The sequence below is a fragment of the Lygodium microphyllum genome, chromosome 21, assembly GCF_053477565.2.
Source record: "Lygodium microphyllum isolate KBCC chromosome 21, Lygodium_microphyllum_v1.1.10, whole genome shotgun sequence".
Taxonomy (NCBI): domain Eukaryota; kingdom Viridiplantae; phylum Streptophyta; class Polypodiopsida; order Schizaeales; family Lygodiaceae; genus Lygodium; species Lygodium microphyllum.
Window position 1 is genome coordinate 61,209,871 of NC_141155.1, and position 72,089 is coordinate 61,281,959.

General features: G+C 41.3%; 1 protein-coding gene across 2 annotated transcripts; it reads right to left on the minus strand.

Annotated features, from left to right (window-relative positions):
- Window positions 1-12,185: 12,185 nt before the first annotated feature.
- On the minus strand, window positions 12,186-35,361 carry LOC148018061 (nuclear transcription factor Y subunit A-7-like). 2 transcript variants are annotated; one of them, XM_087661735.1, is made up of 6 exons: window positions 35,231-35,361; window positions 34,875-35,101; window positions 14,211-14,329; window positions 14,012-14,083; window positions 13,736-13,903; window positions 12,186-13,573 (listed from the first exon to the last, which is right to left on the minus strand). In XM_087661735.1, exons 2-6 carry the CDS (start codon window positions 34,984-34,986, stop codon window positions 13,334-13,336), a joined length of 711 nt encoding a protein of 236 aa, XP_087517861.1. In that variant the 5' UTR covers window positions 34,987-35,101; window positions 35,231-35,361; the 3' UTR covers window positions 12,186-13,333. The 2 variants fall into 2 exon arrangements, with proteins under 2 accessions (XP_087517861.1, XP_087517862.1); XM_087661736.1 differs by having other exon boundaries at window positions 35,227-35,325.
- Window positions 35,362-72,089: the final 36,728 nt, after the last annotated feature.

Below are 72,089 nucleotides of genomic sequence, written 5' to 3' on the forward strand. Positions count from 1 at the left end.
CACAATACTCAACGTGCATAACTCAATGGGAATGCATGTTGGGGGTTAATGACCACCTTTGTTGCCTAGCTATCTATATTTACCTTGTACTCATTGCCCGCATACATGTACATTGTAAGTGGCGGCCACCATCACTATTATCTTTATTCTTTACTATGATAGAACAATAAAAGGAAGGTAGGTCACACATTGTGACATTGGAGTTCCCACACACCGGTCTCGGTCTCTTAAGTTCAAACCTCCATAACCATTGATCTTGCTTTTGCTTGTTCTCGTCTCTCTCTCACTCCTACTCACATTTTCAACTGGTATCAGAGTGGCCATTTGAGGAGCTTTAGCCATTCCACTTCTCTTGCTTTCACTTACACTTTTCTCTCTCTCACTCATACTCACCCTTTCAACTGGTACTAGAGTGGGCATTCGAGGAGCTTCAGCCATTCCACTTCAGCTTGGGAAGAGAACTTCAAACCAAGCTTCCATGGTAGGCATACCTTCAAGCATAATTTGACATAAGTATCAGCTATTCACCTTCTCCATCTTCTTTCTCACCTCTAGGAGGATCTCCAGCCATTGCCAAGTGACCCCTACTCATTTTCCCTCAGACATTTGGCTCCAACACTCCTCCTACTTCTTGCTTTATCATTGGACATTGCTCCCGAAACTTTGGACTCCATCTTGGGCATCATTCAAGGAAGGGTTGGAGAAGAGATCATCAGCCATTGATTGTCATTTGTGGACAAGCTTACTACTCAACTAAGTTCTCATTTACTCTAGTTTTATGGACAACACTACTGCACTTCATCTTTGAGCTATTTTATTCTTGGCAAAACTTGCTTCAGGCACTATAGTGCTTCTATTTGGTAGACAACAATACATTGCTTTGTACTCCTTTTTATATACGCTTGTGGCTATTTTTTGGGGCTATTTTGTTAACATTATGGCAACCCATACTCTCTCTATTTTGCATTCATTATGGCAAGTGCTTCTAGGGATACTACTATCTTTAACGTTGACAACTTGGATGGCAACAACTTTAGCTATCAGAAGACATAGATTTGGAAAGTTTTGAGGAGCTTGATGAGCTATGCAAATCCATGATTATTTTGTCTTTGTCTAAGCAAGTATATTTTAATGTCATTGAGACTATTGATGGTGCATGGCAGTTATGGAAAAATGTATGCGATCTTTATGATAAGAAAATATTGGCTTTGTGTTTGTATTGGCTCAAGAAGCTTATGGACCTTCATATGAAGGATGACACTCCTCTCTCTACTCATTTGAATTGGGTTCCATTCTATTTGCAACTAGCTTATATTGAAAAAGATTGTCTTTGATGATAATATTAAGTCTATGTTCTTGATTCTCACTCTACTTGAGTCATGGAACACATTTCATACCGCTATAATAATGCTCCCAAGGATGGCTTTACTTATTAAAGAGCTTAACAAGAAGAATATTGATGTAGCCCACATCTCTCATACTCTCACAATTCAAGGCAAGTTGTAAAAGGTAGTTATGATTGTCATGGTCAAGGTCCACATTAGAATAGATCTCAGTCTACATCTTCTGGCCATGCTTGAAGTGAATCTTGCAGTCTTAAGTCCTCACTTATATGTCATTATTATGGGTAGCAAGGACACATCTTGCCATAAGATACGCTAAGATAGGCATGATAAAGACAAAAGAAAAATGTACGATAGTATTAAATCATCAAATGATTAGCACATTGGTTACTTGATTTGGGGGCTTCCTTTTATGTGACCTAACATCGTAGTTGCATTATAGCTACTGTGTCATTTCGGGTTCTATACAATTAGCATATGATCATATATGTGACATTATTGGCATCGATGATGTTGGCTTGTAGTTTCCTACAATTACTTGTTTTGTTGTGCATGATGTATGTCATATCTTAGCCTTAACGCAAAGCATTATCTTTGATGGATAGTTGGATGATGCTGATTATCATGTCTCTTTTGGTGATTCTACTTGGAATATCACTCATGGAAACTTCATTTTTGATAAAGGTGTCAAAATTAGTAGCTTTTATACTTTACTTGTTCTCGGATCTACTCATCATGTATTGGTGGTCACTATCTTTCTCGTGTATTGGTTGTCATTGTCTAAATATGTTTATTTCAATGTCGCAACGCCTAAGGATAAAGCTTGGTAGTTATGGGAAAAGATATGCAATCTTTATGACAAGAAAAGTCCTACTTTATAGATGTATTGGTTAAAACAACTCATGGACCTTTGCATGAAGAAAGGGACTAGTGTATCCACGCATTTGAATGAGTTTCACTCGATTTTCAAATAGTTGACTTCACCAAGGCATTTACTTCAAGGATGATCTTCCTCCCTTATTCTTGCTTGTGACACTTCATGAGTCATGGGGCACTTTCCGTATAGCCATGTGTGTGCTAATATGCATAATGATGGCTTGAAACTCCAAATGTTGAGGGTGCTTTACTTACAAAGGAGATAAATTGAAAGAATGTGGATGCATCCCGTACTTCTCATGTCTTGGAGTTACCAGGGATAGACATTTTCCCACATTGGTCTTGGCCATACTATTGCATTTATTACAATAGTATTGTAACTACATTTTTCAGTATTGTCTTGGAGAGTATGTATTGTACTTTAGCAATCTATTGCTTGTAATTGGTGGGCAACTCTATACTTTGGCATTCCCTCCTAATTTTCCCTTGTCTTGGTTGAGTTTTGGGGCTAATTTGCAATCATTTATAGCAACCCATTCTCTTGGATTTTGCACTGGTATATTATCATTATGGTTGGTTCTTCAAATGATGGTACTATTTTCACTATTGAAAAGCTTGATGGCACAAATTTCATGTATTGGAAAATGTAGGTATGTCAAGTACGAGTCCGATAAAAGCAAGTTAGGCCATTGAAAACCAAGGGTGTAAATCCAAAAGGTATGGATCATGATGATTGGGATGAATTGAATGAGCAATGTAAAAACACCCTTATACGTTTATTGTCTAAACAAGTTTATTTCAATGTTATCATACTTGAAGATAATTTTGGTAGCTATGGGAAAAGACATATAATCTTTATGACAAGTAAAGTCCTGCATCACAGATATATTGGTTGAAACAACTTATGGACCTTTGCATGAAGGAAAGGACTAGTGTGGCTAGTTAACTTCGCAGGGCATTGAGTTCAAGGATAACCTACCTCCCTTATTCTCCCTTGTGACACTTCTTGAGTCATTGGACACTTTTCATACAGCCATGTATGCTAATATACCTAAGGATGGCTTAAAACTCTAAGATGTTGAGGATACTTTACTCACAAAGGAGATAAACCAAAAGAATGTGGATGCAGCTCATACTTCACATGCATTGACTATTAGGGATAGACGCGATGGTAAGAGCAATAATGACCGATGTGGTAGAGACATTTTTATCATTATTGTGGGAAGAAGGATCATATTTAGCCATAGTGCCATAAAATGTGTGATAATAAGTGCAAAGAGAAAGGTGAGGGCAAAGTGCAAGAAAAGTTTGATAATCATAGTGTTATTCTAGTAAGTCAAGTGTAAAGATTGAAGAGATAAATGTAGTGCATCCTAAGTCAGATGATGATTACATCTTAGTAGCTTCCTCTGTTGATGCTTCTCAATTGACATGTGCTTTCTCTACATATTCTCAGTGTTGATTCCTTGATTTCAAGGTTTTCTTTCATGTTACCCTTTACATAAGGATTTATTTCAATCTATCATAGCATGACAGGTTCTATGTGATTGGGAAATGAGTTGGCATTGGAAATATATGACTATAATTTTCTTCAAGCAGCTCTTTTACTCTACATAATATATGTCATGTACCTTAACTTTGGCCAAAAGCCTCTATCTGCTAGAAAATTGGATGATGCAGACTATTATGCATCTTTTGGTGATTCCACATGAAAGACTACCCGTGGGAATTTTTGCTCGAGGTGCCAAGGTTGATAGCCTCTATCCTTTATTTGTATCTGGATCTATTGACCGTGTTTTGGTTATGGCTTACATACCACATCTATCTTTGGCATCGCTTTTATAGGAATGAAATTGTTATCTCATTTGTAGTAACTTCTACCCCTTGACTACAAATGTTTTGATTCATGTGATCATTGTCTTTATGGCAAGCAGACATGTAATTTTTATAAGAAATATAGCATTACATGCATGGGTGAGCCTTTGGCTCTTATTCATTGTGATGTATATGGTCCCATGCCTTGTTAGGTGGTGCAAAGTATTTTTTTACTTTCATTGATGATTATTCGCATAAGGTCTTTGCATGTCCCATAAAGAAAAAATTAGATGTATTAGCTACATTTATTAGCTTGCTCTTGTTGAGAACCATGTTGGGGATAAAGGTGCATGTGCCGACGCCGCCTTGTATTACTTCACATACTGTGACTACATACATGTACATTGTAGGCAGTGAATGCCCATCACTTTTACTTTATTCTTTATTCTTCGATTGATTATTGAATAAGGAAAGGTTGTTCATCACAGATTGTGACTATTGGAGTCCCCACATACATTGTCTCCCTCTCTTGCTCTCTTGCTCTATCTACCATAGCTCTTGCTTTGCTCTTTCTTCCACTTGTGTGCTTCCACTTGGGCTCTGCCCTTCACTTGTTTCTTTGGTTGAGAACTAGTCTACGCATAAGCTAAAATGCCTAATATTAGATAATGGTGGTGAGTATATATTACGTGCTTTTGAGCAGTTTTATGATGATCATGGCATTAAGCCTCAATTGACTACCCCTTATACCCCATCCTAGAATGTTATAATAGAGCACATAAATAGGACCATTTGGAAAAGGGCCCAATCATGTAGGCTTAACCCATATGTTTTGGGCTGAGGAATTCACTAATACAATTCAGTTGATTAATAGATCCATATGCACTCCTCTTGTGATCGAGTTGCAGAAGAGAAATGGTATGCTAAATCTCCTTCATATGCACACTTGAGAGTCTTTAGATATGAGGAATTTTTCCATATTCCAAAAGACAAGTGTAACAAGTTAGATCTATTCTATCAAATGCCTCTTTCTTAGATATGGTAATGTAGTGAGATGGGCTATCGTCTTTGGGATCCATATGCTAGGAAAGTTATCCACTACCATGATGTTATGTTTCATGAGGATAATATGCATAAGAAACCTAAGCATGTGATTGAGGTGCACAAGATAATCTTTTAGGAGGAACCTTTTATTACTGTACAACCAACCCCCATAGACAGCCTGCACTTGTTGATGCTCTAGTGGCCCAAGATCCGCCTATTGTACACTATCATATTGATGTTGGATAGAGAGGATAGGATGTACTAGCTCCACAACCAATTTTGTGACGCTCTACTAGAGCCTCATGTTCTCGTTATAGTTATAAGTCCTCCATGCATTATGTCATTGTGACATTACTTATGAGGAGGCTATGGACAAAGGCGACAATTATTTTTGTGGGAAAGGACTATGCATTTTGAGTTTGAGTCATTACGAAAAAACCATACATGGAGTTTTTTTCCTTACCTAGTGGAAAACATGCATTTTCATGCAAGTGGGTGCATAAGCTAAAGACCATCCTTGGTTTTCCTAAGCCAACATATAAAGCTCATTGGGTGCAAAGCATTTTAAACATGAAAATGCAATTGACTTTAATGAGATCTTTACTCTTGTGGTCAAAATAACTTTTGGCCTAGGTTGTACAATTAGATCTAGAACTATATCAGATGATGTTTAGATAAATTTTCTACATGAGGACATTTATATGTAGCAATCTACGAGCTTTGTGGAAAAGGGTAGGGAACACCTAATCTACAAGTTGAGAAATAGTCTCTATGGACTTAAGGAGGCACCTAGGGAATGGTGTCATAGTTTGATGTCTTCATACATTCATAGTCTTACTCCCCTAGCACTATGGATACGTGTCACTACACAAAGAAGGCATGTGATGGTAGCCTTATTATTTTGGTACTCTATGCTAATGATATGTCAATTGCTAGGAGTGCTCATGATGAGCTAGATGCTTTAAAGACTCACGATGAAGAGAAGCTTTGAGATAAAGGATATGGAAAATGCTTCTCATATACTTTGTATGCATATTACACACAATCGCTCTAAGGGACTCCTCTACTTACCATAGAAGGAGTGCATTCATGTGATATTTGAGCGGTTCCATATGCAATCTGCTAAATCCATTGGTACCTCTTTACCTTCTCATATGAATATTAGTCAATAAAATTATCCCCAATCGGATTATGAGAGGGCCAAGATTACCAATTTTCCATATGCATCTACAGTGGGTAGCTTGATGTATGCCATCATAGCTGCTAGACCTGACATAGCATTTGTAATGCGAGTTGTGACTCATCACATGACGACACCTGCCGTGACCACATTGGGATGCCATAAAGGGTATCATGAGATACCTTAAGGGCATTGTAGACTTGTGTCTTTGCTTTGGCAGCTAAGATACTAGAGTCATGAGTTTCATTAACTCAGATTGTGTAGGACATGCTGATAATAGGAAGTCCACCTTTGGCTACGTCTTTACCTTTGGTGGAGGTGTTGTTTCTTGGATGTCTAGGGTGCAAAAATGCCCTACCTTATCTACTAAGGCTAATTTCATTGCAACCTAAAGCTTGCAAGAGGCCCTATGGTTAAGCCATCTAGTTATAGATGTTATTATTACTTCTAACTCCTACTTTGTATTCGGATTCTATGAGTGCCACCCAATTGGCAAGTAATGTGATCTTTCATGTAAAGACCAAGCACATTGAGGTACATTATTACTTCACTAGAGAGGTGATTGAGAACAAACACATAGAGCTTGTCCTCAATCACCTTGAGAACAAGCTTTGATCTTTCATGCGAAGACTGAGGACATCGAGGTATGTTATTACTTCATTAGAGAGGTGATTGAGGACAAGCACATAGAGCTTGTCAAGATCTCTACATACGAGAATCTTGCTAACCTGCTCACTAAAAGTCTCACAATGGAACATTATGCCTTCCTTATGAAGATGATGTGTGTAGGATGAGATGATAACTTTTCTCGTCCATTTGTACTCATAGGTATGTTAGTATATTATTGGTGTATTGTGTTGTCATACCACAACGATGCCCTTTTTTATCCTTAATAGCTTGGGCAAATGCATATATTTTGGGTATATATTTCTTCTACCTCTTAATTATATTATAAGACCTTTGGAAGGCTTGATTTGTAAGGAATACGACATGGAACCATCTTTTGAATGATCCATAAGGGAGAGAATCCTTGAACCCATGTAGTATTAGAGACAACTATATGTTGAGCTCAGCATCACTTCTAGGAGAGAGAAGTCAGTTCAAGTTTTCAATTTGAAGATTAAAACCTCCCCCTCCCCTAGAAAACTTGATCAAATGGCCCACATTGATGCATGAGCCTAGCAACTTACAACAATAATTACTCTTCCTCATTAGCTTGCCATACTATCAATCTCACTTGATTTTCCCAAGTTTGCATTGAAAGGGTAAGCAGGAGTGAGAGAGAGAGAGGAGCACAAGCAGAAGCAAGAGCAATGGCTATGGAGGTTTGAACTCAAGAGAGCAAAACCGATGTTGGGAACTCCAACCATCACAATGTGTGATGACTTGCCTTCCCTTTATTATTCTATTATAATAATTAATTAATAATAAATAATAAAGATGACAGTGATGGCGGCCAACGCTTGCAATGTATAGATGTGCAAGAACTGAGTACAAGGTAAATATAGGCATGTAGGTGTAGGCAGTCTTTAACCCCCAAAACCTCTTACTTTAAGGTGAATGTGCCTTGAGTGTGGAGAAAAGTACAATATATACATAGCCTTCATCTCTTATAAAGTTAGAATGTAATGAAGCATCTAGACTATATGGCTATTGCCATCACTTATGCTCCAACTATTTCACAGCCTTCGTCTCTCACAAAGTTAGAATGTAATGAAGTATCGAAACTAGATGGCTATTGCCATCACTTATAGACAAGGCACATGTAAGACAAGTGTGTGAGCAATCTAATGCTCAACATAAGCTAATCAAAAGGAACTTGAACAAAATGAGATTATCACATAGTTGCAATCCATCATTCAAAACTCCAAAATCCACACAAGAAGAACAAAAAAGTGTAAAAATGCTCACCCATTTGAAAAGCAACTACTTGGAATTAGGAAATAAAAGGAAGTATTTTCTCTCCATCAATCAAATCTTCATGCAACTTTGAAACATTAAAAAATGACTCGAGCAAGAACTTCATTGTATGGCTACTAAGAGTTGCACAATCTCTATTTATTTAGTAGAACACACATGTTCAAATTCTCAATGTTCGTTCTTCTTCATTGCTATAATAGCTTCATCAAGAAGGGATACTAATTTCATAGTGCCATAATTCCCACACTTTCATATTGAAAAAGAGCTCCTAAACAACATCCTTAGACCTTGATTCAAAGCGTAAAGTATTAAGATAATAACAATATAATATTTCAAAGTAGGTAGCAAATTTAATCAAGTAGGACATTATGTTATGTAGGAATCAAAAGGTATGTGCTCAAGTAGGTAGCAAATTTAATCAACTAATGAACTTGAAATATGTGCTCATCCTCTCATGAAGAAATCTCAAGCTATTATCAAGCTATGAGTTGTGGAATGTTACCAATGGGAAAGAGAAGCAGCTACGAGGAGCAACTCAAGTAGTTGCATGGAAAGTTAGAGGCAAGAAATCTGAAGCTATTATCAATTTGGAGTTGGATAATAAGTATATCCATCATGTGGACAGATGTGACAATGCAAAGGGTAATTGGGATCAACTCAACACTCTTTGGAACTCATTACAAAAGCTCAAAGTTTGGGTTGCTCATTGTATTTTTTAGATTAGAAATGAAACCTAATCATCTCTTACATCTCATTTGAATCATATGAAAGGCTTGCTAACTCTATTTTAGGAATTGAACTCAAAAGTGGAAGATGACATTGCTATTGGTGTCTTACTAAAATCCCTACCTAAAGGGCATAACCATGTGGTTACTATTCTTATCAACATGATATCTCCTAGGCTAGTTGAAGTTCAAGACTCTCTTTTCAAGGAAGAGAAAAGTCTGAAGTTCAAGCAAGAAGCTAATGCAACACCTAAGCATGATGCCCTCTACACCAAATCCAAAATCAAGGGGAAGAACAAGATCAATCACAATGAGCTAATTGTATTTTTTTGTCACAAGACTAGCCACAAGGAGAAAGATTGCCTTCATAGAAAGACGGTCCAAAGGTATTCCTTATGAAGGTACTTCAAGAGAGTGATCAAGAAAGAGGAGAAGACAAGGTGGTAGAACCAAATGAAGAGAAGCCTTACGAAGCCTTGGAGGGTGTTAAAAATACAAACGATAATATGTATTAAGAGGAATGCACAAGGTACACCTATTAAAATTATGATACTTTATCCTATGCTTTATATCCATCAATAAAGGGAGAGTCTCCCTACACCCCCACTACACCATAGAAACTCACCTTTTTTCACCTACCCACCTACTAAGCCACTAGGTTTGAAAGATACCTACAAAAACCACTACCCTAAATCACCTTGTAAGCCTATATAAAGGCACCTCATTCTACTAGTAATGCAAGTCATTTTCAACATTTGTAGCTTCACCATGTTTCATGATCTATGATTTTGCCTACAGCTATGAGGTTTTCCCTTGGGGTCATGGACATATGTCTTTCAACATATGCAATCTGATAGATGGTTGACTATTTCAAGTAGTATATTGGATGGGAGTGGATTATGTCAATATTTATGGACTCAAATTTGAAGAGTCCATCAAGAGGAGCATACCATTGTACTTGGTCTATTTCTTTCAATGAACAAAAACTCAATATATGATATTAAAATATTGCAAGCGATCACGTGGTCAAAATAATTTTTTGTGAAGGGCTTGGCCTTTTGGTTTGTGGGCCAATTCACAAGTTTTTATATACAATTCATGCCCATGGTAGCAAACCCTACCCATAGATTTGTTTTGAGATGCTCCATTCAACTAGCCTCTACATTGGAATTTGTGTGACTATCCATTACAAGGAATGTGACCACCCCTTGCTTGTTTAGGCTAATATTATATGGTTTACTAGGGTGTGCCCAAAGCTCACGAAACCCCTTCATTTCACCAATATCATTCCTAAAGATTCCACATCAATACATCCCTTCTCCTACCCTAACTCCATCTCCCCCAAATACTCTTGGTTATCTGTTATATATCTCCTAGGAAAATCCTGTTGAAGAAGAAGCAGGCAAAGCCAAATGAGACCAAAGGGGCAAAGTCCGTAGACATGGAACAAGAGGATTGGGATGAGTTAAATGAGCTTGCACGCTCAACAATCGAGCTATCGATTTTTGATGCCTTGGTGTTTAACAGTGAAGCCACTAGGCCATTCACACATGCCCCCACCTTCCCTCCATCCTCTAAAGCTCACAACTTGCTCCACCTAATACCCCATATGCTTCATCCATGCCATGCTCAACTCTCAATGTCCTATCCATTAGGCCAATAAATATACCTACCTACCTACAAACATTCATGAGCATATTACCACATTCTCATCGTAATAGTCATCAAATGAACTCATGATAATTCAATGAAGGTGTTCGACATATGTGAGAAAGAAAACCCTATTCTAAGTACTAATTTGAAACTAGAAGTCATGATTGATGGCCAATTCTTTGACCTAAGCTCTAAGCACAATGTACCTAAAGTAGCCATTGTTTTATCATACTTTTATGTTGAAGGTTGGCTGATAGCCCATAAAGGTGCTAGTTTTGTTAATACAAAGACAAGTTTACACTAGCATACTATAACCCAATGAATACTCTCCAATTCATTGTTATATGAATGTCATGTATGGATTGGTAGTTAACAATGTATTTAATTGTGGTTGATAGCATGTAGCAAGTAGGCTATGTTGAAGGTACCTAAATGTTCACTTAATTGAACAAGAGTGATAGCAAGCAATCCAACAAGACTAGTATTGAGCATGCAATTGTTTGTTTTACATGAAAGCTAGGGTGAGCTTGCTTAAGTAAGGTCTACAATGTCATGGCAATAAACTAAGTTAAACAGGCTTGCAAATCGGGTATGAGAAAACAGATTTAAGTTTTTTGAAATGTACATATTTAAAGTTGGGCAAGAGAATGCACGACGCACACACCTATGTCTATTATGCATGCACATTTGAGAGTCACACCTAAGGAGATATATGAGGGGATGACAAGATAAGAAATGAAAGAAATCGAATGTGGTTGCAACATGGTCTTCAATACAAATTGTTGAATAATGGATAAAGAATCAAGTCATAAGAGAACACTTTACAAGCCAAGGCCTTGGTCATGTGGAAAAAGCCATGTGCTTAAACACTGAGAGATGTGAAAATACTAAGTGGCTCTATGTACATATGCTTTGGACACACATCATCTATCAGGCCTTGAAAAAAAACTTAGGATCTCAACCCATACAATTGTCTGCCCATACAAAGTATGAAACAAATAACACTTGTGGACAACCCTATCCTTTTGAAACATTGCATCTCTGCCTAACAACAAAGTCAATTGCTTAGATCAAAATATGTGTTTTAAATTTAGAGATGCATTTGCACACCAGTAATTGTAATACAATGGACTCAGAATACAAAGATACATGCTTAATTTTCCTCAGTCCAATTTGGCCAAGCAAATAAGTCGTCAGTTCAGAAGGGTTCCCACACTCTGGATTTGTTACAGATCTTTTCGGGGCAGCAAAAGTGTTCATGTTCTAAGTCTATAGAGATGCATGTCTCACAAATTGCACACCAAGGAATCAGAGAGGATATCATTGCACAATACAGTAGCAAATAATGTAACTTTTTTCCCAGTTCAGCGGGACTTCTGAGCTATAGATGCTAGATTGGCTGGCAGTTGTAATGAACTAGAGAATATCTTCCTAGAGGCGATTGGGTTTCTAAAAACCCAAAGAGTAGAGACAGGAGAGATCCAAAATCTTATGCCAAGAAGTACAGTGACATCTGCCATCAGACACTCATCAGAACAAGAGATGAAAGCTGTTGAAATTGAGTACAGTGACATCCTTTGAAAGCCACACATAATCACTTATCAAAGCCACAACTCATTACTATTACCACGTAATCCACATGAATTACAAAAATACTAAACCAGGTAATTGAACTCTTCACAGAGCACACAATCTAGTTTGAACACAATTTTGTGAATTAAAATACTGAACCAGGAAATCAAACTCTTCACACAGATAGTAATCTGGTTTAATCACACAATATTGCTGAATTATCACATTGCACATGTGACCATGGAGCATGCTATTACCCAATCTAAAATTTGACCATGAGGTTATTAATATTGAAATAATAAAAGCCAAGACAATTCAATGAGATACATTTCCAGTGCCTTGGCAAAAGTCAGCTGATTGCAACCATTACAGCTTATCAACAAGCATGATATGTGCCCACTTGGAGCTGTCATATCAGACCACTTGTGTTAGATCTGTATTACAACTAGACATATGTTGCCCTGCAGAAGACAGATGCACCGTAATAGAAAATAGAGACCGCAATTCAATGATCCGGATATCTATTAACTTACAAAACTCAGTTCTCACTGGCACTGAGCCCATTATTGCAAGCTACATAGACTCCAAAAGAGATTAGGTACACTAAACATGATACACTAATCAAGATGCTTGAACCATAATACCCATCAAAGAAAGCCTATATGGTGACCACAACAAGTTCACAAGCACTCTGAACTAGATGTACTGACTTCAAAATGTCCAAAATCCAGCATGTTTCCTTTCAAACACAAACATACCTTCAACACCCATGCATGCATTGAGCATATGAACAAGCCAAGAATGAATTGCCTTTAACAAGACGACAACATTGTGTCGTGCTTCTCCTTTGGTCGCAAGCACTATCAAAATGGACAGGTTTGCACGGCATAGAGCACGGACTTGTCTTCTGCCATTTTAAGAGCTTGTTTGATATCAACCCTCTGGAATCGATTGCTTTTCCAGATACATCCTGCCAGAGATCAAAACACCAATGGAAGTCCAGCCATTCAGTCTTTTGTGATTTGCAAGTAGCAAGGGAGTAGAGTATGACTATGGTGTGGCTGCTTTACAAGAATCCAAGGAAGGTGACCGGAAGGTGAGCGACTCCCCTCAATTAGGTTTCCCATCTCCAATTCCAATTTGCCCCTTACACGGTATGTAAGCAGGTTAACCACACTGCTACAGATTGATATATTAAGTTCCTTTCACTCTTGCTGACCTCCAATCCCTGCTACCTGTTTCAAAGACTGTCCCTGTGATCCCAAAGCAGCTGTATTCAGTTGTCCTTGTGAATCTGGAGTACTGCATCCATGAGAAGATTGGCCATCTGATGCACTATCTGCATGCACTTGTGTTCCCTCGTCAGTTTTTTTCTTTAAGAATCGGCCTCCACAACCCCTAGCTCTCCTTTTAGCATGTAGGTGACGTGATTCATGCAAATAGGGCTGCCAAAGAGAGCTGATTTTAGTATATTCACATCACGTACTAGTGTTCAGCACATTGATCTGCAATGTTCCCATGACCCACTTCCCTGTCCTCTCAAGAAACAACCTTTGAATTGAAAATTCTATAAACTTAAAGCTTAATCAAGTTAATAACCTACACACCTTCCTGCTTTTTACAAGTTTATTCTCAATCTCAGCCTTGGCTCGTGATTCCCTTCGTCTCAAGATCCCATGATACTGTTTCGCATTCACATATACAGGCTCTTCTTCTGTTATTTCTGAAGGCAAGGGTTTACGAGCTTGTTGTACACCAAGCAAATGTGGGTAGACCTACATTTGGGTGCAGAGAAATAACGGAGCAAACAGTTACCAGTATAGTTTGGATGTAAGTCAAAATTTCGCGAGTGTCAACTTAAACCAGTAGTTAACATAGCTTACCATTGCCTGAGTCCCATATGCAGCAAAGACTCCCTGAAAATAGGGATCTGCATATGGGTATGCAACATAACCCTGTCACATCCCCATTCCATACCCCAAAGTTACTTCAGAGGTGGAGGAACAATAATGCTGGATTAAACATTAACTGCAGACGCTGATACAGCCATTGCTAATTTCAACATTGAAGGACAGTCTGTACCATAGAAGGTCCTGCATTTACTGTTGCGTGAGGTAATGAATGATCACCAATCACTGCTGGATAATGTGCTGGAGCAGCTGGATAATACTGATGCTCCAAGACTGTCCCAGCTTCAAATCCTGCATAATGGAAAAATCTCTCTCTCTCTCTCTCTCTCTCTCTCTCTCTCTCTCTCTCTCTCTCTCTCTCTCTCTCAAATCAGCCTGCCTTGATGGAGAGGATGGTGATATGCGTGATTAAAAGCAATTTATAGCAAGCAATGATGTGAAGGAATAAACATAATTCACGCTTTTCCAATTCACAAGAGACAATCAACACCAATTTGCCCCAAAACTGGCGCCCCTTGCAGTATTTCCTTGGTATTCCAAGATCTCATTTCACAACCAGGAGAATCACCAAATCCCCAAGAAGCTGGAAGGCCTCACCACAAACTGAAGGAATACATCCAAAAGTTTCCAACTTCCTCTATTGGCAGGCACAATCTCTTACAGAATCAGGAACATTTTGCTGCCCCAAACAACCAGCAGCAATGATCCCCAATTTGCCCCTTGATTTTTGCAACCTCCGGTCTTCAACCATCACATGCCGATCCCTTTTGATGTAGCAAGTTGAATGTCTTCAAATCTAACCATTAACACCCATTAGCACCTATCCACAACATTTGTTAATGTCCCCCATTGCCCAAGCTAGGGTTCACCTATCACCATGTTTTATATTTCAATTTAACTTCGCATGTGCACGTCCCATTTGCACAACTTAATTGTCCCAAAGGTTAAAAATTTGCATCCCCAAGACTGTATGCGTGTGTATAAGACAGCCAATTATTCTCAATCCCCATGCACAAAGACACACTTGGGTTCACGAGAATATCACAAGACATGGTAGAAATCACAACACACAAAGTCATCTTTAGGACTTTTTTCTGCTTCAACTATCCAATTGAGGAGTTCCACAATTCAGCCCAAGCTAAGGCAAGGCAAGAGAGGTTTTTGCAAGCCCTACAAAAAGAGGGGAACGAGGTTTTTTATCTTTCCCTTTTTCTTTTTTTGCACGCAAGGGGCCGGGGGGGTCAACACTGAAGCACTAACCAAGACCAAGTGAACAATGTGTGTTGTGTGCAGTACCAATTCTTAGGAGGATTGTCAACTCGTGTGAGTCAGTGCATGCCAATTAGGGCTGGACACAATTGTCCTTGTTTTAGGCATTTTATTGTAATTTACTTATGTGGCATTTGTGGCATTTTATGCCGATTGACCAGCATTTAATGTTGGCTGACCAGCTACTATTTATAGCCTATTTTGTGCAAATTTATTGTGAGGCTCTTCCTCCTCTTCAATCAATTATCATCATCATTCATCAGGTGGACTTCCCATTGGAGAGAGGAGCCAATGCTAGTGCCCACATAGCCAGTGACTCACTCTTATACACAATTGTCTCATGTTTGGTATATGGATTCCATTTCCAAGCATATCTCTAAGTTCTCTTCTTTGCAGTGTTCTTTTGTTTTCTTTCTCTTCTGTCTTGTGTTTAACAATTTATTTCAGCACTTGTCTATGCTTCCATTGCTGCACCACTTCTGACATGGTATCAGATTGCAAGATCTAGGTTCTTGCTGCTGGTTTTTCTACTGATTACAAGTCTTTCCTCCCTTTGCTGACCCGGCAACCTGTTGTTGATCATGTTCCGCCTGTAAAAGGTCAACTGCTGCCTATGTTTTTAGTCCAAACCCCTACGTTTTCAGCCTACACCAATACCACAGCCTGTAACCATCAGTTTGCTGCATTCCCTGCTTAATCGGTCTGAGTTTTGCATTTTCTGCCCCTAACCATGCTAGGCAACTAATTCTACATGCCGTTTTTGCTGTTTCTAGCAACTTTTGACTAGGTTTTCCTCTTTTTGCAGCAGTCACCCTTCGTTTTCAATTAGATTTTTGGTTACACTACATGTGAACTCTCATTTTCTGAGGCTTTGGCTGTTTAGTTGGCTGTCTTCTCTCTCTATCTACCCTTTATCTTCTCTTCTTATCCTCAGACCTCTCCATGTGGCTCCTCCATGCACTTCTACAGATGATAAGTTACATGGACTTGACTATTTTACATGGAGTGTTGTGATGAAAGCCTGGCTTGTGCAAAAGTGGATTAGGTACATTGTTTGTGGAGCTATTCCCCGTCCTCAAGATCCTTTTCCACTTCCCGAAGATTTTGATGAGGCCAACCATTAGGAAGCTATGCTTATATGGGATTCAGATGATACGCATGCCTAAAGCTTCAAATGTTGTAGAAGGCACCTTCCACCATGCGTGTAGTGAGTCGTGACCCTTTATGGACAACTTCAACACAAAGTTTGAGTCTAAGGACACCATTCAATCATTTTTGTTCCATGTTACACATACACGACCACCTTCGATACATGCAGTCTACCCTTCCAAAGACACATCTCGTTGAAACAGTACTCTACAAGCTTCCCCCACTGTTTGATGAAATGGTGAATGCTTTACGAGCGTAAACATCATCTACACTTGTGAGCTTCACACATATGTCCTCGATATTGCTTGAGCATTAGGCATCTTTCCGTTTACAGGGGAGGTTTCCGTCTCATTATGGAGGTTCTAGTGAGGCCTTTACAACTTTAGAGAGGGGTGACGAGAAGAAGTCGAAGGCCCAATGTTACCATGGTGGTAAGAAGGGCCACTTGCGAAAGGACACCAAGGAGTTAGCAACCTCACAGAAGGAGGAGACAAAGAAGAAGCGAAATGCTAACTCCTTTGACAAGTTATCCTCATTCTCAAACTCTAACTCCAATCCTCCGACTAAGGAAAAGTCCACGGCATAGAAGGGATTTGCTTCTTCAAATCGAGGGAAGGGCTTGGTGACCCCTTTCTCTGCTGCTTTCTAATCCATGCGATGTCATCCCTCACGACTCTCCAATGCCAGAGTGGGGAGAGTGAGAGAGTTGTGAGATAGGGCAGTCGAGCCTCATCTATGCAAGTATGCATGTGGTTCCATATAGGGACGTCCCTAATGCATCAATTGAAGTCTCACAAGTTCAAACCCTAGAGTTGCGATTGACATCCAAGTTCATGATGAGCTAGTTATTTGACAGAGAGCAAGCTTGGCTCCTAGTCTTGAGCTCACATGAGGAGACACTTTGTTGGTCTGGCCAAAGGCAGGGACTCCATGGTCACATATATTCAGAGGCATTTTCGACAAGATGGTCTTGAATGCTACTACGAGACATTGATGACGAACACAAAGACATGCTATGGTTCTTCTCTATTTCAAGAGCTGATATGATCGACATCAACCTCAAGTTCACTCTGAGGCACCTTGGTGGTGGCTTGATGACCCATTGCTTGGATATCCATGGTTATACTCTAGTGGTTTTATGTTGTATGGACTATGATGAGTCTTTCTCGTTGTATCCTTGTATTGTCTCAAATCACCCATGATCTAAGAGAGGGTGTTAGCAAGATTGGCAGCTTGTGTGAGTCAGTGCATGCCAATTAGGGCTGGGCAATTTTATTGTGATTTATTTATGTGGCATGTTTGGCATTTTATGCCAATCGGCCAACATTTAATGTTGGTTGACCAGCTACTATTTATGGCCTACTTAGTGCCTATTTTAAGGGACTGAACACACGAGGACTAGAGCCAAATCACCTCCCGTGCACCACTAACAATTTCCTACAATGAAATAAAATGTAGCTAGTTGTAATTGTCTCCAATAGTAATTGTTATCAATGCTTGAATGTGCTCAAAAGAAATTAACATATATCATAGATGCCTCATTGCCTTGGACATAGCCAATCGGCCAGCATTTAATGTTGGCTGACCAACTGCTATTTATGGCTTACTTAATGCCTATTTCAAGCCACTCAACACACAAAAACTAGAGCCAAATCACCTCTTGTGCACCATTAATGGTTTAATACAAGGAAATGAGATGTAGCTGGTTGTAATGGTCTCTAATAGTAATTGTTATCAATGCTTGAATGTGCTCAAAAGGAATTAACATGTATCATAGATGCCGCATTGCCTTGGACATAGTACTCTTATAGCCAATGCAAAACGAATTGTCACCCAAAATAACAAGTTGTGGATTGGGCTGACGTGGGGGATATATACTCTAATGGGGTAGGTACCAATGGTCAATGATGAGAATATGTGATAGAGCAGCCTAGCTTGCCACAATAGTCAGTGTTGCTTGAGGGAAAGGATGGCGTAACACCAATAGATTTAATGGGAGGGTGGGATGGGAGCAAAAGATGAAGCTCTCCTCGCATGTCGTGACAAAATGGCATATAAGAATCTAACATGTCAATGGTCTCCTTAGCCCTTGCAAGGCCATGACATCTTTATGGAGAATGAGGATCTTTAGCTCAAGAGCACCTATGTTTTGATACATTGCAAAGAAACAGTAGGATTTGTGGTGGAGACTAGCACTATGTGAACGACTAACACTAGCAATGAATGACCTTAGAAACACATTGCTTTTGCAATTACATTTGACCCAAAACTTACATACATTGTACACATTGGCTTTGGAACATTTGAGGCTTTTCGTGTATCAATGAAATTTTGCTCAACTGAGTTGAATTCACTGACATTGGTGCATGTCTAGACCCAAGAAATTTGGGCCTTTTGCAGAATTTGTTAAATTTCTGCAACATTTGCCCTTGTTTGGTACTCAGGAACCTGTACTGATACAATTGGGGCAGATTTATCAAAGAAATTTTGGGACTGTTCAAATCGATGATGTATTTTGCACTAATACATGCTTTGGCAATGAAATAACAGCATATCCATTGTTGAGTGGGAGAAATTTTTACTTGGGATGTATCAAATGTTGTCAAAAGGGAGCTTCCTTTAGTACATGTATTGCTGAATGCTCATTGTGCAATGAAACGGTGCTATATACGGCACCTGGGTTGTTGCATATGGGCATTATGGTGATGTATTATTGACGCGGGAGTTGTCTTTTATGCATACTTATCACATTTTGTGCTTGTATATATGCTGTAATCAGCCTATTTGGACTGAAATTGCAGCAAATTATCTGCTTCTTGAGCACCTTTGGGAGTGCTTTTTGAGTACTTACTGTTATATTCAGCAACCTTGCTATTGGCTGACAATATTCAACACTTATTTGCAGAAATGTATTGCTGAAAATGGCTGGCAGTGCATCCACTTGTGACACAAAGAATCTTTTAAAGATTCGGGAATTTGATGGCAACAGCTTTGATCTTTGGAAAGATTGTATGCAAGGTATTGGATTTTAATGCCAAAGAAAGTGAGTGCTTTACACCTACAAACCCTAACCATGTCATATAATGATGTCATGCATCATAAACATAACATTACAATGGAAGAAGAGTTTAAGGCTACACAGTAAGGATGTAGGCTCATACATATGGAAAGATCTAATATAGGGTCATCCTTTATTCAAATTTATAACAAATTTATCAACTTGTGGAAGCCTATTGCATTTGAAGATGACAAGAATCATGAAATAATGATTATAAAACTTTTTTTTCAATTCAAATAAATATTGTGCAATCTTCTTATATGTATCTCAATATGTTGTAGCTAGTTTTTCTTTAAGATAAATTCATAAGCTGAGCTAAAGTGAAGCAAGTCAAGGGCTTAGGTAGGGATGACTTGGCACTTGGAGCATTTGCATAGGGAAGCTTAGGTTTTCACAAGTTAGAACATTTTTAGCCAAATTTCAAAAGACAAGGCTAAGTTTTCATTAATCATCCTCAAGGCTCCATCCAACTATTTAGGAGCTTATCCTTTGAGAAAGTATGCATATAAAGTCTACGATGTGGGAGTTAGAGATGATATCTTGGTCAATATCAAGGGACTCTCTACTGCACGTGAAGTTTGGGTGAAACTCAAAGCTTCATATAAGAGTACGACTCCTATCAATCAAGTCCATCTCATGCGGAGGTTGGTTAACTTCGAGCTTGATGGGTCCAAGCCCGCCTCAGAGCATTTCAATACATTTACTGGAATTTTGAGTCAATTACAGGATGCAAGCTTGCCGCCTTTTGATCCCAAGTTGAAGGCTATCTTCTTGCTCATGACTTTACCAAATTCATGGAAAGCATTGGTTGTCTCTTTGAGCAACAACCCCAACTTGACTTTTAATGGTGTGTGTGGTTCTATTCTCAATGAGGAGATTAGACGCAAGGCAAGTGGGGGTAGTAGTGGATTAGGCTATAATGTAAAAGAAAGGACTCCACATGCTATGACAATAGAAGACATATATTACTAAAAAGGATGTGATAGATGCCTTGTTGTCTCCTCATGATGGTTTGTCACAATAACTCCATCTTTGGAGTGTTTCTCTTCTTATGCACCAAGTCACCTTGGGAAAGTTTACCCAGGGAATAACTATGCATGTGACATAGAGGGAGTTGGTACCATACACTTGGCTCTTGAAAACGGCCAAGAATTAATTCTTCATAATGTTAGGTATGTACTTAGCATCAAGAAGAGTTTGCTTTCAATTGGGCAGCTAAACAACAAGTGTTACTTCACTACTTTTGGTGGTGGAATGTGGAAGATGCAAAAAGGATCCGTGCGTGTCACTAGAAGCAATAAAAAATAAACTTTGTATTATCTGCACAATAAGGTACTTCCTAGAAAGTTTGTTGTAGTTGTAGGAGTGTAGTCACACACAGAGCTATGACACAAGCGTCTTGGACGCATGAGCCAAAAGGGTTTGTAGACACTCTCTTCACTTGAAAGAGTTGATATGAAAGATTCAAAGCTTGACTTTTGTGATGACAATATTTTAGAAAAGCATGTAAAGAGTTCAAACTCTCATGGAGCCTCTAGAAAGGCATGTATTTTGGATTTAATCCATTCTGATGTATGTACCACGCCAATAAAAACTCATAGTGGTTTTCGTTATTTCATGTCTTTTATTCATAACCACTCTAGAAATCTATGGATTTACTTGTTTTAGCAAAAAAGTGAGACACTAGATATTGTAAAAAGGTTTTATACGTTTGTTAACACTAAAAAGGGTTTAAAACTAAAGTGCATGAGGAAAGATAATGGGGGAGAGTATGTATCAAAAGTATTCAATCAGTTGTGTGATGTAAACGAGATTAAACAGGAGCTCAGAGCCACTTATAATCCGTCATCTAATGGTGTGGCTGAGTGGATCAATTGCACTTTATGTGAGAAGATTTGGTGCATGCTATCCACAGCTAATCTCCCACAATCATTTTGAGAGGGAGACACTTAAAACTGCGGTGCATATTTGCAACCGGTCTGCACATCATGCACTTAATGGTGGCATCCCTAAAGAGGTTTGGTCTAGCAAACTTGCTTCATATGACCACGTACGGGTCTTTGGCTGTGAATGTTATGTACATGTACCTGTTGATAGCAGAACCAAACTTGACATGAAATCCATCAAAGGCATCTTCATGGGTTATGGAGATGAAGGCATGATAAAGGTAATTCGCAGCTGAGATGTGGTATCTAATGAATCAAAGCTACTAAAAAATGTCACATATAGTGACTTAACAAGAAGAAAGTGAAATTTCAACATGATCAGCCATCAGCCCTGAAAATTCAACCTTGTTTGATGCTGGTTTTGATGATCAGCATGTCATTATTGAGCTGAACGAAAATGGGTAGCAAAGGAATGCTAAAAATCAGCTTGAGAAGCATAATCAAAATGCTGAAAATGAATTACAGGAACCTGAAAATGTAGTTCAGCAGCCAAATAATGAGGTTATTAACGTTCCTTTGGATGTAGACCCATTGCTGGAGAATACAGATCATTGGGTGAGAAGGTCTACAAGTGTCAGAAGACCTATACAAGGGTCTGATCCCTCTTTGGACTGCATTTTACTCATAGATGAGGGTGAGCCACTCACATACAAAGAGGCACAATCTTGTAAGTTAAAGAAAAAGTGGAAACTAGCTATGCAAGAATAAATGAAATCTTTGTATCAAAATGATACTTGGGATTTGGTCCCATTGCCCAAAGACAAAAAAGCCATTCCTAACAAATGGATCTATAAAATCAGCTATGTAGATAGCAAACCCAAATACAAAGCTAGGCTTGTGGCTAAGGGTTATACACAAAAAGAGGGGATTGACTTTCAAGAAGTGTTTTCACTTGTTGTCAAGATGACCGTCTCCGTGTATTGTTTGCCATCATAGCATCTAAGGATCTAGACCTTGACCAAATGGATGTTAGAATTGCATTCCTACATGGTGATTTAAAAGAAGAGTTGTACATGAAGCAACCAAAAGGCTCTGTTATGCTAGGAAAGGAGCATTTGGTGTGCAAGCTTAAGAGAAGCTTGTATGATCTAAAGCACACTCCTAGACAATGATATAAGAAATTTGATGCCTTCATGCTCTCACATGGGTTCACAGTTGCTGGTGGGGCTGTTTCTTGGTGATCCAGGTTGCAAAACATTGTTGCACTAAGTACCACTGAAGCTCAATACATATCAGCTACTGAAGCTTCTAAGGAAGCTATATGGTTGAGCAGACTTGCAGATGATCTCGGCATGTCTATGGATACTGCAGTTTTGGGATGTCATAGCCAGAGTGCTGTGTATCTGGCTAAGAATGCCATGTATCATTCACGCACAAAGCATATAGATGTGCGATATCACTTCATCAAACAGATTCTGGAAGATGGTCAAATCACATTGACCAAGATTAAAACACAAGATAACCCTGCAGGTTGTTGGGATATAAAGGCCCAGTGACCTCCGTGTATATAGTACACGCACACTGTACATGTGAACGCACCCTTTACGTGCCCTAAGTATAAATACATTTTATTCTTTGTGTACCAACACATTGTTGGTACACTCCTATCATCTCGGACTTTCACTCTGCTCACACTGTCTCCAGCCGTCACACTCATACGCTCACTCTTGCTCGATCTCAAACTCTCTCAGCTGTGTCCTTCCAGTTCCAACAATCAATGCATTGAAAAGTGAGCTGAATTCAATCTTCTCCATGAAGGATTTGAGTACAGCTGAACACATTTTGGGCATGTGTATAACAAGAGATAGAGAGCAGCAGCTCTTATTTCTCTAACACGAAAAGTACATCAGCAAAGTACTTGACAAGTTTTCTATGGCTGATACTAAGCCTCTAGGTGTACCGTTACCACTGTACACTAAGCTTAGCAAAGAAAATTGCCCAAAAGATGATAAGGCAATCAACACTATGAAGGGTGTTTCCTATGCTTCGACTTGTGGGTTGATATTGCTCATGCAATAGGAGTTGAGAGCAAGTTTATGTCAAACCCTGGCAAAACGCATTGGGAGGCAATGAAATGCATCTTCCGGTACCTTAAGGGCGCACAAAGATGTATATGCTATGGAAACGGTACATTAGATCTACAAGGATATTGTGATGCACACATGGCAAGTGACTTGGATACTCGCAAGTCTACTAGTGGATACATTTTCAACTTGACCGGTGGGGCAGTGTCATGGCGCTCTAGATTGCAAAAGATAGTAGCACTCTCTACCACTAAGGCTAAGTATATTTCAGCCACTGATGCTTCGAAAGAAGCTATTTGGTTTGTCTGTTCGGTCAAGGATTTTGGGCTTCCTACCAGAGTGCTATGTGCCTAGCTAAGAATGCCATGTTTCATGCACGTACCAAACATATTGATATGCAATACCACTTTATCTAACAAGTTTTGGATTATGGTCTAATCACACTGACTAAGATCAAAACACAAGATAACCCTGCAAATGTTCTCACTAATAGTCTTGCAAAGGCTCAACATGAGAATTGCATTCAACTAGTGGGAGTTGGTTAAAGGTTCACTTTGGACCTTTAAGGGGGAGGTTGTTGTTGCACTCTTGCTACGCACACCCCTTTCACTTTAGGCACTAGGAAGTTGGTAAAGACTTAAAGTAGCAAAAGGAATGGTGTGGGCAGCAATGGAGGGAGTAAAACGCAATGCTCCAAGCAACTAGATGTCGATGATGACTTCAAACCACAAAACACAACTTTTGTTGATTGAAACACGACTCCATGATCAGCAAAATGGATAGATGATGGTGACATCAGTTGACAGCCTCCAAAGTAACAAAACACACATTGAACTGGGAAAACCATGTATTGCACTTCTCCGAATCTAACAGTCATAGAAGGGCCACAACTAGATTGCATCAGTCCCTAAAAAGACCCTCACGAGGCATTTGATAGGACTCGTCCTTTAGTTTTCGAACTCCAAGTAATCGGCTATTGTCTGAACAAGCACATTGGACGATAAACCGAGTAGACTTTAGCCATGATCCTTACTTCTAATTCTTGTAAGGTACCCTTTTGAATCAAAGGCTTATTGTGTAAACAAATCTACCACATTATCCTCTGTCTTGCAATACTCCACATCGATGGTCCCATCCAAGAGCTTCTCACAAATGTAGTGATATTGGACCTCTATGCGCTTCATCCTAGCATAAAAAACAGGATTCCATGCCAAGGCTATATGCCAATGTCCTCTGATCAACATCTCCAACCCAATTTGAGTCCATCCAACCTCGTAACACCAAAGCCAAATGATCTACACCTGATGGATATAATAGGCCAAGGTTGAGGGTTTACCTCAAGAACCGCAATATCCGTAAGGCAGCCTACCAATGAACCTTTTTACATTCACTCATAAAGCCTACAAGTAAACCGTCTGGAAAGCACAAATCAATCCATGTATTCGGCTTGGATCCATGGAAATAGAAATGATCCAACACTCCTACATCTCGAAAGTGGTCAACAGCTCCCACTCATACTGCTCTACTAGGAGAGAGAGATCCCCCTCTCAACCTATCATATCTCAAGACTTAGGAAGAAATAAAGAAGCCCCATATCCATCATCTAAAACTACTCATGGAGTGCTTTCTTAGTCTGTTTGACCATCTAGGCATGGTCACCTATCAAGATGAAACCGTCTACATAGAGCACGAACACCAGCGTTCTCCAGCTGGCCTATGGACTTACAAATTCGAATCGGATGTAGATCTCTAATACCCTAATCTGTCTCAAAGGAATGAGTCTATCTCCTCATTCCAAGCACCAAGAACCCACTTGAGGCCATTAAGGGACTTCTTTAACTTGTATACCTTATCATTTGAGTAAAAAAAGCCAAGAGATTGCTCAACATACATCTCCTCCTTTAAATCACCATTCAAGAACATTGACTTGATATCCAACTAGTAAACCGGTCATCTCCTATGGCTGGCAAGAGTAAGTACAATCCAAATGGTGACCATAGGAGTTGTGGGAGCAAAAATATCATGGAAGTCAAGACCTAGCCTCTGCGCAAAACCCTTAGCAATCAACCGTGGTTTGTGCTTGTGGAGTCTGCCATCATGAATATACTTTGTCTTAAAGACCCACTTGACTCCAATCACCTTGCAATGAGTAGGCTGAGGCACAAGATACCAAGTGTCGTTCCGATCAATAGACTGGCTTTTGCTCCATGGCCTTCAACCAATGACTAGACTATAATGTCTCCTATGTCGACTCCCTATCCTGCATGGTATGGATGATCAAAACATAGTTAGTACAAACAAGCTCGGTAGAATGTGCTCGGTTCCTCCGAGTTTGTCATGGGCCACCTACAACTGCCACTCCTCAGGAAGCCCCTCAATCCCTACAAATAGAGTGTCTCACAAGCCCAATGAGGAGTAGACTGATAGTCCCCTCCCTCCTTTGCCTCTACCGAAGTCTCTCGAGCATCCACCAACAAGGAATCCAATGGAGAAGCAATCTCCTCCTCCATAGATGGAGCCTCAAGAGGCAAAGACTCCACAAAAACTAGCTAAGGTGCCCAACTATTATTCAAATCTCCAAGAATAGGGTGCTCCTCACCCCCCTCTGCAAAGCTAGGAATTGCACAAACTGCCCATCTTGGCTCGTAGAGACATCCTATGACATGGGACCATGGATCCCGTACCTCTATGGTGACTGAGAGCTATGACCAACAAACACATCTTTCTTGGAAGCCAGCTCAATCTTATCCCTTTACTTCTTTGGAATGTGAACATAAGGATCACATCCAAACGCCCTGAAATAGCAAAACATCGGGCTTTAATCCAAAATATGCCTCAAAAGGAGTCAAACCAACAAAGGCAAATGTAGGCAACCAATTTAGGATATGAACTGCAATGGTCACTGCTTCAGCCCAAAGACATTGAGGTATCTACGGATGCTCCATCATAGTTTGAGCCATCTCGATTACACCCATTTTCTTTTGCTCCAAAATGCCACTCTCTTGAGGAGTGTTAGTCTTAGCAAAATCCTGATGAATCCCTTGATTCGCACAAAACCAAGCTAATTCATTGGAGACAAACTCTCCACCCTTGTTGAATCTCACAATCTTAAGCTTTCAACCTGAATAGTTTTCCTCAAAGATGAGCCAATCCTTAAAAGTGTAAGAAAGCTTTTGTTTTAGTGCTAGAAAATACACCCATGTCATCCTGTTGTAATCATCCACAATCAACATAAAGTAAAGACTCTCCCTAGTAGACTCCGTCCGCATAGGTTCACACAAATCTGTAAAGACAAGCTCCATGGGCTCCTTTACTCATCTAGAAGTCCTATTAGAAATCACATCTCTATGCCATTTACCACATGGCACAAATACAAGATATACACAACGAATGGCTCACCCCAACATCTCGCAATCCACGATCACGAGCTGCCTTCCTAAGGTACTCGTAGTCGAGGTGGCTATACCGAGCATGCCATAGCTCTAACTAAATTTAAGAAGTAAAACGAAAAGGATTGAAGAACTCTGCATCTTGTAGACACCATTCTTCTTGTACCCCTGGCAAAGCACATGTCTCGTCTTTCGATCAAAAACCTGAAAGGAGTCCTTGTCAAACTCAATCCTGAGGCCAAGTTCACAAATCTTGCTCACTGCAAGAAGAAGATAGCCCAAGCTAGAAGCATATAAGAATCTCTAAAGTATGAGCACTCTCATGCCCATCTGAAATCGGTTGCATGTCGCCCTCACCCTATATAGGAACCGAAAAACTAACACCAATCAAAATATACCCATGCATCAAACACATATGTACAACGCCATCTAAAGGGGACATGTGGCAAGAGGCACCACTATCCACAATCCACTCTCGACTCTATGCAGCCATCAACTCTAAATTAGACAAATCTTGTGAAGAAGATTCAATAACCTCCAAATGTAGAAATGTTCTTGATGAAGGAGCAACCACAGCTTTCAAGTCCTTTGTAGTCTTCTTCTCCTCCTTCATGGTATCCCTCTTATCCTTGTCACGACAATCTTTCTTCCAATGACCTATCTTACCACAAGTGTGGCAAGTGGACTCCTTGTCCTTCTTGTTCTCATCTTTCTTCTTACTATGCGTCCCCTTCTTTTGGGAAGTCTAAACTATAAGAGCCTCAAATTTCTAGGAATTCATACCCTTCAATTGTTCCTCTAGGTCCAAGATTGTAAGAACCAGCTCCTCCCATTTAAGGCTCTATGTCCACCCTCCAACAATCAAGGCAAAGTAGAACACACTAAATCTAGGGGCCAACTACAACAACAAAGTAATTGCTATATCCTTGGAGTGATCACCTTGCCTGCATTCTAAACTTGCATCAATATTTGTTGAAGCTTGTTCACATGCTCCCACATAAAAGTAGATTGTCTTGGATTCAAAGCATGCATCTATATATCCAAAAAATTTCTCTTCATGGCATTCATCACGTTATAGAGCTGATCCAATTTGAGCCATATCTTTCAAGCACTGGTAAGTGTAATGAATTTCTATGTGCTCCGTCCGGGCATGGAAAACAGGATTCCGTGCCAAGGCAATGCAACTCTCATTGTCGCATTGCAGCAAAGTAGGACGAGTCTGGGGGCAGCCAAGCTCCTCCAACAATCTCCAAAGCCACACAGCCTCACATGTGGTGGAAGACGCGGTCCGATACTCCGCCTCAATAGACGAAAGGGCTACCGTGGGTTGCTTCTTGCTACTCCATGAGATAACACCTGCACCCAAGGTAAAACAGTAACCTGTTGTAGACTGCCTCTGGTCTACATCACCAACCCAATCCGAGTCGCTTCAACCTGCAAGTACAAGATCTGAACCACCTGTGCCTGCTGGATAATGAATACCTAAATCAGATGTCCCCCTCAAATACCGAAGTATCCACTCGGCAGTCTGCCAATGCACCGTCTGAGGTTCACTCATGAACCCTGCCAAGAGACCAACAGCAAAACAAAGATCAACACGAGTGTTGAGGAGCCAAATCAATGATCCAATCAACTGATGGTAGCGGGAAGCATCCGCCATGGAAAAAGCTGAATGTGAAGTGGCCTTCTAGTTCGGATCCATTGGAGTAGAAATGGTTCGACAATCCTCCATCGCAAAAGAAACCAAGAGCTCCTGTGCATATCTCTGCTGAGAGATGAAAATCCCCCTCTGAGACTGATAAATCTCATGGCCCAAGAAGAAATGGAGTAGACCCAAATCCGTCATCTCAAACGTCTAATGTAAAGCTGCCTTCGTCTCTTTGACCTTCTGTGCATGATCACCTGTGACAATCAAATCATCCATACAACACAAAAAGCACACAACCAACCTCGAAAGTGTGTACATAAAGCTGCGGATCGGCCTTGGAACGCCGATATCCCAACTGTGACTGAAGGAACGAATCAATCTTCTCGTTCCATGCACGCGGAGCCTGCTTAAGGCCATACAAGGCCTTCTTCAACCTGTAGACTTTCCCATCTGAAAATCCAAAGCCAGGAGGCTGCTCAACATAGATCTCCTCCTTCAAATCACCATTGAGAAAGGCCGACTTCACATCCAACTCGTAGACAGGCCATCTCCTATGGCCAGCCAAGGCAAGAACAGCTCGAATAGTCGCCATACGAACAGTGGGGGCAAAAGTGTCATGACAATCAATCCCTGGGCGTTGTGCAAAACCTTTAGCAACAAGGCGAGCCTTGTGCTTGTCCAAAGAACATTCGCTAAGGTACTTGGTCTTGAAGACCCATTTGACACCAATCACCTTCTTATTCGGGGGGCGAGGCACAAGAGACCAATTGCCATTCCTCTCAATAGCCTCCAACTCGACTTCCATAGCTTTCTTCCATGGTGCGGACTGTAAAGCTTTCTTCACGGAGGTGGGCTCTCGATCCTGCATAACACGGGTCATCAAACAATAGTTAGAGCAAACAAGCTCCGTAGAATGTGCCTGGTGCCTCCATGACCGCCGCGGACCATCCTACGGTCCCCACTCCTCAGGGACCCCCTCGATCCCTGAATCACGGAGTGTGTCACGGGCCCAACGAGGAGGAGGCCGGACCTCTCCTCATCTCTCTCCGTCAGCTGAAGACTGCAGGATATCCACCGGTGGTAACTCCTCGGGGGTGACCAGTGGAACAGTAGACTCTGTATCGGAACCAATCCTTGAAGTGGGAGAAAGCTTCTGACTCCAACGCCAAGAAATAGGCCCGAGTCATCTTGTAGTCATCTACGATCAACATGAAGTACGAGCTTCCTCTCAAGGACTCGTTCCTCGTAGGGCCACAAAGATCCGTAGAGACAAGCTCCATCGGTGAAGTAGACCGCCGCGAAGCTTTGTGGGGAATCGCATCCCTATGATGTTTCCCACGAATGCAGGAGACGCATGGCTGCTGGCTCACCACTATGTCCAGCAACCCTCGAACAAGCTGTCCACATGACGCCCTCCGAAGATAATCATAGTTGAGGTGACCAAACCGAGCATGCCAAAGCTCTGCCTGTGTCTGAGAGGTAAGAAGAAAAGTAGGGAGGGCGGTAGAAGACGTCAATTTGTAGATGCCGTTCTCCTCATATCCTGATGAGAGAACCTTCCTTGACCCACGATCAAGGACTCGCACCGAATCACTATCAAACTCCACCAAAAGTCCAAGTCAACAAATCTTATGAACCGAAAGTAGATGATACCCTAAACCTGGCACATGCAAGATCTCTGAGGTATGGGTACCACCACGTCCATCTTGAATAAGTTGCATCTCACCCCGTCCTGCAATAGACACCAAAGAGCTATCTCCAATGAAAATCTGTCCACGCGAAGGTCGCAACTAGGCAACACCAACTAGTGAAGGAGTCATGTGCCGGGAGGCACCATTGTCAACGATCCACTCTCGAGCCTGGGGAGCTGTCATCGCAGCATTAGAAGCATTCGGTGTAGAGTCCTCAATGACAGCTAAATGAAGAAACGCAGCTGATGAGGATGCAGCCACCGCTCCAGAATCCTTCGTGTCCTTCTTGTTGGTGTCCTTCTTGTCTTTGTTAGGGCAATCCTTCTTCCAATGGCCAGTCTTTCCACAAATATGGCATGTGGATTCTTTGTCATTGTCCTTCTTTGACTTATTGTCCTCCTTCTTCTTCTTTTGGTCCTTCCCATTTTTCTGAGAGGCTTGACATGTCAAGGCTTCCGACTTGGAAGCATACTGTCCCTTCAGTTGTTCCTCTTGGTCCAAGACCATAGGAACCAGCTCTTCCCACCGAAGAGTAGACTCACGCCCCGAAGCAACAAGGGCGGAGTAGAAAGCACCGAATCGTGGCGGCAACTGGGACAAAAGTGTGATTGCCATGTCTTCGGAGGAAATCGGCTTCCCTGCATTCTGAACCTGCATCTGAAGCTGTCTAAGCTTGTTGATGTGCTCCCGCAACGAAAAAGACTTATTCACGGACAAGGTGCGCATCTGCACCTCCAAAGACCCGCTTCATAAGGGTCATCCGGTTATACATTTGATCAAGCTCCAACCATATCTCCCGAGCCACTGTCAAGTGCTCGATGTGGGCTATCACGGCTGTAGTACAAGATAGAAAAAGAAAAGAACGAATCCGGGCATTCAGTTTGTCCCAGTGAGACTGTGCCTTGGTCAACTCCGCACGAGCATCGGAGGAGAGTTTGGACTCATCTCTCATCGAGGGCCGGTCGATCTCTTGTACAAGCTCCGCCAAATCATAGGACTCAAGGATGGCCAACATCATCACGCGCCAGATGTGGTAATTGTCGCCATCGAGCTTTTGATCTGCAGGAAGAGCCGGTAAGACAGGCACCTTCCGGTCCATGATCGTCTGGAACTCCAAGTCAATCTCTGTAGACATCTTCACCTGTAATGCCTTCACAAACGCAAAAGCAGCACCCTCTGACTATGAAAACGCAGCCTGCTAGGGCTCTTTCTTCCGCGTCCCGTAACTTCTTCACCCGCCGGAGGCGATGAAGAAGCAAAACCTGCACTTGAAAGCTGAAAACTCAGCATTCCTCCTCTTCAAACAGCAGTAAACAGCAGCAAATCCACCAACTGGACTCCTTTCCCGTGCGCCCACGCTCGCTTCAGCCTTGTTCCGAGGCGCAGCCCTCCCGCTCGCCCTCAAATGCTAGAAACGCAGCCTTGTGTCGCGATGGAAACTCCTCTTCAGGTTGATTCTTCACTCAGCCAGCCCTTCTACACTGCTCTGATACCATGTCAGAGTGCAGCGATGCCGAAGCGTGGGACCAAGACTGAGAGAGAGAGAACGCAGAGAGAAGAGAGAGAAAGAGTGGAAGATGAAGATTTGTTGTATAAAGTGTGTTGTATACAAAGATATGCAGATATGTACACGGGCGCAGTGCGCGGGACTGCGTGTCTCCACCTCGACGATGCAACCTGCTGTTCACCTCGAAGTCCGCTACAGTCTGCACGATCTCCAACCTGAAGTCTGCAAACAGAGATGTAATCTGCACGAGCCTCCAGCCTGAAACCTGCGATCAAAGATGGAAGAGACTGCAGAACAACGGCTATAAATAGCCAACATAAAATCGCCCAGTAAATGCAGGTCGGTTGCATTAAATGCAGCCGACTGTCCAGGTACAGGTCGATTGCCACATGGCAGTCCAATTGGCTGTCGACAGGATCTGATCGCTAACAGTAAGATGCTCAATATGGGCTATTACGGCTAGAGTACACTTTTGGACCAATATGGAGGTTTCCCCTCTTAAGGTCAAAGTACAACCTTCCATGGGGCTACCACAAAGGTCATTCATTTCACAAGTTACCAGATGACATGCACGCTTCACTCTTCTTCATTGGATACTTCTCTCCCCTTTTGCATCAACATGGTGGGGTGAGAGATGGTGCTTGCTTCTCCTTCTATCTTTCGACAATGAGAGGATGCAACTCATTATCTTGGTATCTTCAAGCATTGGATTATCATATCTATGTCATTATGTAATCTCCATTTGTATCATGATGATTACCTTTGTAAAAGGGAACTTGAGTAAGTGAACAATTTCCCTTTTATAATAGGGCACAACCAAACTAGCACAGTAACATTCATGCATCCCATTATGCATTACATCTTTCATTACCCCTAGCATCATCCATGCATTGCAATATACTTGTATGAAACAGGGCATTTGAAAGGAATGAAAAACATGAGTGCATACCCTCCAACTGAAAACCCTTACATTGTGGAAGTATACTTTCTATTATCTCATCAAAGATTGGTTAGCTTGGATATCCAAGCACAACAATCACATTGACCAATCATATTGACAACTTTGCCTCTCCATTGATTCTTCTATACCTCTCATTGACACCCTTGTTCATAGTAGCATTCTATTCACATAGGGAGCATATCCTTAGGTTTTATGCCATACGTACTACGATCACATATAAACATTTATATGATTTCCGTACAATAATCCTATCCTAGAAAAAAATGACCATACGATTGGTAAAAAGTGACCTTCTTGGGGGCTTTTGAACCAAGCAACCCATTCAAATGTTTAAAAGTCTTGCTAAACCTTCACTCTCCTTAAAAAAACAGGGTCTCCTTGCATTCAATCCATAGTAACATGGGACATGTTTCGAGGATGGGGATGAGAATAGGGATGGAAACATGAATTGCCATCCCTTGTTACCATGAGAGAGAGCTCTAACATGGAGATGGGACTAGAACAATATGGGGACAGGATGGACTAGGGCTAGAAGCTAGAAAATCACTATCCCATATTACCATTATTTGATCTCACACTTCTCTTCATCTACCCATTGAATCTTAAAAGCTCAAGCAATCAACAACAAGCTCTACCACTCATTTCTTCCTTCTCGAGTCACCCTCTCTCTCTCTCTCTTCCACTTTCATCTAGATATATATTTACATCTACCTCTTCCTCTAGTAAGCATGACTCTTGTTCTACAAATGTACTTGAGACTTAGGATTCAATATGCATGATGTTTCACTTTAGCCTTGGCCCTTTAGGATGTACTTTTGAGTCTTTTCATAGTATGGTAAGTTTTGACTCAATGGCAAGTTGAAATTTGCCTTTTTGTGCGAGCCTTTTTGAATGACACTTTTTGAAATAGAACATGACTTTTGGGATTGGACCCTTATCGCCTTGTAAATGTTTTCCAGTTCACAATATTTGAATTATCTATGTTACATGGTTTTATGTATGTGTAATGGGATATTGTATGCAAAGTTGATTTATATGTAATTTTTAAAGAGAGTATGACACAAGATATCTTATTATTAAGATATGTTCGTAAGCTATATCATATATGTTCATGAACTAACCATTATCGCATGAACCATACCTAACTACATTGCCCTTGTCAAATAATACTTCTTTATGGGAGACCTTTTTGTCTACCTATTGCCTTTTTTAACCCAAAAGAACATATCTACAATTTCTAGGTGAACAAAGGACAGAATAAGTCCAAAAATATTTATATGTGAAAAATGCATTATTTTTGTTCGACAAGACAAATACCCAAGAAATTCCCTGCAAAAGAATGTGTTCGAGGCATCTTGTCCTAATGATTCATTATCGCTGATAGCCATCATCAAAATCACGCCGACCAACAGCCATCATCCTCTCCCCAGTTTCCCATACCTCTTGTGAACAAGTTGCCGTCTGCCCAAAGGAGGTACCACTCTGCTATCCGGAGATGCACTGCAGTTTGGGATCTGACTCAAGTACGACACAACGTCAGAGCTGTTCTCAGCACCTCCAACAGCACTCTCAGCTCACCTCTATCCCAGACCTTAAGGCATAAAAGGTCAAGGTCCCTTTCTATGATCTACATCTCTATGTACTCTCATCTTGATTGAGCACTCATCGGATTGTGTCCATCATTTTGTCATACTATTTGTGTTTCTCTGTGTTTGCCCTAGTTTCTTTACAGCGTGAAACCTTCTTTGCTGGTCCATAATGTTGCAGCTCAAATTCAGGTCTGAAGAGATGGCTTGTTCCAGCCAGCTGGTTTCAGCAAGGGCTTCCCAAGCAATTGTGATTCCCTTGGTGCTGTGATTCTCGATAGTAAAACTGAAGGGCATTGGAACTGAAAAAGTGTGATAAAATCAGAGCTCCCTAATGGTACCTTAGGCTGCTTCCAGTACTCTAATGGGTGCAGACATTAGCCTCTGTGGTCAAAGGCCCGACACAAATGTACCACGTAAACAGTCCGGAGTCAAATGCACGCCTATTCCACTTGACACTACCGAAACACTTCAAATAAGACAAATCTTTATCTTACAGAACCTTTTAACTGTGATTTCCTGTCCGGCGTATAGAACGATCTTAGAAATGTCACTTAAAATACACTTTGCAGAAGCGATGGGCAGTATCCAAAGTGGATCTGACGTACCTGAAGAAGTAATGTGAGGGACTTGAGGCACATCCGTGCTGTGTTCGGCAGTAAGCAACTCCGGGGAGCCCTGAGGTGTCACGGGCCCTTCATCCGAACTGTCAGACGGCATGATTTACGAAACCCTAGCAACCTTCAAACGCAAGCGATGCAGTTCCACAAAATGCGCCTATGGCAGACGCGTCTGAGGTGGATCATAAAACCCTAACTGCAGAGCTCCGAGGACCCTGGTGCAGCAGCAGAAAGACGTAGCAGGGGAGGAAGACGAAGAGAGGTGAACACTGAAACCCTAAATCTTTTGCTATGCAATGAGAGAGAGAGAGAGAGAGAGAGAGAGAGGGAGAGCACAGACCTACCTCCAATGCTCTGTTACTTCTTCCTCCCGTGAGATTAGGAGTTGGAAAAAGGCAACTTCATGCTGTGTCTCTATCTGTACAGGCGAGCCAGGTGTCCTCCCAGGAGTAAAAGGACCACAGTTTCCTTGGAGCAATTTCAACAAAAACAAGAATTTTTAAAGCCCTGGTTGGTTCCTCCCTTAAAGCAGATTTCCTGCCAATTTTATTATGATTTTTCAAAAGCGAGCCCACAATTTAAGCACAGTTCACATGCCACGGTCCTGCGTAGGTCACCTGCGACTGGTGTTGGCAAGCATCATCCTTTAGTCCCCCAATGATTACCGCACACATGAAGGAAAATTGATAGCATATTAAGGAATATTCTTGACCTTTTGGCTCAAATTAATGCTCTATGGACAATAGGCCAAATGGCTTTCTGTGAGAACACCCATGTGTGTGAGGATTGTCCAGCATAAACAAGTGAGATAATGGGATTTATGAGTATGTTGTTTCACCAACATGTGAACAAGTAAGAAGGTGCACCACACCTACCCTTGACCTACTCTTAACGAGCAGGAGAGGTACATATCCGTGTTAGGATGGGAGAACACATGAATTCGAAGCAAACAAATGAAGAATTCATCATTCAAAGACTAGTACACGTTGACAGAAAAGGGTACTCCAAGGTAGCAAATTCCATTCATATACTCATGAGATTCTAAACTCCTCCTGCATCTGCATGTGATATGAGTGGGTAGACATCATAAAGTAGAAATTCACATGTATCTTCATTCCTACCCTTAATTTTTTTTTAATCCAACTAAAAGTGAATCATGTAGTGCATAGTAAATGCAACAAGTGAAGGTAGCCTTTCAAACACTGCATTCCTCTCTTTTGCCATGTGCACATTTAAGCAACATGCAATAGATGAACTTGTAGTAATTAGGACATCTACATGTTGGCCAAGGGTGTACCCCGTATCTTCATTTTATTATAAGAAACTAAATCTTGAATCTTTCAAGATTTCCTTCTCTTTTGTACAAGGTAACCCTCTTTACCAACACTACTTTACTAGAGCAAATAATGAGCACCATTGACTTGATTCTAGATTTCATAATGGAAGAGGAGCCCAACAAGCCAAGCAAGCCAAAATTCTATAAAAATAGGAGAAAAGGAACCAAGATGCTCTAATACAAGAAACAAAGATGAAAAGGCGAGCACGAACTCAACCACCAAGACCCACAGACCGCCTATTGTTCAAGCCTTTCAAACGAGCACTAATGGCTACCTCTCACATAGCCAACGCACTATCCCTCTCTACGAGTGTAGTGAGCTTACCTTGATGCCCGATTGAGTTGCTTCCTCTCTTAAGCACTCCGATAGCTCCATGATTCGTGATGCAAGCTCAAGCATCTTCAATCCCCTTCCTCTAAGCTCCATCTTCCATAGCCACATGTGAAACAAGAGAAGAGAAGAGAAGAGAAGAAGAAGAGAGGAGAAGGTGGAGAGCTTCACCTCCAAGATCCCTCACTCTCACAAGCTCACTCCCTCATACTCCCTCCCTTAAGCACTTTGTAGAGGCGATCAACCACCAAGACCCATGGATTGCTTATTGTTTCAAGCGTTCCAAGCCAAGCACTAATGGCTACCTGTAACATAGCTGACGCGCTATCCATCTCTACGAGTGTAGTGAGCTTACCTCCATGCCCGATCGAGTTACCTCCTCTCCCAAGCACTCCGGTAGCTCCATGATCCAAGTGCAAGCTTCAAGCAAGCTCTATCCTCAAGCTCCACGCTCCAAGCTCCATTGCCGCGAGCAAGACAATAGAAGAGAAAAAGAGAGGAGAAAATGGAGAGCTTCTCCTCCACAGTCCCTCACCCTCACACACTCACTCCCTCACACTCTCACACTCCCTCTCTTAAACACAAGCTCAAGCAAGCAAGCAAGAAGAAGAAGAAGAAGAAGAAGCAGAAGATGAGAGACACTTTTGGCCACACACAAGAATGAGCTTCTCATTCACTTTTCAACTTTATATACAAAACCCTAAATCCATTTTGAGCAGTCATCCCCTTATCCCCTTTTTTACATGGCCGATTTCACGATATGATTTACCCGGAACCGGACTTAGCCTAAGCCCTTTTCCCCATTGTCCTCCTATCTTCCTAGCTTCCTTCCTACTACCCATCTACCTTTACAATTTGTACGGGTGAGAGCCTGGCGCTCTTAAAATGAATCAACCTGCGCCTTGTGCTCTTTTACAAAAGTATTAAATTGTGCTTCTCTTGTGCGCCTTTCTCCTTGATGTAGGACTTTTCTGCACTTCTTGTATTTCTAGATTCTTCTTGGTACGCCTTCATCTTCCATTTCACTTTTGCCTTAGCCTTGCCTTCAGCATCAATTTTTCCGAGTTTTCCACCTTCTTCGGTTGAGCGTTAACATTACCCCCTCCTAGACGAGTGCCAGTCCCATGGCACTCACCCTCTAGGTAGTAGGCTTTGGCATGCACCGAAGACGTGGGTGGAAGGGACGTCGGTGGTTGCCTTGGAGGATTTCTTGTGGTGGGGAAGATGAAGGTCATTGTGCCACATTGTTGGCGGGGGTGGTTGGTGATGGGGTTGTTGGAGTTGGAGATAGGGTTGTTTGTTGTTGGGAATTGCACTGGTGGCTGGCACAGGTGGTGGTTTGTGGGGATTCTACAAAGGACGATTATTTGGTGGGCTTGCATGATGGGAATGGGCCAAAGTTCAGAGTTGAGTGTTGATGAAGAGCTGATGACACTTTCATCGGAGTCTTCAATACCTACAATTGAAAACCTTGCAAATGTGGTCTCTCTCTGGGGGTAGTGCTAGTCTTCATATAGTGTGCACAAGACGTAGTTTGATTAGTTTGGGAGACATGTCGAACTCTAGAACTCTAAGTGAGCTGAGAGTAATATCCTGCACTTAAGGACCCAAACTATGTATAGAGTGTGGTTTAGATAGTATGTGAGTGCATGGCATACTTAGATATTACATAGTTAGAAGACTGTTGGTCTAGTGCCTCATAGCAACGTGTGGATGAAGCCAGTTGAGGAGAAGTACACACAAAGGTCGATGAGGCATCATTTGTGATTGTGATGATACAATGTAGCATAAGTGAGCTCATCGACACCTTAACTGTTGGTGGCTGGTGGCTACTTGTACTGCTCGAAGAGTACGGTGTACTTTCCATGGTCTTTCGTGCGTTGCTTATCACTATCGATTGCAATGGTACTGAGATGAAGTGCAAAAAAAGACTCGTGCAAATAGATCAGGGTGACAGGTCTAACCATAAGCGAGAGAAGCTCCCTAGGTATGTCCTACCCTTGATGTGCCCTAAAGATTGTGGGGGACGTGTAAAGGGCTAGGGGACTAGGGACGGAGCCAGTTGACCAAGGTCACTAGACGTACCTAATTTGAGGACCCCTAGGTGTTGTGTTGTGATAGTGAGTGCTTTTTCTTTTTTTCTTTCTTATTTGTTTCTTTCTTTCTCTTTTTTTTCTTTTTTGTTTTTCTTTTTTTAATAAAAAAATAACATGAATACACCCATGGCAATGCGCTGAGGCTATCAGCCTTTCATTTGGATTGGGAAATGTGCAGATTCAAAGACTGTGAAAATGGACACTACAACGATGCTTGTGTTTTTAGCCTCGTTGCAACGGAAACAATTGTTGAGATGGGGAGATACACTTGAGATTCTGCAAAACCTCTTTGTAACATGTGATGTCGATACAATTGAGTTAATAGCTGCCATGAGCCAAATGTAGAGTTTGACCCAGAAAGAGAGAGTAGCCAATGACTATGCTTTGGGCCATGCAATGTGGGAGGTCGGCAAGGGTGATTTTCACTTTTTGCAGTGAGGCTTCTATCATGGCTCTTTGTGAGATTGGTGGTCTTGTGGTGACTTAGACATTGAACACGTTCATACGAAGACATGTGTCATCCTGTATCCACTTGACACTTCATGAGAGTATATGCAAGTCACATGCGTCTACTTTAATGAACAGATGCAATGCAAAAAAACATTACTTTATCTAAATCCTATGGTGTTAACTACAATGCATATCACCAACGCTTGTTAAAGACGTGACATGTATTAGTAGTAGGTAAGGAAAGTTTGTACAGTTGGGGGGTCTGCCCCTTTAACCACTTAAGGACAAAAAGTTATAGCAAGATGGCATTTGGTAAGCAACTTATATAACATAAGGGCTATTCTAACATCGGTTGAGACCTAAATGATGTAGTCCCTTGCCGCCGCGGTATCAAGAATGCTCCGGAATAGCTCAGCAAATTCCTTCTTGTTTTTAGCTTCCTTTTCCTCCTTCAAGCACCTGGTGCCTAAGCGTCTGGGGAGGGCCTGCACAGTAGGGGTCACTACCCCCTAGGCATTCCCTTGTGCCTTCCTCTTCCAGGCCTGGGGAGTTTTCAGTCTGTATCCTGGACAATGTCATTTTGGACCTCATCTCAGCACATACCTCTTTAGGGTCGGCACGTAGTGTTCTGGTGGAGGAGCTTGTGCCGTATGCTCCCTCCAACGGCTGAGAGTTTCTTTGCAGGTCAGCTGCATTGTGTGCTCTATGATGGGCTACTGTGGGGAACCTGCAAAATGTGAACCAAGGGTTAGGCCCTGAAGCATGATAGAACTATTTGCATAAAATGGATTAAAGAGTGGATTATCAAGCGCATATGACGAGGAGGGGTGAGGTGAGGTATGCAGTGTTTGTTGTAGAGGGACGGCCCCCATAATGATGTTCGTCCTGCCTCAATTGCGGGGTGTATTCTAGCTAGTAGCAGATCTTTGCTCATGCCAAGTTGCATGGACTGGTTGTGATGGAATGGGGCAGGGCTCATCCCCGGAAGGATAGATCGGAACAGGGGAAAGCCTGTAGAAGGGGATGGTGCCCTGTGCACACCCTTAGAGGTGTTGGTCAGGGCTTCCCCTGGTGGCAATGAGGGTTGCATGCCCTCCACCTAGAGGCGAGAACGGTCACAAAATTTCTAGACACCTGGTGAGAGGAGGACCAGAGGTGCTCAACATGTCAAATCTAAACTTTTATTCCTGCGCTTGATTATCATTGCTTATGTGTGTTGGTATTATCTATACATAGCCACAAAACTCATTGTTTATTTATGTACAATTTATGAACCCATGTCACTTCGTGAGGATAAGAACCAATTGTAGAACTCGGGATTGTACTGGAGTGTGGCACACACATCTAGTACTCATGGTAGCTTACTCAATAACAACAGATATTTTGCAACATCGAGTAGCATGGTACCTTGTCCGAGTCTACTCGCAACATGTAGCTCCTCCTCAGTGAGAATCTTATCAACCACAGAGTTTTCTTGGCTAGTTCTGGCTAAGTCCATACCCCAAATGGTAGTCAGTACTTGAAGGGAAGTTGGCGCCACATAGGTTGAGTCTCTTTGAGACTGCCATTTGGCCAATCGCTCCTCTAAGGCCGTCAGGCTCTAGTTCGGCCATTGTAACCTGGTTTTTAAACCAATGTTTTTCAAATTGACTTCGGCCCTCTGATTATCACTTTAGTTGCTCTCTCTTTAAGAGATTTGATTGGCAAAGTGCTTCGTTGAATGTCACAGTTAAGCGTAGTTCATCGGTCTCCTTGTCAGAGATGAGTTGCATGCGCTTATATAGGAGCGTGTCATAGTGGTCATTAAGATATTCTTGCTCTTCCCAAGACAAAGGACTTGGCAAGTATTCTTCAAGCTGCATCCTAAGGAACGTGCCCATGTCTGCAAGGACGTAGACACATTTGAATAGTTTGAGTTTAGCATCCAACTCAATCAAGCACTTTGTGACACTTCTATATTCTATAATGACTTGCTCAGTTGCTATCTCGTGCAAGGTTCTAGGGGTTTCTCTAGGCTTTAGCATAGTTGGGGGGTCGGGCGTAGATGAGCAAGATTGGTCAATGCTAGGATTGCTTATATCCTCGGGGTTTTCATGTTTCTCATGAGGCTTTGCTGCTATGTGTCATGGTTCACCTCGGATGTGACTGGTATAGTCTTGTCACCCTGCTGTGACAATGTGTATTCACTCTTGATTGGTCAATGTGAGCTCTATTGTCGACAGATTGGGTGTTGCAAGCAACCATTGATGGTAATGGTTGCTTTGATTTTTTAGAATACATGGATGTGTCTAAGGTTTCACCGCTATTAGGAGAGATGGCAATGGATTCATTGGTGGATGGACTCGATGCTTTATTCCTCAACTCTTCAATACTCTTGGTCTCAATCCTCTTGGTGTCCACAGCCACTAGCAACTACTGTTGCTTTCATTGTTTTCTCTATTTCTTAGCCAATTGCGGTGTATCCTTTAAGGATTCAGGACCCTGAACTAGATCAAATGTTGATGTGCTTAATTGGGCCTCAACATTCTCTTCCTCTAGTGTGTCCTCATGGGACATAGTTGCGGTCTGTTGAATAGCCTTGTGGGGTTGTGAGGGTGCAACTGCCTCTCCTATTGGGGAGTCTAGCTCTTTGGTCAATTCTCCCTTGTTTGGCTTCTCATCAAATTCCTATTTGAAAACAGTAGCCGCTAGTTCAATGGACTGGCTATTATTGGTGGATTGCGATGCCAAGTCCTTATTCAAATCTCATCTTTTGTTGCCTGTTGAGCATTCACTTGTGTAGGTTGAGCATTAGTTGAGCTAGTCACAATGGATTGTACAAGCATATCCTTAGGTTGAGAGCTAAGGGTGGTGTCATGTCCCACCTCTTAGACATTTGGAAGCTTAGATGGAGATAGAGATTGGGATTGAGCAACTACACTTGACGACTGCTATTGTGTTTCCTGTGTTTGTTTAGGGAAAGAGGGTGTAAGAGACTTGGGACTCCTAAGTGGCTTTGGCACTGGCTGGAAGATATGCTTATGGCTGTTAGATGATTCTGCCATTTGCTTTGCTGAGCATTTAACCTTACCATGAGCAATGTTGTGCCTATGATGCTCGTTATCCTCTTGGAAAATCAAAGGCTCCTTGGGTACTAGTGACTGGTGTATACCCTCAATGATTACATATGATATCTACTTGTTAAGCACGCTAGGCTAAGGATCTACCTTTCAAATAGTCCTGTTTGGTTTCTTGATTTCAATCATGAGGGGCTCAGTCACTCCAACATTGTTGACCCGAGACTTGGATTTTTGTTTAGATTTCCTCATGTACTTCTTCACTTTTGATGCGATCTGGCCTTCAGCTGATAGAGGTGGTTTAGTCGGGGGATTTGGTACCCAAATCCATCAATTACCTACGTAATATCCTTGAGCACATAGCAATGCTTTGGATATCCATCATGGCGTTGTGTTGGCTCTCCACCATCGATACCTTTGTCTATAAGGCTTGGGCTTCTTTTGCAGTCTTCTACAATATTTGTAAGTCCAAAGCCTATCCTTGATATTGTCTCCTGACCTTCTTGTTTCAAGCATGGCCTCGCTCACTAGTTCTCTCTGTTCAACATGCGCTTGTATCAACTCTTTCAACAAGTTCTTGCTCTCGTTACTAGGCTTGCTTTGTATGTCAGAATGTTCCTTGTCTTTCCCTCGAGGTTTGATGAGGTCAGCCTTGCTAAAGGTTGTGATTATCCTCACACCCTGTAGTGTCAAGTGTATCCTTTGTGCTACATAATCGGCCTCACACTTTGTCACCCTTTTGAAGGGTCGTCCTAGGAGGGTTTCCTTTCCACAAATTGCACTATTTGGAGGAACATGGAATAGGATAGGCAAGCTTTCAATTTCAATAGTTACAAGGATTTTGCACTTTCTTATAAGTGCTTGTGGGTGTCTCCCATAAGGAATAAGAGTTGTCTCAGTTGTTGATGTGAGCTCTGGTTGGCCTAGTAGGGTCCATGCTTCATAGGTCAAGATATTAAAATCAGCTCCTTCATCGATGAGAGCGTAAACACAATGCTCCCTTTTTGCGGTGAATTTGACCCTAAGATAAGCAGGCGGTACTATGTCTTCATCTTCCCGATCTTGGCTTATAAATTTAAGCATTTTGATACATGCCCTTGAGTCCCCAACTCCACAACTAGATGTGGATTCTCCGCTGATGTCTTGGGTCATCTGTGTAGTGGCGTTCAAGGTGCATCTATCGTCAAGATTATCATATCTAGTCATCCTTATAGTTGTAGCTTGATGTTGTTACATTCCGCTTTGACTAGACGCAGTCTGAATGCAACCTATACATGTTTTTATGGTGTGGCCTTTTTTCCCTTGTTGGCTAGATTGGCCCATTGAGGTTCTAGGGTATGTGTTTATCTTTGTTTGGTGGGTATGGGCTTTTGGTTGTTGTTTTGCAAGTGAGCATCTATGCTTGTGTAGAGCCATTACTAGACTATGATCTAATTTGGAGGACCTGCCGCGCAGCACGCGTTTTCTCTCTAACCTACTTGGGGGAGATGTGGAGGACCCCCTCTACGTGGGTCTGAGGGGGCAGTCCCCCTCGGCCCACAAGGCCATTACGCTAAATACCATGTGCGATTCAAAGGACCGTTCATAGCCAAGTTTTGAACTACGTACTCTAGATTTCAGCCCAGTGATAGATCTATAATTTGCTTTTGGCTCTATATTGTCTCTGGGCCTGTATTTTCTTGTCCTGGTTTGTTGGTCTAATTCCCAAAATTGGATAGTGGGTGGTCCGACTTTCAAAGTTGCACAGTCTGGCTGGACTGGGTCTGATTCCGAAGAGCGGTCCGATTGTAGTTGGGTGCGAGTCCAATGGTTGCTCCGCCGACTATAGAGTGATCCAATTATTGTGTGTGTCCAATTGGATGAATGGGGTGTCCGACTGGGTGGGTGGTTTGGTTGGGGAAGGTTGCCCAATTGGCGATGTTGTCGAATGGTTGGTCCAAATGGTGATTTCAACCAGGCCAAATATCAGCTTGTCCGAGTGGGGTTGGGCCAAGCTGGCAAGGCCGAGGGCTGAATATCAGGTTGGTCCGAATGGTTGACTCGGATGGGCCGAGGAATAAGTGTCTGAGTCAAGTGGGTGGAATGGCGGAATGGTCGAGGGCCGAATCAAGTGGGTCGAGTGGTGAGCGTTTGAGTCAGGTGGGCCGAGGGCCAATTCTAAGACTCGGCCCAGAATCGCCCTCACTCAAACGGGGCCGAACGCGATGCGTATTTCGTCGGACTTGCACAAAATTCGTGATGCCGGATGATTGAGGCCTTCCTACTGGTCGAGCATCTCCAAATCCTAGCTACTCATGTAAGATAAGGTGTGGGAGTACCTATAGTGGGCAAAGAACTCCTCGACCGCAAAATTGAAGCAGGCACCTCGCAATGAAGCTCTCCCTCTCTCTCCAGCTCCCTAAATCCCTAAAATGCAAACTGAGGTCTCTCCTGCCACTCCTGGCCTCTTATTACCCTGCCTAGGCCTGCATTCACCTTAGTCTTGCTCCCCTCACCAACATTTAATCCAAATGTTCATTTTTTACCCTTCTTTTCTTTGTTTCAGATTGTTATATGGCAGCAGAAACCCTACTATGTGCTCAACTATTTTGCTCCTAATCCTACCTAAATGTAAACAAAAATCATAAAGAAAACACATACACTACTCCAACCCGCTTTTTCAGATCCAAAAAACCAAAAACCTACTTGCTAAGGAGATTGAATACCTCTTCAAACTCCCTCGCTTCCTACCTATCTATCTCAAAGCTCGGTTCGGAGAAAACCCTACTTCAATGTCAATTCGAAGCGGCAAGCGCTCAAGGCTTGAATCCATTGGTCATGGCAACAAAACCGAAATGTAGAGGTGATCAACCACCAAGACCCATGGACCGCTTATTGTTTCAAGCATTTCAAGTCGAGTACCAATGGCTACCTCTCACATAGTCAACGCGCTATCCATTTCTACAGGTGTAGTGAGCTTACCTCCATGCCCGATCGAGTTACCTCCTCTCCTGAGAACTCTGGTAGCTCCACGATCCAAGTGTAAGCTTCAAGCAAGCTCTATCCTCAAGCTCCATGCTCCAAGCTCCATTGCCGCGAGCAAGAGGAGAGAAGAGAGAGAAGAAGAGAGAAGAAGATGGAGAGCTTCTCCTCCACAGTCCCTCGCCCTCACACACTCACTCCCTCACACTCTCACACTCCCTCTCTCAAGCACAATCTCAAGCAAGCAACAAGAAGAAGAATAAGAATAAGAAGAAGAAGAAGAGGAGAGCCATTTTTGGCCACACACAAGAATGAGCTTCTCATTCACTTTTCAACTTTATATACAAAACCCTAAATCCCTTTTGGGCGGTCATCCCCTTATCCCCTTTTTTATATGGCCAACCGTAGCCTAGGTCCTTTTTTCCATTGTCCTCCTATCTTCCTAGCTACCTTTCCACTGCCCATCTACCTTTACAATTTGCATGGGTGAGAGCCCAACGCTCTTAAATGAATCATGGTGTGTCTTGCGCTCTTTTACAAAAGTATTAACTTATGCTTCTCTTGTGCGCCTTTCTCCTTGATTTAGGACTTTTCTGCACTTCTTGTGTTTCATGAAAGTATTGCATAGATGATGGGGTCTCTGAAGCTAGTGGTGGGGCTTTCACTTATACCTGGAAAGAAAAGAAGGTGCACTACCTGGGGGTGTGTTTGTCTTACCATGACGTGCGTGGTGCTAGTGCTTGTGGGACTGGGAGATGGGTCCTTGGGCAAAGCCCTTAGTGTGTCCTACACTTGAGGACCCAGTTCGTGCATATAGGAGGTGCGGTGCGTGTAGCTTAGGGTGATAGGTCGAGTGTTATGTCCTTAGGTGTGTCATGTCCTTGATGCGCCCTAAGCATGAAGTGGGGGATCAAAATGAGGCTAGGGGATTAGGAACGGAGCTGGCCGACTGGGGCCACTGGGCGCACCTAACTTGAGAACCCTTAGGTGCAATGACGATGATCAATGTGCAGCTTGTGTTTTTTGTTTTTGTTTTTTGTTTTTTGAATAAAGAGTTTCTTGAATTTGGAGAAGTAGTACAAGATGACAGAATCATTTTCTGGGTTCGTGGGCATGGGATGGGAAAGTTGGGGGCTTTAATGATTTGTTAAGGAAGTGCCTACTTAGCATATACCCTTTTTGGCCTATTCTAATGTGGAGAGGTGTGGTGGACAAGAATGGATGGCTACATTTGGTAAATTGGATGTCATTTATGTTCTCAAGAAGGGCCATGCAAAAGGATGGGAGTAAAGCAGTGCGTAGCATTAGCCGAGTCATAGCGCACCCATCTATTCCTGCATTAATGTCAAAAAAGAGCGACGGAAGATGGTACTCTGCCAGTGCAGGGGGTTGCTTGAGGAGAGTCCTAAGTAATCTAATATAGTTACATGTTGTTACAAAGGCGAGGTCTGGGAAAGAGGAGAATTCCATTAGGAAATGGGCCATGGAGTCCCATAGATCTTGTTCTGAGAAGGCGAGTGCCTCCTCTGGTTTTGTAGTGTTGACATTGTAGATCCTCGAGAAGTTGTATCAGCCACCATGGATATCTGGGTCAAAATCTACTCCCACCCTTCGAGGATATGGTAGATAGGTCGGGTCGTTCCGTTCGAAGGGTAGGGAGCCACAAAATGAAATCCACATGTCCATGTTGCCTTCCAGACTCTTCTCCTCCACTTAGGTTGGGATTCGTAGCCTTTCATCGTGTGGGGTATCTCCTCAACCTTGTTTTCCCAGTAATTTGGGGACTCTATCCCCCAGGATATTGGATTTTTCTCTCTTTTAGTGAGTCATCTTTCACCAAGCCTTTTTCCCATGGTGATTACCACCATTACTGTTTCAATGGATAGTACTTTGCTCAAACCTGCTGGATATCAAAAGGTGAAGTCGAAGGGTTGGCGATGATTTTTCCACTGCTCCCACACCGACATCTCTGTATTCCACTTCATGGGTAAGCAGTCCCTTTCTAGTGGGATGGGCGGTTGTGGAACTACAAGTGGTTGTGCTCGAGCTCTTTTGCGTGTTTGATCTAACATTCTGGCCCTCTTCTTTTTTGCTTCTACCTTCCTTTCCACTGTGGCATCTTGTTTTGGAGGGGCTTTGGTTGTGGTGAGGGGTGGTGGGATCCACTCCTCATCTTGTTGCTTTCCTTCACAGCTTGACCCTACCCCTGCCTCCTGGGGTTGTCATTCTTGAAGTTTTAGGGCATCAATCTCCTCTAGTGTCAAGCCTACTCCTAATCGTTTCTCTTGTTGATCTTGACTGATCGGGTCGAGGCTTGCATCTTAGACTTGGGAGCACAACCCTTTTGTGATCGCCTTTTGGGCTATTTCTAGTTTCCTTTTAAGCACATCAACTGCCTCCTCCTCCTCCTCAGAGAGTGTGATGTCTAAGATTGTGTTGAGGAAGGCACATTGTTGGATTTCGAGGCTAGCTTGAGTAGTGCCTACCTTGCCTTCTGCTAATATTTGGCCTCCCTTTGCAAGGCCCAAGCGGCTCACTAGATCCTTCACTTGCTTCTCGCTCTTGGCTTCCCATTCCCTTACCTTCTTTTTCATTTCTTCCAGGCCCTCACTTTGTGTTTGTGACAATGCCACTATCACCGGCTCCTACCTTTTCCATTTTTGTACAAGGTCCTCTTTTTCTTTTGTTAGGCGCCCAATCTTCTCCTCTAGTGTTGCTCATTCTTCCCTTTGTCGTTGCGTTCCACATTCTACTTCTTCTCTCTCTCTCTCTTTCATTATTCTTGCTCTTGTGCTCTCTTTGCTTCCAGCGCGGCAAGCTCTTCCATGCCCTCTTGAAGTTTTCTCACCTATGCTTCGAGCTTCGCCTGCTATAGAACCAAGAGGTTGTATTCCCTTTGCATTGCGACCAGCTCCCGATTCTCTTCCTCCAGTCTTCTTTGCCACTGTTCTTTGTCGTCTTCCTTGGCCCTTAGCTCTGCTTTTAGCGCATGGATTTCTTTGTGTTGCAAGGCCACTTGGCGGGTCTTTTCTAGCTGGGAAGCATTTGCCATTTCCCTTTTTGTTTCTAGCATCGCCACTACCGCTCTCTTCTCCTCCTTTGCCCTTCCCAACTGAGCGTAGAGCTCCTTTACATGCTCATCCTAGTTTGTGGCTTGTTGCTCCGTGGTGATAGCATCTACCTTTGGTCGCTTGGGCCCCTGTTGAGATTCGGTGTCTGCAACAGCCGATCTTTTCACTCCTGTATTTGGGGTTCCCGCACTGGAGGTGGGCATTGGGATATGTGCCTTATTGACTAAGAACTGCACCCATGCCATGAGGTTACTAGCATCCACTGTGGTTGGGGTGCATGCCATTGCTGTGATGGTTGGGGTAGTGGGCAAGAGGGTAGGCGGGGTTGAGTGGAGCGTGGCTTTGCCCTTTTCTTTAGGGACAGGTCCTCTTGCATGCATTGCTGTTCGATAAAAATATGCACAGCTTGTGTGAGGTCCTCCTCTTCTTTCCTTCTCAACTCTTGGCTTTAAGTAGGCCCACTTCCTCTTTTTTCTTCCTCTCTTCCTCCTGCTTCTTCTTCGTTGCCTTCTTTTTAGGCGTCTTCGCCTTTCATTTGCTGGATTGAGCTTCTTGCTCTCCCTCTTCTTCACTAATCGTCCTCTCACTTGATGGTTCTTTATCGTGATGAGGAGGTGACTTCTCATGCGTTTCATCTGATGCCTCTTCTCCGTCTTGTGCCTCTTTTATAGCCTCTCAAATAAGGGCAGTTGAGACTCCTCCATACCCTATGAATGCGGCCTTGGTCAAGGGCTTCTTCCTGTCAGTTCCCTTGATGTTGGGGATTCTCCACTCGTCGGTCTACTTCCAAGGTCAAGTGTTTTGGGTGATTGGTCTATGGTTTTCCTAACATAGCCATTCCAATCCACTTCATGCAACAAATGAGCCGCCATGCTCTCCAGCACGGGCACGCTAATCCTATGCATGAGTGAATTGTACCTTAGATTGGAGAAAAGGGTGTGGATCACCTTTGCTTGCAATTTGATTTCCGTGTTGGGAATGTCTTGGATACTTATGCCATCATTTGTTAAGATGCTTTCCTTCCTCATCCCCAACATGGCATAGACGTCTCTTTTGTGCCTTTTCTCCACCTTTGGTTCCAATCCCAGTGCCTTTTCCACCAAGGTCTTGTTGAATGGGACCTGCACCTGCTTAGTTCCGTCCCTACTTGCCAAGGACACTGTCCCACTCTCCTTATCAGGGTCATACGTCCTCAAGAATTCCACACACCTAGTGTGGTCAGGCTCTTGTCCGAACTTTTCGATATACGTGGTGAGGTTGCACTGATCCACAACCCTCATGATAGCTTCTTCACTAGTTACCACCCCTTTGATGTTGTGGATGCTCCTAAACCTGAGCTAGTTGTACGCCTGATTTTCAAGGGATAAGCCGTACTTCGCTCTTTCCTCTTCCATGAAAGGTAGGCGATGGGCTCGGTCTTGTTGCGACATCTTCAACTCTTGTCATAAGCCATGGTTTTCCATTAGTGCTTTTCCACCTAGCTTTATTGAAAGAAAAGACTTCATGATTGGTAGATAAACTTTATTTTAGTACGTGATTAGACTTTTTCCTCCAACTGTCTAAGTCCATTGCTTTCAAGTTTTATTGTCAATTCCTCAGTCACAAGTTGCTTCGTCCTGCCGTTGAGGTCCCTCATGTCCCGCATGTGTTATTTTCCTTTATGGTTCTTGTTATGTGTTTTGGTTTGTTTCATCATGCCTCCCCCTCTTTGAATTGAGAAGAATCCTTCCTAGGATTAAAGGGTTAGAGGATGAGGGCCGCCGTTTAGCACACAATGTGAGTGCTTTACCTTCGCATGAGCCAGGCATAGAAATTCGAATTATACTCAAGGGTAGCATAGCTATCCACGTAGAAAGGGCAGATACCTACATGTGTAATATAAGTGAGAACGTCAAGTAGGAAGTCACTGGAGTCCATTGGACTAGCGACATGCAACTCCTCTTCAGTGATGATGCGATCTAAATACGGATGTCCCTCAATGTGTTCTTCTAGGGGTTGGTTACAAATAGAAGTCAACACCCTATAGGAAGTTTAAGCAACATAGGTTGGGTCGTATTCAGATGTTTTGATTCTTTGCTAGCTCTTGTCCCGACACACATAATTTCTTTTTAAATTTTTGTGGAGGCCTTTTACACTTTGCAATTAAGAAGGCCCAATTGCAAGTCCAAAGGAGACCAATTTATTGCAATTCAGTGCCTTGCAATATCAAATAATAGCTAAAATAGCATCAATAGTCCAAAATTCACACAAATCCATACTAAGTAACTAGGATGTAGTCAATAGTAAGACTAAAAACTACAAGTATCAAAATAGCTCAAGAAGTCTTTAATGCATACCAATCTTTTTGCAATTATTTTTTGGACTTTTTTGGCTGCTAATCTCAAACAAAACAACCTCCAAAACATATATATCTCATTCTTGTAGTCTAAAATTGATTCTACCTCAATTAAGCTTGCTTAATTCAAAGATTGCATAAATAAGTTTTTGTGATAAAATAGATGCCATGAAGCTTCCAAAAGACCAAAAAACATGACAAGAATGGAAGAGTAGCCATTGCCTCAAAATTCATCTAGGTAGGTCATTTTCATCATAAGCAGACTCCTACAACATTCAGATAAGTAGCACATCCCATAGACATTGCTATCTTAGCAAACTACCAAGTATCTCTCTCCTTCATTTTCTCTATTATATAGACTATAGTAGCCCCCTTGGTTAATGGCCCTAATTAAACATCATGCTTAAGCCTTGTGCTTTTGGCAGCAGATCCTTGCTTCCAAAGGACAAGCTATGCCCTGCTGAAGCAGGCCTTATGCTTGCACACATCAAAAGTATATATCAAAATCTATTTCTAAGCATCCAAAACCAAGCTATTTTGCTTCAGTTCTAGCCACTAATGGTTGCCCAAATGCAACCAAATTAGGCCATTGCAGTCCCCAAATCGAGCGTCAATGACTCTCAATTTGAAATACATGTTTCCTATAGATATAGATCTTGATCATGAGAATAATAAACCTATCAAGATGTAGATAGTTAGCATAAATATTGTAGGCAAACCTCGAGCCCTTAATCCTTATGATGAAGCTTCATTCCTTATGCTCCTCGCTCCAAGCACAAGCTTGCATATATTTTGCTCTCATACTAGGTGAAAGGGAAGAATGGTGGGATGTGAGGTAGAAGCTATGGAATGCAAGAGGGTTGAGAGAGAGAGAGAGAATCATATAGGAGAGTTTATTGGGGATAATGAATGGCATCCTTATTCTTTATGATCTTCACTTTTATATGATTGCATGGTGTGTGCTACTTATACAAGGGGTACCCACCTAGCTATGGCCATTGGCCTTTACCCAAACATCTATTTCTTATTTAATTCAATATCCCAATCTTTCAGGTTCAAGAGGAGGGGCAAAGTTGTCATGAGGCTTCAACTTTCCTACCCCTTTTTTTACTAAAGTTGAGGGTTCGTTTGTTGACCTACTGAAAACCATTACCTTTCATGTAAGGGGATTCTTTATCTAAGGTTTTTTCTTTTGTCTTTGCCCTCTTGATCATCTCAAGTCAATCCTTTATAAAGTGCCCTTGTTTGAGACACTTGAAGCAAGCATCAAGTAAGTTCTTATAAATAAATTTCTATTTTCTAAAAGTAGTGCCACTAGTAATTTTAAATCAAAATGAACAATCTTAAATGTTTACTTACATCTTATTCCATGAGGAATTGGGGATGCCATTTGTGATTTATATCAAAATATGGTTTTTATCCTAGTGTTATACCTAAAGGTAAAGCTTTGCTATCTAGAAATGAGTAAAAGTAAATTTTTAGTCCAATAAATTCAATCCAAATAGGGATTTTTGAGGGTTTAGGACCATGAGGTTTGAAAGAATCACTCCATTTGATAGGGTGAGAGGGTTCTTGAGCATCCATTGGCCCTACCCTAAAACATTTACCACTGTTGAAGTAATTATTGAAAGATGTCTACTTATGAGAACTTTACATCCACCAGGATACCAATTTCTCATCCATGCTTTGAGATAATCAATGGGGGTTTTGGGGGCATGGCCTTGGACTCTTCTTCTTCTTTCATTCTCTTCTCTTGCTTGCTTGTGAGTGCTTGAGGGAGGGAGCGAGGGAGTGAGCTTGTGAGAGTGAGGGATCTTGGAGGTGAAGCTCTCCACCTTCTCCTCTCTTCTTCTTCTCTTCTCTTCTCTTCTCTTATCTCACATGTGGCTATGGAGGATGGAGCTTGGGAGGAAGGGGCTTGAGGATGCTTGAGCTTGCATCATAAATCATGGAGCTATTAGAGTGCTTGAGAGAGGAAGCAACTCAATCGGGCATCAAGGTAAGCTCACTACACTCGTAGAGAGGGATAGCGCGTCGGCTATGTGAGAGGTAACCATTAGTGCTTGCTTGAAACGCCTAAACAATAAGCAGTCTATGGATCTTGGTGGTTGAGCTTGTGCTCGATTTCTATATTTTGGTTCCATTGTCGGGACCAATAGATTCAAGCTTGAGTGCTTGCGCGCTTCAAATAGAGCATCAAAGTAAGGGTTTCATCCCTAAACCAGAGCTTGAGGTAGATAGGAGGTTTTGGGTCTTTAATCCATGCTATAAGTAAGTATTTTTTATCTTTGATGATTAGTTTGGTAGGAGAAATTAGTTCAGTACCTTGCTTTCAATTCTTGTTGCATTTAGAGTAGGTTAAGGTTAGAAAATCGAGGAAAAGTGTAGGGTTTGCTGCTGTAAAACATGCCAAACAGGGCACAGATCTGTGAAAAATGGAAGGAAGGAGAGCTGAAGGGGGTTGAGACCGACAAGCGAGGGGGCAGGAGTGGTGAGAACTTTGTGGAGGAGGGGTTTACCAGCGAGAGGAGACCAAGGGGAAGCTAATTTGAAACCCTGGTTGCCTCAGAGAGAGAGAGAGAGAGAGAGAGAGAGAGAGAGAGAGAGAGAGAGAGAGAGAGAGAGAGAGAGAGAGAGAGAGAGAGAGAGAGAGAGAGAGAGAGAGAGAGACTTCATTGTGTGGACTTTCTTCAATCTCATTGCCAACGAGTTCATTGCCCACTATAGGTATTCCCACACCTTCTCATGAATGAAAAGTTAGGATCTGGAGGTGCTCAATCAACACAAAGGCTTCGATCACTCGACGTGGCAAATGTTGTGCAAGCTCAATGAAAAATGTGTCACATTCGGCCCCTCCGAGAGATGATAATTCTGGGTCGAGTCCTAGAATCAGCTCTCGGTCGTTCAGCCATTCGGCTCACTTGACTCTCGGACACTCGAAAATTCAGCCCTCGGCCCTGTCGACTTGGCCCAATCCCACTCGGACAAAGCCCGCCTGAATTCACCATTCGAACCTTGGCCCACCTAACTCGACTCTTGGCCATTCGGCCGTTCGGCCCTCAGACAACACATTCGGGACTATCCAAATTTGACATTTTGACCAATTGCATTCGGCCCTTTTTCATTCGGCTCCTGCAATTTAGGCCTGTTGGGCCGAATCTGCATTTTTAGAATCTCTTGAACTTTAGACCAAACCACCTAGACACTAGTTGTCTGAACATTAGAAGACCACACAAATGCTAGACAAGCCTTTTTGGTACAAGGAATAAAGGGATCACCGAGAGAAGCAAGCATATAGGCGATGCTAGTCGACCATCTAGCGATTCATCTTGACAACATCATCGAGTGGAGTCTTAGAGCACTATCGAATCATGATGGGGCAGAGAGAGTAGCAGAGAACCCTACTAATCAACAGGATGTATATGAGCCTATCAGGCTAAACCCACGACAAGAGTGATAGAGTTGTTTAGGCACTTGTCTTCTCGCTCACTCTGAATTCCAACCCTCAAAGAATGATGAAGAAAAGCTAAAAGCCTGATTTTGGATAGTGTACACAAAAGAGCACACACACGCACAGAGTGAGGGTAAGTTGAGGACTAGTTGTAATTAATAAGGAACTCACCCAAACGTAAGAACTTGAAGGAACCCACAAATAGGAGAAGACCCAAAGGCATAGGCGGGTGATCGAACCCCCGAAGGGAGGACCAAGCAAGGAATACAACTGAAAACCAAACGCGTACTATTGTGGAGGTGGATCTACCTGGCCTTATCGACCTGATCAACAACTTGGCAATACAGAAAGTCCTAGACATGGAAGAGGGCAGCTCAGGTCATAGAAGCGACGAGGAGCTTAACCTAGGAGACTTTCCTGAGGTTGTCCAACATTTAGTGTACAAATAGGACGCTCAAACCTAGCTAGAACACTGCTGTAGACCAGTCGAGGACATCTTAGCAGACCTAGAGGAGGAAAGAAAACTAGCCCATAGAGCTCTGCAAGGCCCGACTGCATACAACCAAGATCAACAAACTAGAAACTTACTCTAGAGTTTAGAAATATGAGAGATCCACAGGGTGCTAGCCCTAGTAAGCAAGAATCGGTCATAGAGCGAGAGAGCGATAGAAGGAGATCTCACACTAAGCGAGCTCTTGACAAAGCGGTTGCTAGATAACACGACCGCAGAACAAAGTGTTGCAACATTGGCAACATTGCTACTAACAGGGTTAGGAGTCAACCAAGACTCTCAGAGCCACTCAAAAATCCCTGTGGTAGTAAAACAGTTGGACAAATACAAAGTTATTGGCGACCCATATAGCTTCGTGGAGTAGTTTGAGCATGTTTGCGCAGCCAATGGCCTCACTGATCCTGCTCAACGCTCCCAAGCCTTTGGACTATGCTTAGACGATGTTACGCGAGTGGTGATCAAGAGCAAGCCTCACTCACAACCCGATAACGAGACATTAAGGAGTGCCGGTTGGGATAATTGACTTTGTTGGATGCACAACACAACTTGAAAAATTCAAATATTTGACAATACACCACGAAAAACAAAACAATAAATAACTGCCTCTTGTAGCTCAAACAACTAAAACCCTAATTCGGGTAGAGCATCACACAACCACAAGTCAACAAAAAAAATCCAACAATTTGAAAAAAAAACCTCAATGTTCAGTAGCTATTGACAAACACAAGCTTCATCCTGTCCAAAAAAAAATACCAAGCTCGACCAAGGCTATCAAGTTTCACACTCAACAAATCAAACAAAATGACAGAAGCAAATCCTAAGATAGACAAACATAAGAAATCCAATCATGAAACAACAAAACAAGCTGTCACGCAAACAACTAAGCTAGCAAAAATCAAACCTAACTACAGTTTGACTAGGACTTTTTAGTTTTCAGAAAAACACTTGACATATTTAGCCCTCCCCCTAGTCTGCAAACATTCATGTGCAGTAGTTGCTTTCATAAAACGATGCAACATTTATAAGCCAATCAAAAATCAAATCCAATGATCTATCCACAATCTTCTCAACAAACACAAATGGCACATTTCTCTCAAACAACTCCTTTACAAGTAGACAAAACTCATCCATGAAATTCTCATCAAAATCCTTGAGACAATCCTCACCATCTAAGGAAAATACATCATCCTCTAAATTCTTCAAATCCCAACCATAATCCAACATCTTCAAACCCCTCAAATCGCAACCACACTCAAAAATATTCATATCCCACCCATCCTCCCTAGGAAAAACCATGTTACTTCTAGAGTCTCTAAATAAAGTTTTAACCCTTTCTTTGTTGCCAATCTCAAATTCATCCACTGATTCATCTACAAATTCTCCTAAAGATATATGCAAGGATCTCCCAACTCAATATCCAAATCAAACACAACATCAAAAGGAGTCAACTCCAGACTCATAACACCACAAAAACCAACAACATCCACAAATGGGGTCACTCCAGGACACCCGGCCACATCACTCAACTCATCAACAATACAAGACTCCATCGATTCTTTCACACACAAAGAGTGGTAAATACCTTCCATAGTATCCTTACAAGAAACCTCATAAGAAACTGAAGAAACTTTCACATCTACATCATCAAAAATAACATCTTCACAATACAACAATTTTGGGTCTAAAACCTCAACTAAAAACTCCTCAACTACCAAATCCTCCTCCTCACAAATACCTTTCACCTCTTTTTTCTTGATTTTAAACTGCTCTTCCCTCAAATCCTCAATCCTTTTTAAAGCCTTACTCAAATTTTCTCTCACATCCTCTTTAATGTCACTCTCAGTATCCTCAAAACCCCAATCAGAATCATCACAAACTTCATCAAAAACTTCTGGAGAATGCAATGAAACTACAAGACTATCAAATGAAGTTTTCTCTTTGACATTGTTGCCTAAAACAACCAAACAATCATTATCACAACTATCAAGGAGTAAGAGATTAGGTCTACTCAAAACCACATCATCAACACCACAAACAAAAGCCTCTCCAAGGCTACTCAAAACATCACCAACCAACTCACAAGACTCAACTGAGTCAACAACACCAACACCAAAATTACAACATGAGTCAAAACCTAAAACCTCCATACTCTCTTGATCAACAAACTCATAACCAAACTCACAACAAATCTCCACAAATTCATTAGGCAACAAATTCGAACCCTTAACTTCATCTTGAAAACTTATAGTTTCTAAGCCCTCCCCCTCATAGTTTTCCAAAAGACTCAAAAAGTCATCCTCTATTCTCTCTTCATCTTTCAAGCAATCAGATCCATCTATACTATCACCAAGGCAAACAAGCTCACTCTCTAAATTGTCTTTACTCTCTGCAACATTGCCATGACTATAAAAACTTTCATCACACCTTCTCTCATCGGAAATATCAAAACTTTCCTGACTCTCATCCTCTCCCAAGGAACATGAGAACTCTTGGTCCTTAAAATAATTTGGTCTCTCATTTTCTTCTTTACAACTCAGATCCAACTCTAGCTCATTTTTATAGACCTCAAGCTCCAAAGTATCATCAGTCGATCCCTCTTCTTTAGTTAAATCACTAATCACTGAACTAGAAGTATCCGTGGTCAATGGGTATGAATTCACACTCCTAATCTTCACTCCAATCAGTCAAACAAGTATTTTTCTCCTCAACCACCCTAGGGAGTTTCTCCTCACATACTTCAATTGATTTCTCATCTCTCCTAAATAGAGAATATAGTATACCTCTCTCAGGATAGGCATAACTAACTCTCTTCTCCTCAAAAACTTTTCTCTCAACTCGCCTTGAACTTAACCTTTCCCTTGGTTCATCAAATCCTAACTCTTTTTTTCTTTTGGTCTTCCTCTCTTGATATTGAGCTATCTTCACCGCTTCCTCAAAAGTCTTAGGGTTTTTTACCTCTAATTTCAACCCATTTACAAAATACATTATCTTCAACATAACTGGGACTATCTCACCTTCTAACAATGTTAAACTCCATCGATTCCATAATCTTTCAAACTCCCTAGCAAAATCCTCGACACACTGATCATCTTTTTGAACACAAGTTTCTATTTTTCCCCATATCTCACATTGACTTTCTCTTTTTTTAAACCTAGATAGAAAAGCATTTTTAGTAGTCTCATAGTCCAATTTCTGTCTCTTAAATTTCAACTTTATCTCAAAGTCAAGCAACCAATTTCGTTCTTCTCCGTGCAATTGATACCTAAGAATTTGGAGTTTAGCCTCAAGACTAGTCACTCTCCCTATCAAACAACATAGATCTATTTTTTCTAAAAATCTTTCGGGATCTTCGGTATGATTACCATGGAACTCAAGAAAATCATCATCCATTTTCAACAATCACAAGAAATCAAAACAAACTCACATTCAAAACAACAACAATGTTAATTTCAGCATTCCTCAGTGGGGGCACCAAAAAAGATATGTTATGCGAGTGGTGATCGAGAGCAAGCCTCACTCACAACCCGATAACGAGACGTTAAGGAGTGCCAGTTGGGATAATTGACTTTGTCGGATGCACAACACAACTTGAAAAATTCAAATATTTGACAATACACCACGAAAAACAAAACAATAAATAACTGTCTCTTGTAGCTCAAACAACTAAAACCCTAATTCGGGTAGAGCATCACACAACCACAACTCAACAAAAAAAATCCAACAATTTGAAAAAAAAACCTCAATGTTCAGTAGCTATTGACAAACACAAGCTTCATCCTGTCCAAAAAAAATACCAAGCTCGACCAAGGCTATCAAGTTTCACACTCAACAAATCAAACAAAATGACAGAAGCAAATCCTAAGATAGACAAACACAAGAAATCCAATCATGAAACAACAAAACAAGCTGTCACGCAAACAACTAAGCTAGCAAAAATCAAACTTAACTACAGTTTGACTAGGACTTTTCAGTTTTCAAAAAAACACTTGACAAGGACAAGGGTCGACCTGGTACACAAGTCTAGATACTGCAAAGCGTGCCGATTTCAATGGCTTGAAAAATCTCTTCATTAAGAGATTTTCCGAACCTGGATACTCCAATAACCTGTTAGTGTGACTTATGAACGTCAAGCAGAAAGAGAGAGGATATTTGAGATTATATGACCCACGTGAGGAGCCTCTGCAAGAGAATTCCCATGGGTGAGAGACCAACCAAAAGGGCAATATCCACAGTATTCCTCAATGGAATACAAAGCAAAGAGCACTACAAAGCCTTGGCCAGCAACTCAAGCTTATAGCGAGATGCACTGGCAAGGGCCTTTGAAGAAGCTATTACATTAGATAACCAGCTCAAGGAAAGAGGCTCCAGAGGCTCAAATCAAGAAGAGTCCAGTGCTAGGAGTTCCAAGAGAGCCTCAATGTTGAGTGAGAGAGCAGACCCAAGCACACAAGAGATCATCTTGGATATTTTATTGAGAGAGCCAAGCTTCCTCGCATGCAAATTGTATACAAATTTTGAGTGGCACCATAAGGCTAAGATGTGCAAAATTTAAAACTTACATTAACAGTATGGTTTAGATGCATGCAAATGAGGAAAGACCAATCATAGGGGCACAAAAGTGGACTAGGTGTCCAAGGAAAGGTAGAAACTCTAACCCTAAAAATCAAGTATAAATATGATGAAAAAGCATAGAAGAGGCTATTCATGTGTGTGTAAACTTTTGCTCCCTCTCTTCTTGCTACTCTATTGTCTATGAGTGAGAGTAAGGGAGAAAGAGTGTTTGGAGCGAGGGACAAGTCTTTGAATCTCTTTGCATTCTTTCCTCTTCTTCTCCATCCCATCTTCTTGGTGAATTGAGTGTGTGAAGTAGAGAGTATAAGGGATTGAGGGACATGGCAACACAAAGTTCTCATCTTCTCTTCATCTCCTCAAGCTCTAGCAAGCAACTCCTATCTTCCTAAGCAATAGTAGAAGAAAGATTATGAGCAAAGGGCCATGCATGTGGATCATGGAGCAACACTTGTCAACACATTGTGACTATAACATTGTAAGCATTGGTAAGGGCACTTGATAGGTTTTCCATGAATTGATCAAGCACTGGTAGGTTAGTTTGTATGCTTACACATGTGAGTAAGTTAGGCATGAGATAGTTGTAAGCTTCATGCATTGAACGTTAAAATAATAAGAGTGTATCTAATGGTCCTGATGTTGAGCTTGTAGAGCGCAACATTTTGGTTTTGTTACTAAGACCAAGGACACTATTATAAGATCCGAGATACACATTGACCTTCTTATATACTTAAAAGATATATGGTGAATATTATGCTAGCACAGAGAGAGAACAAATGAGAGAAAAGAAAGATGTAGAGAGAGAGAGAGAGAGAGAGAGAGAGAGAGAGAGAGAGAGAGAGAGAGAGAGAGAGAGAGAGAGAGAGAGAGAGAGAGAGAGAGAGAGAGAGAGAGAGAGAGAGAGAGAGAACACACTAGGGACTCAAGATGGGCCAGTCCCCCCCCTTGTGGAGTTATATTATTGACAAGGAGCAAGCTCCTCTATTACACATAAACTAGTTCTTAACTTGTAGATCTTGGGAACAAGATCATGGTTCCTTGCACGGTATACAATCGGCTAACACTTGCCTAACTTGGAAGTTGGCACCTTTTGATCCTTCTTGAGTCTCTCCTTCTCTTCTACACAATATGTGTAGGGCTCTCCTATTGGAGCTTTATGTTAGCAGAGCTTCCACAACACTTTCACCTTCTCTCCTACACAATATATGTAGGGATGTTCTCTTGGAGCTTGATTTTAGTAGAGCTTCCGCAGCACTTGCACTTTCTCTTCTCTTCTTGGAACTTGATTTCAGCAGAGCTTCCGCAACACTTGCTCCTTCTCTTCTCCTCTTGGATGCATGCAAAGTGATGCTTCCTTCACCTCCTCCACACCCAAGGAGAGCCTGCCTTTTTATAGGCTCCAAGATCTCCTCTTCTTGGAGAGAGACTTGAGTGTTAAGATTGGAAAGGTTGATCTTCATGCAAGATGTGGTTGTTCCAAGACCTACTTTATAGCACAAATTTTGAGATATCTCTTTGTGCGTTGCTCAGATGGAAAAATGTCCAACACGAAAGTTGTAGATATCGACGTTTTCAATTAACCCTCATGGGCCGTTTTTAGAGATCGGCTTTCTATCGCGAGATATTATAAAAATGGATTCACCATGTCTATTTTAAGAAAAGTGGCTTTTAAAACTCTACTCTTAACTTATGGTCCATGCAACCACCTTGAGCCATAGATAAGGTGAGTTCATTAGATTGCCTTAGGCCTCAACCTTAAGATTGACTTCCTGCAAAATCTTGTGTCATCTTAGACCTTAGAAAGAGAAAATCACTTCTCTCCTCACTTCTAGAGGATCAAGTCTCTCGTCTTTCTTAGTGAGAGAATTACATCTCTTGTTTTTCTTAGTGAAAGAATTACTTCTCTTCTTAATTCATTAAGAGAGAAAAGACCTTAAACCTTGACTTGTCAGGGAGAGGATGACAGTTGAAAATCAGGGTTGAAGGCATGAGAGAGTGTGCACAAGAGGGAGAGAGAGAGCTCAAGTACAATAATAAGATCTTGTTTAGTTAGTTGCTCAAAGTACAATTAGTACACTCTCCTCTACATTGAGTGTGTACTTTAGGGTGTTTATATAGCCACTGGAGGAGTTAGGGTTAGGATTTCCCCTATCCTCCAGCACTTTTACAACGAGCTACCCTTATCCTCTCTAGTGTAAGGAGAGTTCCTATGCTTATCTTTCAACACCCCCCCTCAATGCCATGTGGCATTGGATAAAAACATAATAGGATGCCTCTCCTTAATTCTCAACGAGATGCCTTTATAAATTTGGCTACAAGAAAAGGTTATAGATGAGAGTGTTACAAGACTCAAAAGAGTCGGTCACTTGTGGATTGGGAGGCAAAGTTAACCTCCAATTACTTAGGTACTTTTGGAACATCGGGACATTTATTGGTGATATGCCCAATCTTTTTGCATTTATTGCACTTCACTTTGTCACGATATTTCTTCCAGCAGTTGCTCATAATAAGCCCCTTTTTGTGACAGAGGGAGCACTTAGTAGAAGTTGTATGGACTAACACTTGCTCATGGGAAGTAAATGCTTTTCATCTAGGCATGATTGAATGGTACTTGCTAGAGTTGGGTTCATGATATTAGTTGGGGTAGTCACAAGGGTTGGAAAGACCTTCTTCACAGACTTTAGCAGGATGGCAATGGCATCTTCATCATGGATAGGTGCTTGAACAGATGCAAGCTGTGCCATTAGCCCCTTCATGTGTGAAATGAACTTGCTTCGATCTTCTCCCTGTTTGTATTCCAAGCTAAAAAACTCAATCTTGAGAAATATCTTGGAGTTCTTCCCTGTAGCACTGTAGAGCCTTTCGAGCTCATCCCACTTTTCTTTTGCAGTTGAGAGTTGGTCAATGTGATGAATTAAGGATTCATCTAAATGAAGCATGATGATGGCCTGAGCCCGTTCATCATCTTCTACATCAAGGGGATTGGATGGGTCAATTACTTTGGTCCCTTTTATGAAGGGCCAATATCCTATTTTCATCATTTTGTATTTTATCAAAACTTACCAAGGATGTAAATCTTTTCCATTAAATATCCGAATTTGAGGACGGACATCAGCATATGTTGTGGCTATTGGGAAGGTCTTACCACTTGTTAGAACAAGGGTAGTGTCTAGTCTCTTACAACCTTGCCACTGAATGCGAAAGCAAATCAAACAATTGATATCAAAGTTGTAATGAGGAGAAATGCTAAAAATCATACATATGCAATATTTCAAAATATGACTTTGGTGGTTCTTTCTTATGTGCAATCTTCCTCCAAGATTTAATGGTCTTTTTTGGCTTCAATGATGTGAACCTAGATTGGACTTCGGGCTCCTCCTTGTGGTATGGCTTAGTGGATGATCCTTGTGTTGGACAAGGATGGTCTATGATTTCAATACTTGTTGCTGATGATTTCGAGGATAATACAATGACACTCATCCCTCTGATTTCATTGACTAGTGTACTTGAAAAAAGTCACACAAGATATGTAATACAAGTTTAGGGTAGAATGGTCTATGTGTTTATAATTGTACACATAGCCTTACAACATGAAGTAGAGCACTCAATTATTTTAATTTTTTAATGAAAACTTTTAGATTGTGTAAGTACCAGTAGCAATAATGATTAAGCAATGTGCCTTAGTGCTTACAAGCACTCATCTGTAGCTTATGTTGTTAGAGATGGTAGATGTCAGTCATGATGAGCTTGATGATGACCCTTCGAGTAAAAGAACCTCTAAAATGAAGTTTCCAGATTAGTAACTGACTCTGGAAGAGTTGACTCAGTGATTAAAATCACTGTTAATGACCAAATATTGAAAAAAATTTGAAGATGGGAGAAGCTTAAAGCTTCCTGGCTATGGCTGCCACAAGAGACCCACAGTTAGGATTTTGATCATAGCAGGCTATAGGAGATGAATTAGGACAAACCCTCTTAGGTGAGGATGGTCCACTATAGGGGCTACAATAGCCCTAAGATAGCCACCATGATTGCACCCTCCTGTATTGGTCGTACTTCAGCTCGAATCAGGTTGCCTACCAAAACTGTGTTGAATCTGCATTTTAGACAATATTGCCCACCACATCGACTGATCCTAGCCTTTGATGTGCCAGGATGAGTCGCCTTGAGCTAAGAAAAAGATCTCTAGAAAATATGAAACTACTTCTATTGCACACACCAGCTCCTCCAAGGTCAGCGGGTCTGGTTGGCTATGGTGGAGAGGAAGGTAATTGAGATGGCAAGAGTAATTCTTGTGCACTTAGATGTGTAAAGAGGCTAAGGGAAGTTGAAGGATCAAAGATGGCTCTGATACCATGTTGAAAATCAGAGTTGAAGGCATGAGAGAGTGTGCACAAGAGGGAGAGAGAGCTCGCTCAAGTATAAGAACAAGATCTTGTTTAGTCAGTTGCTCAAAGTACAACTAGTACACTCTCCTCTACATTGAGTGTGTACTTTAGGCTGTTTATATAGCCACTGGAGGAGTTAGGGTTAGGGTTTCCCTTGTCCTCCAGCCCTTTTATACCTAGCTACCCTTATCCTCTCTAGTGTAAGGAGAGTTCCTATGCTTATCTTTCAACAATGAACCCAAATGAATGCAATGCTCATTACACACAAGTAAATGTTCCCAGACATCCTCGGATGTGCACATAAATACATATACACAATGCTAATGTACTTCCTCTTCTTAGAACTCAATCCATCTTCACTTGGTTCTTGTGTACTCTCTTAGACTTGGCAGAACATTCCTTCCCCCTTCATAACTTGTATTGCATGTAGCAGATATCCCCATCACAATGCTCTGATCACCCCATTAAGTGATGCACTAGGAAAACTGGTCTCTAAATGGTCTCATGCCCATGCTAGATCATCATCAACACTTAAAGAAAAGCGATTCATTAATTTATTGACATAAATTTACTAAATAGAGAATTTCTAATAAGCAATCAATTTAGGATAGACACTCCGACTATTAAGTTGGTCATGCGCATTGCATCACGGATTAGGATATGGTATAGTCATACTAAATTCAAAACGTGTGCAAGTACTTAGATCATAATCCTTATCTTCATGTTTGAAATAACATTGATTCTTTGACTCATAATAAAGCAATAACACGTAGGAGCGACTAATTAATTGCTTGTTGAGAACTTTAGAAAAATAGAAAATAGAACATCTATTGAAAATATCTTGAATTTTTACAAGCTCAATTGATGCTTTGGCATTTTCAAGTCCCATCTCATGGAAGAGAAATGGAGAGTAATATAAGAAAGAGAGTAACCTCCATGATTATACAAGGGTGTTAATAGGAAATGTGGAAGGCTATAATCAAAGGCAAAGTCAACAATAATTAAAGTGCAAGTGCTGAGATTATTTTGAAAGGATATTAATTCTGGAGTTGCATTGTATTATTTTTAGGCAATTGTATTACTTGTGGTGCTTCATGGACACATCATATTATGGTTGGATTGTTTTGGGACAGTTGGGCTTATAATACCTATGCACATTGTATCATTTCCTACTACTATATGTCACAATCACAACTATCATGTGGGTTGCACACATGGAAATGTAATTGCAATAGCCTAGACTAGGTCTAATTAGACTAAGGTACAAGCATACATTAAGGAAGGACTAGCCAAATCCCACAAAGTGGGTAGGATGCCAAAAAAAGAGGGTCCAAACACTAATTCACAATTGTAGAAACCCTAAAATACAGTGGGGTGCAAATCCTAAAATGGGAGAATGGTAAGAAGCAAGTTAAAAAAATAAAATAAAATTACAAGCCTCCTATTATTATTCCACATAGTTCACTTCATCCACCCTTAGTTGCAACCACCTCCATTGCAATCTATATAACACACACACACACACACACACACATAAATAAATAAATAAATATAGTGTAAAGTAAAGTAATATTAATAATCTCTCCTTTCCATACATACATTGGTGCGCAGATCGGTCGCTGTATGCTCACGTAGTGAATCCCGGAAGGTCCCTAAGAACAATGAACTCTACCTTTTTGCACAAAAAACAATGTAAAAGCATGAACGACAAGAAGCAAGAGACCAATTGGGTTCAATCTCCCCCCATGCCTTGTGTGAGCGCTTCACAAAGCATGTATTTTATGTATATTTCCATCTTCATGCTCAATAATAGCCCAATTTACAAAAATATGTCAAGCTTTTAGCTTTTGAGTTTGCTTTCTACAAAAATAGGAAATAAAGCTAATGGACGGTGCCCATGGAATCTGGCACGCCCAACACAATGTCCCAAATAGAAATAACATATCCGTGCGCATAGGCGCATACAAAATAATAATAAATAATCGATGTCTCAATAGACATAACAAAATATAGGCGTGGCGCCTATCAAAATATAATCCATAGGTCGAATACTCGCTAGACTCCAATGCTTTCCTCCGCCACTGCTGCTATCTCTACACATCAACTGAAGCATTCACAATCATTAGTAAAATAATACAATTAAACCGACAAAAGTGAATACCTAGCAGTCTTCAGCTACATAAATAAATCAACTGGTTAGAAATAAATCCTAACCTTAATTTATTACGAGTGCGCACTCTAAACTCATAAACGTTTATTAATTTAATATGCATTTTGCGGAATCACCCGCTATGGAATCACCCATGTACACACTAAATTAATGAAACGCCCGAAAAGGACAGGCGTCCCCATCAACTTCTCGCACAAAGAATCCACTTTGTGTATGAGCCCCGGTCATCTAAGTTTACGGAATCCACCGTAAAACCTCACGGAATCCACCGTGGCATGGAATCCACCGTGGAATATGCCTCCTGGCATCATACCCCCGGGGTGGGATAGCAATTGACCTCAATTGCTATTAGCTCAATGTGGAGCTAACAGAGTGGGGAAAGCATTTAAGTCTCTAGCATGCATCCATTGTGCTTCCTCTACAGGATAGTTCTTAAATTTAACTAGATATCTAGAATACCTTCGGCCAGTTCTGGTGGTCATATAATCAGTGTCTATGATTGCTTCTAGTTCAAGTATTTCAGTCTCTTCCTCTAATAAAGGTGGGTTTTCATAAACAGGGTGGATAGGTAATTGGCCTCTAAATGGTCTCAATAAACTAATATGAAATGTATTGTGAATTTTCCAATGAGATGGTAATTCTAACTTGAATGCATTATCATTAATTTTATGAATGATTCTAAATGGTCCATAGAATCTAGGAGCTAATTTGACAACTGGATGTCTATCTACACTTTGTAGTCTACGTTTTTCTATTCTCAGCCAAACATAATCATCAACTTTGAAATTCATGGCTTGTCTTTTCTTGTTGGCTTGTTTGGTATATGATTGTTGGGCTTTAGCAATCATATCCTTAACCTCATCAAAAATACTGTTATGCATAGTAGCAATATCATCAGCACTCTGAATTCTATTAGACAAAGATGCAACATGTGTAGATAATCTATATCCATAAATGACTTCAAAAGGTGCTTTCTTTGTAGATGTGTGCGGTGTATTGTTATATGCAAACTGTAATAAATGCAAATGAGTGTCCCATGTCTGAGGTTTAGAGATGGTATATGCACGTAAAAGATCTAGAATGGTGCTATTTGTGGCTTCTGTTTGTCCATTTATTTCTGGATGAAATGCAGATGAGAAATCAATCTTTGTGCCTAGATTAGCAAACAGTGTAATCCAAAAATTGTTACAAAATCTAGAATCACGATCTGAAATGATAACTTTTGGCAATCCATGGTTAGTAAAAACAGTTTTCAAAAACAACTGTGCTGCTTGTGATGCTGTTAAAGTTTTCTTACATGGAATGAAATATGCTTGCTTACTAAATCTATCTACAACTGTCCAAATCATATCATGGTTAGATTTAGTATTTGGTAAACCAGTAATAAAATCCATAGAAATTTGTTCCCAAGGTTTAGATGGAATAGACAAAGGCATTAGTAATCCATACTGTTTACCATGATGCCTTTTTATTCTTTGACAAATCAAACATTCAGAAACGAAATTAGATACATCTGCATCCATATGTGGCCAATAAAAATCTTCAGTTAACATACGTAATGTAGATATGATACCTCTATGACCTTGATATGGGGGACAATGAATTTCATTCAAAACAAAAGATCGAAATGGAATAGTAATACACAGTCTCTTTTCATAAAACATAAATCCATCATTATATGACAATGAATCAACAGGAATGAAATTATTTTGAAGTAATTTATTCCAATCGGAATGAAAAGTAATATCCTGGTGATATGTATCTTTCATAGCATTCAAAGAATCAAAAGATATGACAGAAATATTATGAATTGCAGGTCTTCTACTCAATGCATCAGCAACTACATTTTCTTTCCAGGTTGGTATTGAATGATAAGATGAAAACTTTGAATAAAGGAAGCCCATTTGATATGACGGTTAGAAATTTGAGGTTGGCTAAGTAAATGTCTAATGCTTTGCTGGTCGGTCTTTATCATAAATTCTGAACCCATTAAGTAGTGTTTCCACTGTCTTAATGCTTGTACAACTGCTAATAGTTCTTTGTCATATGTGGAATATTTCAGCTTAGAGGGTTTCAGCTTACAACTAGAATATGCTATAGGATGATTGTCTTGCATTAATATAGCTCCTATTCCTGATCCGCTAGCATCGGTCACAACTAGAAAAAATGGTCTATTAAAGTCAGGCAATTGTAGAACAGGGGCATTGGTTAATGCACGTTTCAGTAAGTCAAAGGATTTCTGTTGGTTTTCGGTCCATTGATAAACAATTCCTTTCTTTAGAAGTTTAGTTAATGGTAAAGCAAGTAATGAGAAATTACGTACAAACTTCCTATAGAAACTAGCAAGACCAAGGAATGAGCGTAACTCATGCACGTTTTTAGGAACAGGCCAATGCAATATTGCATCAATTTTCTTAGGATCAACTTTAATTCCTTCAGATGATACAATATGACCTAAATACTCAATTTCTGTCTTAAAGAATTCACTCTTTTCAGGATTTGCAAACAATTGATTTTCTTTCAATAACTGAAAAACTAATGACAAATGCTCATAATGCTCTTTCTCATTTTGACTAAAGACCAAAATATCATCAAAGAAAACAATCACACAGTACTGATATTTCAAAAAAGTACGGTTCATCATTCTACTGAAGGTGGCAGGTGCATTAGTCAATCCGAATGGCATGACTAAGAATTCGTAATGGCCAAACTGTGTTCTAAATGCAGTCTTAAATATGTCAGATTTATCTAGTCTCACCTGATGATATCCGGAATTAAGGTCAATTTTACTAAATATAGAAGATCCTTGCAGTTTGTCCATAAGGTCATCAACTCTAGGTATAGGATACCTATTCTTTACAGTGATCTTATTTAAAGCTCGGTAGTCAATACACATACGATAGGTATTATTCTTTTTCTTGACTAACAATACAGGTGCACCGAATGGAGAACTGCTAGGTCGAATTAAACCTTTATTTAGTAATTCTTCAATTTGACTCTGGATTTCTTTTTGCTCTATTTGATTGTGCCTATATGGTGCTTTGCAAGGTGGTTGTGTGCCAGGGATCAAATCAATCTTATGGTCTTCCGGACGTGAAGGTGGTAAACCTGGTGGTAGGTCTTTTGCAAAACAGTCCTTAAAATGTGCAAGAAATTCCTTATACCTAGGGTGCATATGATTTTCCTTTGCTTGCAATTCATTCACCCAAATGAGATATGATTTATTGCTCTTGCGTAATGCACATTTTGCTTGAGTATGCGAAAGCAGTGGAAAAATATTAGATGCATGCATACCATATAATGTAATAGATTTTCCTTGAAAATTAATATGCATTGTGTGTGTGGAATAATCTATATTTGGGTTATGCTAGTGTCGCCAAGGCATTCCTAAAATAATGTCACTCGGCTGTAATGGAACAACTAAGAAATTTCTTCTTTCAGTGTATGAACCAATTTGAATCTCTAAATCTTGTACTTCTTGTGTACCATTATACCTAGTACCTAAAAATGCAGCTTTTATGCGATAATGCGTAGGTACAGTCTGTAATTTTAATTCCTTTACCAATTTTGCTGAAATAAAGTCATGAGTACTACCGTCATCATGCAAGATAGTCCTTTCCTTTCCATGCACCAAACATTTCATAGTCAATAATGAATGTGGAGTAGGCATACCTGGTAAAGTGTCGGAAGTAGTAGTAGTGTCATCCTCATCTTCAGTGAAATCAGGCATATCCTCATGTTCGTCTTCGTCCATGGCTCCAAGATAATTGATATGTGCTGGTGGCTTCTTTGAATGACAATTTGCTGCGAGATGTCCCGGCTGGTGACATTTATAGCATACTATTGGCTTGGCTTTGGTTACATTATTTGCAATGGCTGGAAGTCTGGGTACATTTGGATTTGCTTGTGGAATAGGCTTAGGATTTGGATTGACATTGGATGGTAATGCAGGTGGTTTAGCCCAATTCTTGCGGAAAGATGGTGAAGAGAAACGACCTGGATTAAACCTTCTAAAATTGGAATTGAATTGTTTAGATCCATACTTACCATTGGCTTGGAATTGCTGTGGTCGTCTGTCTCTACCGCGTAACTTATCTTCAGTGTCGTGAGCTAGTGAGATGGCGTCTTCAAGGGTAGCAGGCTTGAACATGTTCACTTCAGCGTAGTAATGTCCAAGAAGTCCAGACATATACTTCCGCTTATATGTCGTCTCTGGTACGTCTTCAAGCATGCGTAGCTGTAGGAGTGCATTCCAAAAACGCTCTATATACTGTGGAATAGGCTCACGATCCCGTTGTTGAAGTAGATCCCATTGCTTGATAGCCTTCTCATGAAATTGCGGTGGAAGGAAATTCTGCATGAACTTCTTCTTGAAATCTTCCCAAGTAGCAGGACATTCTATGCTCTTGCGTACTACAGTCCACCAAAGTGATGCTCTATCTACCAAATGATTAGTAACGCACTTGATTTTATCTTTTTCTGGATAAGTTTCCTCATGGAAATAGTCATCAAACTGGCTAATGAATGATAAAATAGTCTTTCCTTCTCGTATGCCATTGAAAGTGCGGAATTTGAAACTTCGTTTACTTATCTTTAATTCCTTGCGAATGGTTTGAGCTTCAAGAGTGGCGTCAATGGTACGTCGAATCAAATCTTCAGCTTGAAGTTCTTCTTTGTCGGTAGACGCTCTTTGTAATTTTGTCAATTGCGCTTGCAATGCTTGCCTAGCCCTTCGTTCTTCTTCCAATTGCACCATGATTAGATTTAGCTTTTGTTCCATGGTAGGCTCAGGTAGGTTGTCTTCAGCTATAGGATCATCCATATGTGGTTCCGTCATCCTGTAAAACTCAAAAGACCTTTCTCACTCAAAATCAGGTTAGCGGGATGAGCGTAGCTCAAATTCGGGGTTACAAGGCTATGTATTTTTGGGTATTTCTTTCTCAATTTTCAGAAAATCTGTAATATTTCCTTCTTCGTATGCTAAAAATACTTCAGCGGACCTGCGGATAGGTAGAATACTTTGCCACGAACAACTTTGCAGTTCAGAGTTTCTGCGCAGGAACAACCCTTCTAGGAGTTTTGAGCACTAGTCAGTTCTGACTCCAGTTGACTAGTCTGACTTGCAGAGTTGCAGACTTAGTCGACTTGCAGAGTTGCAGACTTGCAGAACTTGATTACAGTCGACTTGCAGGACTTGACTTCAGAAGTGCAGGACCCGGAGTTGCTGAACTTGATTGTCTTGTGTAACTTGTTGAAAGCTTAATGGCTTAAGCTTAATAGCTTAAGCTATGGAAGAGGAGGGGCTAATTGAAGAAAACGGCGCAAATCGTGGAGGACATGGGCAGCCGTTTGCTGACGTCGCGAAAATTGTGGGCATCCTCAGATACCTCGATGACAAGTTTTGAAGCAATTAAGCTTCTTCTAAGCTTAAGTCAAGCTTTAACTTGAGAGAGATTAGAGATATGAAGTTTTTTTTTCTCACAGTATATCCACGACTTGATGAAGGAGATGAATGCGTGGTCCTCCGCCTGTACAGCCTGGTCCTTCGCGATCTGAGAGTAGAAACAGGGGTTCTTGATCGCCAGAAGTCTACCTGTATCGACGATTCGCGACGAGATTGACTGTAGAGCCCGATCGTTCCAGGAGCTCCACCTTCGCTCGAGATGGGTAGCGATTGGAAGCTCTTGATCTCAGCTCTGCTCTGATACCACTGGTGCACAGATCGGTCGCTGTATGCTCACGTAGTGAATCCCGGAAGGTCCCCAAGAATAATGAACTCTACCTTTTTGCACAAAAAACAATGTAAAAGTATGAACGACAAGAAGCAAGAGACCAATTGGGTTCAATCTCCCCCCATGCCTTGTGTGAGCGCTTCACAAAGCATGTATTTTATGTATATTTCCATCTTCATGCTCAATAATAGCCCAATTTACAAAAATATGTCAAGCTTTTAGCTTTTGAGTTTGCTTTCTACAAAAATAGGAAATAAAGCTAATGGACGGTGCCCATGGAATCTGGCACGCCCAACACAATGTCCCAAATAGAAATAACATATCCGTGCGCATAGGCGCATACAAAATAATAATAAATAATCGATGTCTCAATAGACATAACAAAATATAGGCGTGGCGCCTATCAAAATATAATCCATAGGTCGAATACTCGCTAGACTCCAATGCTTTCCTCCGCCACTGCTGCTATCTCTACACATCAACTGAAGCATTCACAATCGTTAGTAAAATAATACAATTAAACCGACAAAAGTGAATACCTAACAGTCTTCAGCTACATAAATAAATCAACTGGTTAGAAATAAATCCTAACCTTAATTTATTACGAGTGCGCACTCTAAACTCATAAACGTTTATTAATTTAATATGCATTTTGCAGAATCACTCGCTAATCACCCATGTACACACTAAATTAATGAAATGCCCGAAAAGGACAGGCGTCCCCATCAACTTCTCGCACAAAGAAT

Bases quoted from the DNA above. Each gene is read 5' to 3' on its own strand.
- LOC148018061 (XM_087661735.1), bottom strand. From the start codon at position 34,986: ATGCCGTCTGACAGTTCGGATGAAGGGCCCGTGACACCTCAGGGCTCC. The intron at 14,330-34,874 runs GTACGTCAGATC...TCCATTATGCAG, and splicing joins CCCTCACATTACTTCTTCAG to GATTTGAAGCTGGGACAGTC. The intron at 13,574-13,735 runs GTGTGTAGGTTA...TCTCTTTGGCAG, and splicing joins AACTTGTAAAAAGCAGGAAG to CCCTATTTGCATGAATCACG.